Consider the following 71,615-nt stretch of genomic DNA (forward strand, 5'->3'; position numbering starts at 1 on the left):
CATTTCCCTAAAGAGGTGGCCTGTATAGTTAACATCAAAGTCCTCAAACCGGCTTGGTCGACGTGTATGGCGTTTAGGCCTTGCATCAGGACATGTCGCTCCATCTGGCTCCATTTTGATAGCTGCTATCCGGCTCAAAGGACCAATGTTGAGGAGTACTTGTGGTGAGGGCTAGTTCTTTTAGGTTCAGCAGCTAACAAGATGGTGTATCGGTCAGGATACAGGAAGGAGGACAACAGGCTTCCACTTTGCTGGATTGTCACCGCCAGCTGTTTTATTGCCACCTAGATGCTCAGTGTTGCCAGCAGTCTGTAGTAACAAACAAGTTGCCATGAGTATATAAATATATACAGCAACAGCTTCACTAAGATACATATAAAGGATTAAATGAAATAAACCAACACATCCATCTGAATATACACATAACAGGACATATATAATTTGAACTACGCCAATCTTACATCTCTTGCTCCAAACACAGAAAAGGACACAATTAAACACAGTGAGAATGTCATACATAGCCGAAGCATCCACTCTAACTGTAAACAAAGGTCTTTGGCGCCATCGTGTGGCCGAATAAAATTACTACATAATGGCGGCGGCCGGCGGCACATGCTTCGAGTCACGAGATGAAAAAATGCGGTGCTACAATGCGGTAGAATGTAACTAAAGCCGCGGCCAACATCAGAATCGGAAAATGAACATATTTAAGGAAACTTACTTCCAGTCATGAACTTAACACTCGGAGCATCACGTGAAGGATGGCAACCAGGAACACAGCTTACGAGGTAACAGAACTAACACTGAAAAAATCTCCCCTTCTCGAGTAGCATCGCGATACCCCCAACTTCTGCCTACGTCATTTCCTACGACTCCACCCCACACAATATTGCAGAACATAGACATAAAATCCCAGAGCCTTTTATACAAGAAGGTTATTTTGAACAGTACAAAAGAGGTAATAGGAGCCAGGATCTGTGTGTGTTTGGGTGGAGTACATGTAAGCACAGCCAACAGGTGTGGCTGGACACAATGCTGTTTCAGGAAGACAGAAGAGTCAGCAGCTTAGAAAAAGGGTTATAATTATTTGACTATGAGAGATTATGCTGAAACCATTGGTTTTCTGGGGCAGTGGGGACGTTTCCAGCAAATTGTCTTCTTCTCGCTCGTTGCCACCATTATGCCAAATGGATTTGGTGCTTTCACTCTCGTTTTTCTGACTGATACACCGAGTCATCACTGCCTGGTATCTGGTATCAACCTCACTGAAGACTGGCGTAAAAGTGTCATCCCAATCAAAGTAAGTGACTGCGAGAGCCCCAACTCTGTGATACAGCACATCAAAGAAAACATTTAAACTACTGATGCAGTTTTTCAGTGATAATTGAGTTTGCTTCAAATCTTATTCCAATAATGTAACTCAAAACATTTGTATTTATTCGAACACATTTATGCTTATTTCAAAACAAAAAAAACATGCTTGGGAGAAGTAGAAAACTACTTTTGGGAACTAAATGAGTTTTTATGTTGCTGGTAGTTGAAAGTTTAAAAAAAGCAGTGTAAACAATACATTTAAACCAAAAACCATTAAATCTTTATGAAATGCAATAAAATATTGCAAAACAGAAATAGGAAAAAGCACAAAGTTCAAGTTCCCTGGTCGTCAGAAGATCCACATTTCCAAGAAATAGAAACCGGTAATTGTGTATTTTGTGAAACAGAAGAGGAGGATTTGGACCATCTATTCTTTTTGTGCAATTTTATACAAATATTTTGGTTGGAAAAAGCACAAGGGAAGTGTTTCTGGGGAGACAATAACCCGATGTACCAGTTGCAGGAACCCAAAAAATAATAGGTGTGTTTTGTCATGATTCATATAATAGTGATGATGGATTTTTAGGCTAATAGTTAGGCTAACACACTTTCCTCTCATCTTTTCTTTCCTTACAAAACCATAGATCCTCCACTTCTTGGGCTATTTTGGTTCCTGCAACTGGTCCGTCAGGTTATTGTCTCCCCAGAAACACTTCCCTTGTGCTTTTGGAAATCTGTTTTTTCCTATTCCTGTTTTAGTTATTCCTATTTCTGTTTTCGTTTGTACTATTTCCGTTGTATTTTGTGTGTTTTCGCAGCATTTTTGTTATTGCTGGTGTTTTTTTAAGTTGCAGTCCATTTGGCCTCTCAGGGCCACCGTATAGGCCCATTGTTGCCTCAATATTACATATTTTTGTAAACACTATGACATCCTACTGAGTTTTTCTTAAATGTCTCAATACTAATAACCCTAAAACTGTTTGTATCCTTGTGACTATGAGGAGGTGGATGGGAAACAGGAGCTGAGCAGATGCAGCAGATACAGGTTGGATGTGGTCAGAAATCTCTCTGCTCAGGGATACATTCCTGGCAGGGATGTCAACCTTACAGACCTGGAGGAGGAGGGCTGTGTAGATGGGTGGAGCTATAGCAAAGACATCTATGAATCCACTATAGTTTCTGAGGTATGGTCAATCCTTCTTCTACATCTACTTATTTTTCATGTAGTATTTTTTAGCAGCATCAGCTGTTTTTTCTTGATGTTGCAGATATATCATTAAGTCCTTAGTCTATGTGGCTCCTTTCCTCCTACCCTATCCAAGACAGGGGATTTCAGCCCATCCATTTATTCAACAGTTAGGACAGAACACACCTGTGAACATACAGTAGGTGCAGTCAGTCAACATAGGAACGTGATATAAATTCCTCTAGAAAACTCTTTCTCTACTGTTATCAACATGGCTTATTTCTCATTATCTTGTTGTAATCTTGTTGACCTTTGAGTCTTCAGCTTGTCATTATTTTGTCAGTGCTTAAAGTTCAAGGTGCTCTTTGGGGATTAGTTTCTGCACACCAGGAAAGACGCACCCTTTTTCTTTCTACTTAGAGTGAAAAGACATTTGAATACAGCCAGCAACAGTCAGCACAAATCACACTGACTTTAACATTGTTATTTCCTGCATGCACATATTCAGTCATTCAACTGTTAATATCTCATTTTCCAGTTTGACTTGGTGTGCAGTAACCAATGGAAGCAGCCGTTCACATCTACTGTTTTCTTCGTGGGAGGACTCCTTGGATCGTTCTTGTCAGGCCAGCTGTCAGACAGGTACTGACATGAGATTCATGTGAAAGAGACCAAACACCACACCATTCTTTAAAGGTTCAGGAAAGGCTTCCGTGTTTCGATATTAAGATTGTCTTTATTGTAAAAAGAAATAAAAATGAAAATCATTTAAAAAGATCATGTTACAGTATACACTTATAATAGTCAGTAATATAAAAGACATGTATTATGCCGCTGAAAATGCTACATCCAGACGAACTTTTCTGTGATTTTAATTGATGATGGAGTTGTATTTTTACCAGTATAATAAGAAATAGAGTGGTAGAACACAGTTATTATTTTGAGATATGTACTTATTTATTTTCAATTTGTGCTCCTTCCATCCAGATTTTTAGATGCAATTCACACAACTGTATAGGAAGTACAACACTTTTTATGCATGTATATGTTTACTAATATATTTATCTTCTCTGTCTAGATATGGCAGAAAACCCGTTCTTTTTGCAGCTTTGGCACTACAGACAGTTTTCACCTTTGCTCAAGTCTTTTCTGGTTCATGGATTATGTTCCTCATCATCCTCTTCATCAACGGTTTGGGACAGATGTCCAACTTTGTGGCTGCTCTTGTGTTGGGTAGGATGGAACATTTATTTAGCTATGATGCAAAACTAAGGGCCAGATTTATAAGAGGGTGTCATGGTCCTGTGTCAGTGACCCAGTGTTTTTGAGTTTTGTGCTTTTAGTTTTTGATTTCTTGCTCACTTTAGCTCCTCAGCCCTTTAGTATTTCTTGAGTTCTCATTTCAGGTTTTGTTATGTGGCTTCCCTGTGTTCTGCGTTTCCTGTTTTACTTTTAAGGTCTGTGTCTCTTGTCTCGTCATGTTAATTAGGATCAGCTGTGCCTCCCTCCTGTTTGCTGTCCCTTTTTCCTTTTGTGTGTGTATTTATAGTGTGGGGTTGTCTTTGCTCACTGTCGGACCGTCTGTGTTACTCGGTGTATCTCTGTGGCTCTCTGCTCTACATTCTCTGTGTCATCCCTGCTCATCATCCCGTGTAGTTATGGTTTCAGGTTAGTTTTGGTAGCTCCCCATTCTGCATTTCCTGTTTTTTGCCACTACTGTAAATAAAGCTCACTCGCATCTCAGCCTGTACCTGCATCTTGGGTCCTTACTCTCACACACCACATGACTGCTGCCGCAGCCGTGACAGTGGGACAAATTGTAATGACACCACAATCCTAAAAAGTGCCAATGGGAGCGTTAGGTTCTACTGCTGATCTACTAACATCATGCCAATTAATAAATGATGCAGTTTGAAAGATGCATTTTGATGCAATCTAACACAAGGAGCATAAACTAGGGAGCCAAGAATAGAAAACACCAGAGGAATGTCTAAGTGCAGGTTTTACACGTGTGCTTTGTACAGCAAAAAGAGCAGCAGATGTTTTGATATAAGTGCAAAATTAGTCAGAAACTGAAGTCAGGTGACAGCTCAAATGGAGTGAAGGAGTCATTCAGAAGACAGCTGCTTTATTGCAGATCATTCTGCTGTAACTCTCACAGCTAACCTGTCAGGTGTCACATCACTCACATATTTCTGAGTAGTTTCTGCAGCCTCTATGCTTTTATTCAGTTTCTTAATGCACACTGTGTGCGTTTAGTCTGTGTGCCATATATACCCAATGGCAAGGTGCATTTAATCCTCACAAAAATCACTCTGAAACACATTTTGACAAGTCTTTACTGGCAAGCCCCCGCTGCCTCCAGCACTTTCAGTCTTTCCAGGGGTCTCAGCACACTTTTACATAAAATAACAGGCAGTGATTGGCAAATTTGCTGCAGATGCGTGAACCCTCTCAGTGGACAGTGCTTCTAGAAGCACTCTGTCTCACGTGTCCCTTTGCAGCTGAGCCACAAACCACACCTCACTGCCATAAACAAATTCAGATGTTAAAAAAATATACATGAAAGCTTATTTATTGTGGGGTGGCACTCTGCATGGTGATGATAACATACAAACAGAGTTTTTTGTGCAATCTTCAGTTTGTTTCCTTTTCTTGTTTTGTTTTTTGTAACACAAGTTTTTATTCATCATTACCCCCTCTTTTTTTGCAGGTTCTGAGGTCTTAACTGGCAAAGTGCGTGTCCTTTACTCATCTTTGGGCACATGTCTAGGCTTTGCTATTGGATACATGATACTTCCACTCTTAGCATACTTTTTAAGGGACTGGAAATCACTGTCATTGGCTTTATCTTTGCCTTGTGTGGCCTACGTCCCCTTTTGGTGGTAGGTGGCACTAGCTCTAGCATATCTATCTCTCTACATATCTTTATATAGCATTCCCTGTAGGAACTGAATCAAATGTATTGACTTGCTTGAAACTGTGGTGGACATTAGTCAGGGGGGAGTTTCCATAGACTGTGACATACACAGATGATATTGTTATCTAAAGAAAGAGTACGGTGTAGGTGCAAGAGAGCCAAGCCAGGTGGAAATATGGACTGCAGGAATGATAGCCAGTAGAAGAATATGTATGTGAACGAGAGGGATGCAGTTGGAATGGTGAAGATGCAAAGAGAGGGTAGTGAGGCCTGCTGTAATGTAAGGTTTTGACACAGTAGTGTTTACAGAAAGACATGAGGCCAAAATGAAGATGGCAGATTTTTCAGTTACTAGAAGCAGACAAGATTAGATATAAATATTTCCTAGGGACAGCTCAATATTTGGAGAGAAAAAGAGGCAAGGTTCAGGTTGATATGGTTTGAAGATGGACAGAGGAGAGATAGCTGATACACTGGGAAAAGGATGTTAAACATGGAGATGGCAGACAGGAGAAGAAGAAAATCACAGATAAGGTTTATGGATGTAGTGAACGAGGAAATGCATGGGTCAGTGTGATAGAAGAGGATCTTAAGGATAAGGTGTGACAGATGAAGATGATCCTCTGTCACAACCCCTAAAGGGAGCAGCTGAAACAAAAAGAACAAACTGTTCCCACTAACAAGTTTATTGACCTTATTTCACTGTCTTTTTTGCTTTGTCTCCAAAATCCCTCTGATTAAGTCTGCATCCTTCTGTTTGTGTTAAATATTAAGCCAGGCTTATGCCAGAGTCTCCCCGGTGGTTGCTTTCTCGAGGCAGAGTTGAGGAAGCCGAGGCCATTATAAGAACTGCTGCTAAGTGGAACAAAGTTCAAGCTCCGAGGATCATCTTTGAAGACTGTGGTGTAAGTGAACTTTCACTTAAACATTACTGGATTAACCCAAGATGCAGAACACAGTTGTTATCATTTGAAAACAAGTTCAAGTTTTACAAATAAATAAATATATTAATATATATATATTTTTTTAATATATTTGACATTTGACTGATATTATTAGTATAAAAATGCATGAAAAAAAAGAAATCTTAAACATTTTTGTGTTTTAATATTTTTTGAAAAAGCCCTGCTCACACAGTCAAACTAATTTTATGTGTCTTCCAGACAGAAAAGATGCAGACACACTCCAAGGAGCATTACAATGTCTTTGACCTGCTGAGGCAGAGCAGCATCAGAGCCACAACACTCATCCTCTGCTTTGTGTTGTGAGTAAACAGTGAAGACAGTGTGGTACATAGCGACTTAATGAGACATCCTCAGATTGAGAAAATAATGAAACAACGAGAAAATTAACAAACAAGGAATTTGCCGGATTCCTCATGGAAATCAAAAGGAGAATTAGCAGATAAACAGCTAAAATGACCTGTCTCTTAACTAAAAATGATTTTTTACTAAAAGAAAATTCATTTTTCTTTTGGTTTTTCATGTATTTCTGTTTCCATAATATAAGATCTGCGATAGACAAAATGATTACGATTTGCATTTGAAAAAAATGCATGCATGCAGAAAAATCTTTGGAAAGTTCACTTAGATGAAAAAAACGCTTTCATTTCCCTTTGATTTTCCCAGGTTCACTATGATTGTTGGCTACTATAGCCTGTCTTTCAATACAGCACAACTCCATGAAAACCCCTACATCAGTTGCTTCATCTCAGCAGTTGTAGAGATTCCAGCATACATTTCCAGCTGGATGGCTCTGCTATACCTTCCACGACGCCTGTCTGTGATCCTTACGTTGGTCTTCGGAGCCGTGCCACTCTACCTGATTCAACTTGTTCCAGATGGTAAAATTTCTTAAAAGCAAGCCGCAAGAATTCACATTAGAACAATTGATGAGTCATATATAAGTTACTTATTGCTTAAAGTGCCCATACTATAATTATTCCTTTTCCTTTGATGAGTGATACACACTACTGTGATTTTTTTTAAATTTATTTATTATGTGCTTTCAAGGACCCAGACTTTCTTGTTGGTTTTTTTGTATTTTGTCTTGGTCTTCTAAATTTCAGTCATTGTAATTGTCCATTTTAGGGAAAAAATGTTGTTAAGCCACTGTTAAGCATTGATTTATGAATCATTCAAGCATAACAGGGCACCTAGCTCAAAGCATGAAACACTGTCGTGTCTACCTACAACTCATAACAAAGAACCTAAAGTATTGCTTTAGGCATTCGTTACTAGCAGCCTGCCATTGAAACGTGTAATTTGTTCTCATTTCTTCAGTGGAATCTATAAAAATGTCAAAGATAACAGTTTGACAAGGATGAAATTATATTTTTACAACAACAAGATGCAAAGAGTGATGTTTGCTGAAAATGCAGCATAAACTGGGATGGTGTGCAATGTATGGCTGTCAAAAAAAAACATTCCTAAGGAGGGTAAACAAAAAGGCTGAGATATACCAAAATCCTCAAGAACTGGAACAAAAATCATTTTTAAAACTTTTGGTTTAAAAGTACCTATTATCTGAAGGACAACAGCTTCAACTTTTAGCATGCCAATATAGTAAAAACATACCTATATAGAAAAACACGCATTGGCTTCCTTACAGCCTGGACCCCAACATTATTGAAACGGTCTGGGATCGTCTTGACAGAGAACTGAACAAAAGGCAGGAAACAGACAAAGATGTGCTATCTGGAACCAAATATTGACTTTAACCTCCTTTGTACTATACAAAGAAACCTATATTCCCATATGGGTTTGCACATGTTCTAATAAATCACTGCACCTGCTTCCCATCTTCCAGGTAACATCTAAAGAAAAAGGGGACCAAAAGTCCCAAAAAATTATTTTTGGAAAGCACTGTAGCTATTTTGCACATAAAAGTTCTTCCAGTTACAAATTATAAAGCCTCTGGCAAAGATAGTTATTCTTTCATACATATAAAACACTGAACCTTTCTTTGCCTGACGTAACTGATCTATCATCAGTTATCTGCATGCAGTGACGTGTCTGCAGAGCAGCTGTTTGGCAACATTTTCTTCAAAGAACAAGAAATTGACTCAATCCAAATGCAACAGCTGCCTTAGAGCCTGCTAAAATTTTCGCATTAGAGCCCCTTCTGCTAACTCTAAAATGTCTCAAAGCATTACAAAAGTTTAGGATTACTTTTTTTTTTGTAATGTAATGTATCCTGGAAAAAGGTAGCTTCCTGTATCTTTAGTTCTAGCCTTGTCCATGGCTATTGTTGTTTACATTAGCATTAGTACTGACTGGGGGATGATTATTACAGTATCTATCGGCCCAGAGAATGCATGAATGCATTTCTTTCTGACTTTCTGCTGGAATCCACAGTCTCTTCTGGTTCATTGTGTATCAGGAAACTACAGGTGTATGTTAAGGGCAGATAGCTTTCAGGAGACTATGCCAAAGTTGCCTTTGATGAGCTGACAAATCACAAATCAGGCTTTTCTGGAGGTGGGGCCCTTAAAGGGACAGAGGTTGAAAAGAGGATGGAAAAAAACCCAAAGCATCAGTGTGCATTGTGCGAAATGTGATACGTTATTTAACATTGTAGGATGTGAACCAACAAAAATATGAACATGTAAATAATCATAATAGAAGAATAGAATTTGTTTTTGTGATCTTTTCGTGTTACTAGGCAGGAAGTGACTATATGATAGGTATATGCAGAATTACCATCTTATATAAAACAAGTTTCACAGACTTGATTAGAGTTTTGTCTCTTACTGTTTACTTATATCTACAAACTAAACAAATGTATTATTCTTTAGATCTATCAAATCTGGCTCTTGCACTGGAAATGCTGGGTAAGTATTCAATCACGACCGGTTCCTCCCTGATGTTCGCCTACACCGCAGAGCTTTACCCAACAGTGCTCAGAAACACAGCAACGGGGATAAGCAATACTGTTTCCAGAATTGGAAGTTGCATTGCCCCTTTATTGTTAAGTCTGGGTGAGTGCATTGATTAATATTCATTTAGCATTAGTACTAACTGTTTCTGACTGTCTGTTTTACCTCATTTGATTAAATTTCTATATTTTATAAATGCACACTCATAAAGGAGTTTTCTCTCATCCTAACTTCCCCCTCTGTGTCTTCAGGTATGTATTATAAGTATCTACCTTATATTATATTGGGGAGTCTGGCTGTTGTGGCTGCCTTTGCAGCTCTTTTCCTTCCAGAGAGTTTTAAGAAACCTCTTCCTGAAACTATTGAACAAATGCAAAGACGAGAAAGGTAAGCTACTTTCATTCACAGTTTATTTTACTTTCTATGAAGTAATAAAGGCAATTGTAATTTTACATTCTTATACAGCAAGTTCTTTAAACATGGTACACAGTATGCAGAAAAGTATGTTGTCAGGCGAGTATCTGTCATTTAGGGAGTTAGTGAAAGTGACTGAGTAGAAGTGAAGTAGAAGTTTCAGGGTGACTCTAAATGTATCATCATGTTCAATTTAACTTTAAATGTTGGGTATGTAAATTTAAAAAATCATTGACTATCACTGACTATCATTGACCTGAACACGACAGGAAGGTTAAGAAGTGAGATTGCTATTTATTTCCAAGTGAACTTTACTGCCACCAAGTGGCCAAATGTTTTGTTTTGGGGTTTTTTTTGCAGATTGAATGAAAGCCCTTAGCCAATAGTACAAAAAATAAGTGTTCACATCTTATAAGTAATAATGATAATGAAGTTTATCGCTGAAAATAAAACTCGTGTTTGTCTTTCCTCTTTAAAACAGGGTGAAGTGCCCATGTCTTACAAGAAATATGACGCCTGTACCTGTGGTACCAATGGACAGTTCACTTTGACTATTTGTTTGTCCTGGGGCCCGTTCTTCGTACGTCGCTCACTACATCCAAGATCAAATGACACATCCAAGACCAAACCATCGCGCTAACCGTGAGCTCGCTAATCCGGTTCCCCGAACATACCTGTTGTTGACGATTAGTACAGCTGGACGCAGTAATGTGACATCACTGGGTGTCGTAAAAGGGGCTACGCATCGATAGTAGAAACATTGATCGGCAACCCGCTGATTGGTCGGCGAAAATGTCGAAGGGGCGCGCTCGGTATTTTCCGGCAGCAGAGCAAGAACTCTTGATTGAGGGATTTCAGGAGTTTCAGAGTTTAATTAAAACGCAAGGGAACACTGCAAAGGCTGCAAAAGCAAGGAGAGAGGGCTGGCAGAAAGTTGCTGACAAATTAAACTCGTAAGTAATTCAATAATAACAATAATAATGGAGTGGGTTTATATAGCGCTTTTCAAGGCACCCAAAGCGCATGACAATACCACTATTCAGTCACTTTATTATTTATTCATAGATTTATTATATTACACTATATTATCCAATATTATATTACATTATATTATATTGTTATATTATATCCCCTTTCACATTAGAGCCACAACAGGACCCACTAGAACATGGGAACAAGTAAAAGTGGAATATAAGAATATTCTACAGAATGGTAATATTTATCACTTATATTGCTTTTCGTCTCTTGGAAAGAGACCCTGAAATAATCTATTTGTTTGTTCATAAAAGCAACCAAGAAAAGGGCAGAGCAAAAAAAAGACAGGTGGTGGTCCTGCACCCCCTCGTCAACAAGTTGGTTAAGTATATAATACCCTCACGGGAATATCGATATCTCTCAATGAGCACACTGTCACGCTGAGCTAAAGGATCCTATCTGTCCCGCAATATACGCTGGATTCTGAGGACTCTCCTTATCAATCTTGCACCTTCCGCAATGGGTGGCTCGCGTATACGGACAGGACATGGCTGCGACAGACTTCCCAAATCCACCTTCGCTTTTATAGCCGTGGTCTCTCATCTTGATTACACGAAGTGATTTGCAATTACTACTCTGAAATATGAATTACATCTGTAATAATCACATACATGTAATAGAATGTTAATAGTACATTTCCCTTTTTTAGGAAATGACCTGTATGTATCTGTGTGACATCAATAAAAGGATCAAGTGCTGCATTATCTTTAGTTACATTGATGTTATTTATTTATGGTGAAACAGTGGTGGAATATCGCTGTTGCTTTCGTATAAATGAAGCGGACATACCTGCGTGGCCGCGATCTAATCCTGTTTACATAAAGTGAACCTGCTCCCGAGCAGGTTTACGCTTACGGCTCTGTTGCTATGACAGCAAGTCCCGGATGAGCTTCGGGGAACCGAACGATCCAAGATCACGCGAAATCGTCAACAATCTAATCCAGCTAACTTACTTAGCGAGGTACGAAGAACAGGCCCCTGGTCTAGACAGATGTTGTTGTTGTTTACAGTCTTTTATATTTACATTTTGTTTGGCTTTGTTGTCTGTTAAATGACTGAAAGCTGTATTATATATAAATAGTCTCATAACAAAGATAAACCTATAATTTTCTTTTTTTTGTCTTATTTAGATTTTTTATTAAAACAATTTACAGTATTCTTTTACATTAACTTGCAAATGTTCATTTGATACTTAAAGTTACAAAAGCTTCAATAAACTACATGATCACATTCATCTTGTCTGCGCATTTATTTAAGGCATCAGCTAGATATGATAATCTTCATGTAAACAAACCAATAAATCTTCAATAGATGGTTAATAATAAATGCTGTCTTGCACAAGTTGGAAGTTTTCCCATATTTCTTGGAAACCTATTATGCAAGTGATGGTCAAAGATTATCTTTCAACATCTGAGCATTTTGTTATTGCCTTTGTAATCTATAACCCAGTGGTGACTATAAAAAGTCAAATTTGGAGTTGATACCTTTAAGAATGCACACTACATAAAAGCTCTGCAGAGTTTCTGGAGTCCTCACTTTCAGAGTAGCACTTGTTTATTTATGCAACTTTTTCTTTAAAGAGTATTTTTTACTTTCACAATAGATGAAGAAGTGATTTAAAAGACAGAATTCCAAGAGTATGCAGGATTATGATGAAGTCACAGCATTTCTTGGTCACTGGGGACATTTCCAGCAAAGTGTTTTCTTCCTACTTTGTGCCAGCGTGTTGCCAAATGGATTTGGTTCTTTTTCCCTCATCTTCCTGACTGACATTCCCAGACACCACTGCCTGGTTCCTGATATTAACTTGACAGAAGACTGGCATCAAGCTATCATTCCAATGGAGGTAAAGAAGTATATTAATTAAAAGAAACAAGAAGAGCTGCATGTAATCTTTACAACACCAATACAGATAAGTTGTGTCAGTGTTGCAATCAAATCATCTAAATCTAATATTTTCTTCAAAGGTATTTAATGTATTTAGTCTGAAATGTCAGTATGAAATTTGAGTCGTGAATTACATAACCACAAGACCAAGAAAAACTTCACATAAAGCAAAAATTTAGGTGAAAAAGAAATAGTATTTTCACTCTGCAGCTTTGATACACAAACTGGAACATCATTATAAAAGTCTGGCTTGTGCAAGATAACTTCTCGACAATGCGCTCTGTAACTAAGTCGTTATGACAGATGAGTCATGATAACAAAATTTGAATCATTTAAGGTGGGGCGAAATCTGCTTTGGATTTGTATGACAGTCAGTGGCAAAGGAAATGCTGCATGGCTGGAAGGAATGATAGTTCCCACTAAAAGTCTGTGAATGTCACTCAGTCATTCAGCCAGCACAGCATAAACGAAAGCTACATTTGAAATAGCTTCCTTCTTTAGAAACAGAGTTAGTCAAATGCAATACCAGCCCAATACCAACACTTTAAAAGGCATATACAGTAACACACAATTATATATTATTTATAATCACACTCAGACCCATTTAATGGGCAGGACAGTTAAAGCGAATTCACAATTACTTGTAATTACCTACTTTTTTTCTAAGACAACATGTTGTATGTTTGAATTAAATGTTAATGTTGGAGGATGTGCAAATGTTTAAATGTGTGTCTGATATTTACTTTAATGATCATATTTGCAGCTTTGTAGATGTATTTTCTTTGCATTCTGCAAAGCCAGCTTTAGCTTTAAGCTCAATAAAGTAGAATGGCCATATTTTATGATAGGGTATATATTTATATGTGTGAAGGGGTATTATGAGCACTAAGTGGTCAAAATACTGTCATGGTTTGGGGTTTTGTGGTTTTGGACTTTGCATTCTTGTTTATTTTTAACCATTCTTTATTTTAGCTTTAGTTTTGAGTTGTGTTTTTTAGAGTTCTTACAGGTTTTAAGATTATCTTTACAAGAGTAATGCCTCTGTGTCTAATCTTTAGTTGCTGAAACTTTGTGATCTTGTTTCTGTTGGTTTTTTGAATTGTATTGTGATCGCTTGTGTTTTACTTTGATCTGGCCTTTCCAGTGTACCCCTGTCTCTTTTAGGTAATTCCCCCCTAGGTTACTTCCTGTTTTATTTTGAAAGTATTTTGTTTCTTGTTTAGTTTAGTTTTTTTCCTCTTTTGTCAATAACCTAATTCTTCTGTTATCCAGTTCTACATTTCAGTATTTGTTTGTTTGTTTCTGTTTGCTTGCTTTTTTGTTTGTTTTGTTGTTGTTGCAGTTACTTTAGATTCGCTTTTCTTTATCTTTCTAGAGCATACTATTTCCTTTATAGTATGGTATTCAACACAATTTCACAGAAAAGTAAATAAATTAATGCATTTATTTACCTGCAAGATGGTGAATGGGAAGCTGGAGCTGAGCAGATGTCGGAGATACAGGCTGGATGTGGTCAAAAATCTTTCAGCTCAGGGATATATTCCAGGCCAGGATGTTAATCTTACTAACCTGGAGCAAGAGGGGTGTGTTGATGGGTGGAGCTATAGCAAAGACATCTATAAATCCACTATAGTCTCTGAGGTAAGTGTGTAATACAGACGATATTTGAACAATGATTGACAATTGAAAATTAAGATCTGACGAGGCATAAACAGCACCTGAAGTCTTTGTATTGTTTTATTCAATTTTTTATGCCTGGACGTTTCAGTTTGACCTGGTGTGCAGTGAAGAGTGGAAGCAGCCGTTTACTTCCACAGTTTACTTCATGGGAGTTTTAGTTGGATCCTTTTTTTCAGGACAGCTGTCAGACAGGTAAAGTTAAAAATAATACTTGTTTCCCCCTTTTAAGCAGCACAAACTGTATATTGATCTTTTAAATTCTTTCTAGCTATCATTACATATTAATACTTTATAATATGGCTTCCTGTAATTAGACTGAATTAAAATTTATCCATCCATCCATCCATCCATCCATTCGCTGCCGCTTATCCTTTTCAGGGTCGCGGGGGGCACTGGAGCCTATCCCAGCTGTCATAGGGCGAGAGGCAGGGTACACCCTGGACAGGTCGCCAGTCTGTAAAATTTATTTTATTTGAAATTAAAATTTACTTATATTTACCTACAAATACTTAGTTAGGTACACTAGAATAAGTACAATTCTTACAAACAGTAATAACTAATGTAATTTTACAAAATACAATTTAATTTTGTGGAAAAACAAACAATATTTATTTATTGTTTATTTCTTTTTCTTTTTTTTCCTGCAAAACCACAACTTGTTATCGCCTTATTCTAGTGTACATACATTTAAGACTGTAAGTCAATGTAAATCTTAAAAATATATATATTTTTTAAATATTTTAATTATTATAATTTCAAATAAAATGTGTTTAAATTCCATTTAATTACAGGCGAATTAGACTCTTATATAGTTAATAGTTTCAGGCCGTATTATAAAGTGTTTTTAATTTCTACAATTGCTCTGTTTAGCATGTAATAAAAGTCCTCAATACATTTTTACTTTATTGCAGAGTATTATATTGCTATTAGCAATAAACACACGAGTATACTTTTTAATAAATACTTCATAAATACTTTATTATACGCAGTATGTCTTATTTGTTTTTTTACACTTATTTCATCTTCTGACTTCTCGCTGTAGATTTGGAAGAAAGCCAGTTCTGTTTCTGACCATGGCACTTCAGACTCTTTTCACTTTTGTTCAAATCTTCTCATCATCTTGGACAGTGTTCTGCATCCTCCTGTTCATCAGTGGTTTGGGACAAATCTCTAACTATGTTTCTGCTTTTGTGCTCGGTAAAGGCATATTTTTGGTTCTTTGGTTACTGCAACAATGTGTCCAATAACCTCCATTACCTCAAAACTTCTGCTGGCTTTCTCTGTGTGTGCAGGCACTGAAATCTTCACTGGCAATGTGCGGGTCCTTTTCTCATCCATGGGTGTATGTCTTGCCTTTGCCTTTGGCTTTATGATGCTTCCTCTCTTCGCCTACTTTTTAAGGGACTGGACATATCTCCTGTTAGGTATATCTCTCCCTGGCCTTCTCTACCTTCCTCTTTGGTGGTAGGTTGTTCTTGAAAGAAATAAAGCTGCGTTTGTGTTAAGTTTATCTTCTCATGACTTCATTGATATTAAAGTCCTGTTTGTGGCACATTAGTATATGTGAGGGGGCAAACTCCTCAAGATGGGTGGTGGCCATTTAGAAGTCGGCCATCTTGAATACAACTTTTGTTTTTTCAATAGAAAGAGGGTCATGTGACACATCAGACTTATTGGTAATGTCACAAGAAAAACAATGGTGTGCTTAGTTTCAACGTAACTTTATTCTTTCATGAGTTATTTACAAGTTTCTCTTTGTTCACAGCCATTGACATGCTGTGGGTCCATTCTTCATCAATGGAAACCTCAAGGCCACTGGATATTTGAAATTGCTACATGATTATGTGTTTCCCTCTTTATGCACTGAAGCTGGCACGTTCCCTGAGTTTTTCCAGCAGGATGGTGCACCACCACATTATGGGTGCCAGGTCCGAGCATTCCTGGATGAACAGTTTCCTGGAAAGTGGATTGGTCGCCGTGGGCCAGTTGAATGGCACCCAAGGTCTCCTGATCTGACCTCCTTAGACTTTTGTCTTTGGGGTCATCTGAAGGCAATTGTCTATGGTGGGAAGATACGAGATGTGCAGCACCTGAAACTACAGATACTGGATGCCTGTGCTGGCATTTCTCCTGCGGTGTTGCTATCAGTGTGTGAAGAGTGGGAGAAGAGGGTTGCATTGACAATACAACACAATGGGCAGCACATTAAACACATTTTATAAGTGGTCAGAAACTTGTAAATAACTCATGAAAGAATAAAGTTACGTTGAAACCAAGCACACCATTGTTTTTCTTGTGACATTACCAATAAGTTTGATGTGTCACATGGCCCTCTTCATATTGAAAAAACAAAATTTGTATCCAAGATGGCCGACTTCTAAATGGCCACCGTGGTCACCACCCATCTTGAGGAGTTTGCCCCCTCACATATACTAATGTGCCACAAACAGGACTTTAATATCACCAACCATTCCCATGTTATTGTGGTGTATCCATATAAATGGCCCACCCTGTACAGTATATAACTTCTGGCCAAGCATCAAAGAGAGTAATAAGCAATACTATAACTTCTGTTCCACCGGATCCAGGCTAAATCTTTTTGTTTCTTTGTGTTGAATACTGATGCAGGTTAATCCCAGAGTCTCCTCGGTGGCTGCTTTCACAGGGAAGAGTGGAGGAAGCAGAGAACATAGTGAAATATGCTGCCAAGAAGAACAAAGTAGAGGCTCCACAGGTCATCTTTGATGATTACGATTCACCAGTAAGTTGGCTTTGAATTAAATCATTCAGGCACGTAAAGAGAATCTGAGGAAGACACATAAATATCTCTCGCACTACGCACGACAATACCCAAATGATCAGAAATATTACTGTTACCAAAAAAGGGATAGAACCCTGGAGCAACAGATATTGCCATATGTACAGATGCTGAGACTGGGATTTTGTGTCTTTTAGGCAGATAAGACTCAGGCTAATGAACGTCACAGTATCTTCAGCCTGCTAAGGACTGCAAACATCAGAAACACATCGATCATTCTCTGCCTTGTGTGGTGAGTAGTAATTCAAAGCACTTATATTTTGGGGATGAATAGAATATCCTATGTGTATCGCTGAATTCCCATAAATGATGAGAGAACAGAAAAAAAGACAGTTTTGTTTAGAAGAGCAGTTTTTTGCTCTAAGCCATATTTATTCACATTATATTTTTACAAGCACTTGCAGCACCATCACCCACTGCAGGCCCATAATCACCAGAGAGCTGGCTGCACTGGCCTTGCAGACACATAATTCCTGCTGGTTTGGCACTCATTGAACACAACTAGCAGTATTCACTGGTGACAAGCGTTTGAAGGTCTTTTTCAATGCAATCCCAATAGTCTCCCAGAAAAGCTCCTTACTGGTAAGTCACTGGGAAGAGTTGGAGTGTAATGCATTGTAACGTAACACATTACAGAGATGTGATTATTGATTTTGGTAGTGAGAAGTGCAGTAGTAATATGATTAATAACAAAAACCTCATCGTTCAATTGCATGAATAGATAATATAAACCCACTACTGCTAATTCCAAGCAGATTCCTTTTCAGATTGCTACCATGTTTTATTTGACATATGTTTACAGGTTCACTCTAAGTACTGGCTACTTTGGCTTATCCCTAAATACATCTCGACTCCATGCCGATCCATTTATCAGCTGTTTCATCTCAGCAGCCGTGGAGGTTCCAGCATACATTACCAGCTGGCTGGCTTTGCAATACCTTCCACGACGACTCGCTGTCGTAAGCATCTTGCTCCTTGGAGGAGTATCACTGTATTTCATTCAACTTGTGCCTCATGGTAAGCAGAAAAAATGCACCATATTGTGTCCATAGGAGTGTCAGAGGTTTTATTTATTTATTTATATGTCTGAGGTTTTTTTCAGGCAAATCTTATCTCAAATACCGACATTAGAAGTAGGTACTGAAGCAAATTAGTATATAGCCTTATACAAATCTTTAATTTTTTTTTCCCTTCAGGTCTATCATATCTGTCTATTACTCTAGAGATGGTGGGAAAATTTGGTATTACCACCGGTACTGCCCTGATGTTTGTATATACAGCAGAACTGTTCCCAACAGTACTCAGGAATACTGCAACAGGAATGTGTACTACTGTATCCAGAGTGGGAAGCTGTATTGCACCATTTTTGTTAAAGCTGAGTGAGTGAAGGAATGTTTCTCAAATCTTCATAAATAAGCATTTTATCAAGTATATCTAGTGGTCTGTGTAGACTACAAATTCCCACACTACATTACGTTGCATAAACACAAGGCCAAGGCCTTTCTCCAATCCTAATTGCTCCCTGTCTTTGTGCAGGTCAGTACTTTAAATATCTGCCTTATATTACACTGGGGACTCTTGCTGTTGTGTCTGCCTTCGCTACTGTGTTCCTACCAGAGAGTTTCGGACGGCCTTTGCCTCAAACTATTGAACAGATGCATAAAAGAGAAAGGTGAGATCAGTTGGAAGAACATATGTAATATTTATTGAATGTGAAACTTGTCATAAAAACTTGACCTCAGACGTAGATCTCAGACTTGTGATAACGTAGTAACTCTGCAACTACAAAAATTGACTCTTAGTGTGTCTTAAAAGCACCAAAATAGCAATAACTAATTTGGCAGTAAACACAAAGATGGTGACACTTTTACAGACGTCCTTTCTGCAAAAACTAAACTGTGTTTTCTTTGTCTTTTGTCCCGCACAGAATGAAATGTCCCTTCATTACTAGAAAAGGACAATCAAAACACGTGAAGATTTTTGAAAGTCGACTATGATTGTTTCCAACACCGATGACTCACGAATATATTGTTTTTACTTCCTGTGTCTCACTGCTATGTTTTTGCTGTTCTTTGCATTGGAGTCAGTAATAACATGGTAATAAAGTTGAAGAAAACGAAGTAATTACACAATTTGAATCCAGACGATGTTGTTTTAACAGTGTGTATGACTGAAGGTAAACTTAATGTAACCAATATTTTTGGAGCAGCAGCTTGAATGTCCTTGTTGGTTAGCAGAACAGGCTGTCAGCAATTTTGCTATGTAATTTGGTTAATCTTGAAACATAAAGCATTATTTTATTACATGTTTGCATTTGTTTAATATGCAATATTTTCAATAGGGCACGTTTGACAAACTCATAATTACTTTATTACTTTATGAACAATTTTCTGTAACTGAAGTCATAATCTGTGAAGAATTAGTGAATTTGTTGTTGTGTGTAAAGAGTGAGTACTGAAATAATGATTTAGTAATGACAAAAAATCTATCTCTTCTACCTACCCTTTCTTCATTTATTATGCTACAGCCACAGAAAGCACAACTGTGATTGGAAACTGCAGCATGAACAAAGTTACTGCAACCATGTGCAATAAACTTCATTTCACTTCATTTAAATGGTTGATTTAACCCTTTCATGCATGAATTATAACAACCTCAATCAGGTTTTTTTCTTAAATATTTATATTCATCATCATGAATGGATGAATAATGAAACACGTCATACATCTATAGTAACATTAAACGTCCAGTGGGTGCCAGGGTATGGAGTGACACATCAGTGTCCAATGTAGTGGTTTATGTGCAAGTATACCATCAACACTGACACAAATACAAGAAAACAGCCTTTTCATAGCTGCCCACTGTAGTGACTATGCATGAAAGGGTTAAAGACCAGGAACCATTCACATTCAATTGCCTTCAAAGCGACCTTGGTGCATCAGGATGGTGAAATAACAAAAATAAAACAGAGCCAGTCTATTACTTTGTTATTATTTGGTGAATGAATGGGGTTCCTAAATTAGACAGCAATTATTTTCAAACCTTCACCAGTTCGCCTCTGTCAGTGCGCCCCGGGGCAGCTGTGGCTACAGTGTAGCTTGCCATCGCCAGTGTGTGAATGTGTGTGTGAATGGGTGAATGACTGAATGTAGTGTGAAGCGCTTTGGGGTCCTTAGGGACTAGAAAAGCGCTATACAAATGCAGACCATTTAGTTCACCTGAGAAGGACTGCAGTCAGTCTGAGTCAGATGGTGATTGTTCATGACAGGTTGGCTTGTAGGCCAGCTGTGCATTCACCTTACTCTTGAAAGTGGCCCCCAAAGGCTAAAGGCTAGCTGACACAGTTACTTGTAGTCAGTTCCCAAATATAAAAAAAAAAGAAAAGAAATCAGTGCAATCACCAGAAAACCAAACATGTTTCCTAGTCACAATCAAATTGCTGCCCTATTTTTACTCTAGTGCACAGGTGTCAAACTCCAGGCCTCAAGGGCCGGTGTCCTGCAGGTTTTAGATGTGTCCTTGATCCAACACAGCTGATTTAAATGGCTAAATTAACTCCTCAACATGTCTTGCAATTCTCCAGAGGCCTGGTAATGAACTAATCTTTTGATTCAGGTTCGTTGACCCAGGGTGATATCTAAAACCCGCAGGACACCAGCCCTTGAGGCCTGAAGTTCGACACCCCAGCTCTAGTGTGACTGAGTAATTAGTTAGCCTATAGAACACAGATGTCGAACTCCAGGCCTCGAGGGCCGGTGTCCTGCAGGTTTTAGATGTGTCCTTGATCCAAGACAGCTGATTTAAATGGCTAAATTACCTCCTCAACATGTCTTGAAGTTCTCCAGAAGCCTGTTAATGAACTAATCATTTGATTCAGGTGTGTTGACCCTGGGTGAGATCTAAAACCTCCAGGACACCGGCCCTCGAGGCCTGGAGTTTGACACCCCTGCTATAGAACTTCTTCTGACCTGCAGCACCATGTAATTGGTTGCATCTGATTAATAGCTGAATCCAAAGAAAACATTATTTTTATTACATTAGATTATAATGGTTACTTGTTTGTGTGTTTGTTTTTACAAGTCCCCCTTAAGTTGTGGCCTTGAGCTGATCTACTATTTTCTACTATCAATCTACTACTAGCCGGTCTACTTCCTGGTGTCTTATCATCACAATCAGAATTACTTTGTGGTATCTGGGTATTTTATGGCATACTCATGTATGATGTCATTCAGAGTGGCAGATCATGGTCAGATCATGGTTCATGGTAAGCAATTAATGAATAAACCTTCCATTAAAAATGCATTAAATGCATTATGTATTCCCACTATATTCTAAGCAAATTACTGAATTTCTACAAACTTTCTGCAAGTTACTCTTTCAAGTTTCCTACTGTACATCCTAATGTTGTCAAATTGGTGGTGAGTATAAGCTTCCTTTTATAATATTTTTTTTGCTATAATGTAAAAAAATATTTTCCAGTTTTGTAAGGAAATTACCTCTCTGGTCCCCTTGAACTGATATAATTTTATACATCCAGTGACAACACAGCAATAATTTTACCTACGTCCTTAACCCTTTACAGCCGATCGGAGCGGGCACGCTCTGTTTTGCGTAACTATTTTTAAATCCCGGTAGCTCTGCAACCAAGTAAGCTAGCGCAATAATTTTTTTTGCATATGAAACTGGAGGAGTTGTACTTACATCTTATGCCATCAGCTTGTCCTAGGTCACAGTTTCCTTCCACATATAGCTTTGCAAAAACTGCATAAAAATCACTTGCAGCAACAAAAACATGATATTCCAGAAACACGCTTCGCCGATCCATCAGCTGTTTGTAACACTTCCTACGTCCATCAGCGCGAACTATCACATGACCGCATGACCTGCCCGAAACCGGAAGTGGCGTCATTTTGCGGAAATGTAGTTTTTTACGATCGGGGCCTTATGAGCTTGTGTTTTACTTGTTATGTGTTTTAAAAAGTTATGTTTGACTTTATGACTTTCTGTGTCGTTTCTGGGATGCTTAAGACTCATATTGCACTGCTGGAAATAGTTTATTTTGATGCATATGCTGTTATTTTGCAAATTTGCACAATATTTATTTTCGTTTTTCCTGCAGTATATAAAAATTGGTGTATTTCAAAAATAAAACTATGAAGACACTCAAAATAAATTTCCTGTGGTGGGAAACTAGTTTGTGTAACTTTTTTGTATTTACAGTTTTGAGGGATAAGCCTCTTAAATTTCTCTAACTAGAAATATATGTTAAAAAAACAAAAACGATTTTCAATTTTTTTGTAGTTTATTGCACTTTTTTGCAATTTATGTAATTACTATGCACCTAATGCAGACATATTATTAAAGTTTGGGCTATAATGGTTGTATTGATGTATAGCAACTTGAAATGCTCCCAAAAATGGCTCCACAGCATGTAAAAATATAATATAAGCTCTGGCGAACTTGGTTCTATGGTAGGTCTTAAAGGGTTAAAGAGGTCACTTAGTGGAAACGAGTACACAATCTCTGCTCATCCAGTGATTCGAATCAAGTCAGATTTTCACTTTTCTCCTTGTTTATGTAGTCTTTCATTCAGGAGCATTTTCCTCTTCTCTCATGTGTGTGAGAGTATAAGGCTTTCTCTGACAGCATCTACAGAGAAGGAAGAAAAAATAAAGTCATAATCAAGCATTTTCTGTTGATTTTCTGTCCTGGACTAAAGAGGAAGTGGAAACACTTGTCAAACAATTATCTGATTCCCACTAAATGTTTTAATATCTGTTATATGGGATTGGCTGACCAGACTGGGCGAATCTGGGTAAATTTGCGAGTTACTAAATGATAGTGACACCAATAAAATATTGTAAACTATGGTGCAATTGTTTTGGTTATCATTTCAGTATATTGCATACACTCACTGTCCACTTCAATAGGTTCAACTGCTCATGAACACATATATCTAAGCAACTCAATGCATTTAGACATATAGACATGGTCAAGATGACAGCAAAGCACAGTCAGTCTTTTATGCAGTGAGCTTTTTATCATAGTTTTTTTTTTACCTTTTCTGATTAAACACAATTGTAGCTATGACAAATATATTGAGAAATATATATTACATGACGATAATCCCTGATACTAACTGCATGTAGGCAAGATGCAGGGCAGATGAGGGTGTTTTCAATATATGCAAATAGACATTACTTATTAAACAAGCAAGAATCTAATCTTTGCGCATTCAGTTTAGCTGTTGTGAAAAATAATCAAAGGGCAAATGTATTTGAGCTTGTGAACTAAATAACACACCAAAAATTAACAGAGTTGGGTAAAAGAGTAATCTTTCAAATTTAAGCAAACACATTTTTTGAAAAAAAAAATATAATGGCATAAAATTGTGATACAAGAAAAAAGAAATTTAAACTTTATGTTTAAAACTATTAAAAATCGAAAGATTGGCCCCTCTTTATAACACCGGAAAGTAAAACTACCAAACTACAACAATTGTGAATTTAAACTACACTGAAAAAAATAGCAAAATAATATTTTTACCTAATCTCACTCTATAATGAAACTCTTTCTTTACCCGGGAAAGTGCTGCATGTGATCAATGGTCTCAGGCAAAGGCATTCCAAAGCTCTCAGGCAGCAGGAGACTCAGCAACCCTGCTAAGGCTGTAAGGCTTCCCATAAGGATGTAAGGCAGTGAAACGGAATAGCTTCCTGTGGCAACATATCAAAGGAAGTTAAGAAAGTCAAAAGCAACCTTGCCTACAATGGTTACAAAAAAAAAATCCCTTAAATGCTAAGAAACTTGTAAATTTTAACTGAAGGCTGTTGTTTCCTTTCTGATTGCTAATCAAGTCTTCTATTATACTTCAGCTGGTGGTATTTCTTGTTGTTTAGTTCTAGTTGGGACATTTCTAAGTTGCTATGTTCTCCTTGGACGTGTGTGGTCTGGTTTCCTTGAGGAGTTAGTTTAACTCCAAACTTCAAAATGCCAAGTTATCTGACTCTGAACGTCTAAATGATCAAGCCCTGTGACAGAGTATTTACTAAAATAGATGAAAAGAAATGCATAAACACATCTTCATTTAACGAGAAACTAAGAATAAGCTAGATGTAATGGCAGGATGCTTAGCATATGTTCTCCTCACTTTAAATGTGTTTCTTTTTCATCCTTATGACCAGTGATTAACACAACTTTAAAGAGAGGACAGAAGATCCTTACTTAAGTAAATGAAGAACGGAGCAGTAATGCTTCCTATTCTGGAGGCCATAGAACAGGCACCGAGAGCTGTATTTCTCAGCACAGTTGGGTAGATCTCAGCTGTGAAGGCGTAGACCAAAGAATACGCTGTCGTCACTGCAAACTTCCCTATCATCTCCAGTGCTATCGCCAAAGAGAACAGATCTACAGGGAAAAACACATTAAATTGTTCGAGGTTTGATGTAAGTTATTTGTTCAAACAGCGGTATAGTTTTGCAAAAGATTGAAAATGACTGTACTTAATCAATAAATATGAGAACAACACTCAAAATAGAACATGTGAACATAATATATAATGATATAAAAAAACTAGTTAAAGATTGCCAGAAATTACAGCTATAATAAATCAGTTTTGAACAAAACATTTAAGTGCCATACGTGTTGGAATAAGCTGAATGAGTAGCAGAAACAACCCTCCCATGGACAATGATGAGGACAAAGTCAGCCGTCTGGAACACCAGCGAAACATAGTCCATGACAAAATGTAGGCTGGTATCTCCACCAGAGCTGACAGGAAACAGTTGAAGTGCACATTCCCATGAAGGTTTGCCGTGTTCAGGGAAACAGCAAAGTAGGCAATGGTCAAGGTGTTCCTGTGAGGATATAAAGTGTCCTTTTTGTATCCTTATTCTGTACATCTCAATAGTATGGCACTACAAAGTAGTCAGAAACATAACGAAACATTGTATCAACAACAGACTTTAGTTTTTTGGTGGTTTGACACTGTAGATCAGGGCTGCCCAATCCCAGTCCTCGAGAGCTACTATCCTGCAGCTTTTAGATGCATCCCTACTCCAACACAGCTGAATCAAATGGTTTGATTACCTCTTCAGCATGCCATCGTGTTTGGCAAAGGCCTGATAACAAGCCATTCATTTGATTCGGGTGTGTGGGAACAAGGATGCATCTAAAAGCTGCAGGACGGTAGCTCTCGAGGACCGGGATTGGGCACCCCTGCTGTAGATGTTGTGATGGCAACATCTACAAAACCTCCACTAAAAGTGAGAAGTGGTATAGATGAAAGGCTAAATCTAGTATTTTAGGTGGTGTAACATAAGTTTGTCATAGCTTTTTAGAGCTTCATAATGTTTTAAGAACATCCATTTTAGAATTTTGTTTGACTTTTAAAAGTGCAGATAAACACAGTTAGTGAGTGTCCAAGTGGTTCCTTCAAGTGCTGAAAAACAAAGCCAAGATGAAATTTTCTAGGGTCAGTTGATAATGGCATCAAAAGCCCTGAAGTACTTTACTACTGAAGCATAGAGCTGCCAGCCAGGCAAAAAATAAAATAAAATAAATAGAGCTATATCACGTTATAACGTGAAAAGTTTATTTTTCTAACTATATACTTTTCATGTTTGTACAATATCCTATAAAGTATTACAATATACATAATTATCACGTTATAACAAAAACCTTTCACGTTCGTACAATATAAATATTATATTGTACAAACATGATAATTATGTATGTTGTAATAACGTGATATTATGTTGTTCAAACGTGAAAAGTATTTTGTACTAACGTGATAGTATATTGTACAAACATGAAAAGTATATTGTTAGAACAATAAACTTCTCACGTTATAACATGATATAGCTCTGTTTTTCTTTTGCCTGGGTGGCTGCTCCACGCTTCCGTACTTTACAGTTTTTATGCCTAGAAAGAAACAAAATAAACCTAGAGCTATTTTTTTCCTTTTATATTGATAGGGGACTTAGTTTTATTTTTGTCTTTTTTCAAAAGTTGCCTTAAGCCTCAAAGTTATGGCAGATAAGGAACATGGTTACACTGAGACAGTTTTAAGATGGCTGCAGCTACTGCAACTTCATCCATTGATTTCTGAAGAATGTAGGCTTCAGTCACTTTTGTATTGGCAACATTTTTTCAAGCTACATCTATGTTTTAAACTCGGTTCCCAGCTCTAGGTTCCCAGTTCTGTGCCACATTTCATTTAAGCTAATTAAAGTCACTGAACTGAAATTCTTTTTTTTTTAGTATGTTAACACTAACTAACAGGTATCTTTGTGTGTGCAATGCATCTATAATGTGTATGGATATGCCTTGCTAACCAAGCTAGCTAGCATTGCTAGCTTGTTTAGCACATCAACGTCCAAAAATTGACAATTTTGGCTAAAATAATAAGACTGCAACACATAAAACCACAACTTCAAAGCAGATAGAAACCATTGCAGTCTTTGTCCATTTTTTAGTTTATGGTAAATGGTAAATGGCCTGTATTTGTATAGCGCTTCACCAGTCCCTAAGGACCCCAAAGCGCTTTACACATTCAGTCATCCACCCATTCACACACACATTCACACACTGGTGATGGCAAGCTACACTGTAGCCACAGCCGCCCGTTTATATACAAGGTGACTAGCTAAATATTATAACAGCAAGCCAAACAAGAACCACAACTCAACCTTATCTTGGGTTTCCCCTACAGGAACCCTAAAGCACTCAAAACAAGTTTTTAATAGAAAGAGAAATGAAAAATTTGAGTTTTATAAGTCAGTTATTTGTAATATGCAATGTGTGAATACATATTTATTCCAATTGATATTTTCAGGATATGCATCCTAAAAATATTTTCATATTAATATTTTTAACTTCAGAGGTTAAGAAAAATATAATCTTATCCACTAGCAAAGACTTAACTGTGTAAAGCTAGATTGAATTGTTTCCTGATCAAACAGAAATGCAGCTGCATCTGTTTTCGGACTCAGCAAGGAAGCGTGCACAGGGCGAATACAGGCATACTGTGCAGTTACGCAAAACCTGATTTTGATCTTAGTTGCAGGCTTCACAGCACCCGACAGGTCATTATTTGTTGTTAGTGAAACAGGCTGACATGTGGTTAAAGTGATGCATGAACAGGTTAAAACTTTGTATGTGAATGTGAGCAGTTGTGTGTGTTTATGCCTACATGTGAGTGCTTGAATGTGTGTAGCTGTGTGTGTAGGGTCACGGTACCAAATGTGAGGGTCAGGTGGGACAGCAGGGACTCACCAGATCAGCCACAGCGTGACAGAGATCCAGCGGATGTTTCGAGAACGAAGCAGGTCACAGATGTTGTGGGCCCTTCTCTTCTCAGGCTTAAGTTGTTCCTGCAGGGCATCGATGCATGTGGAATAACAAACACTTAACAAGCAGAGCCATCAGTCTGGAAGTAATGTAACGAGAGAGAAGCTTGTGGGTTCAGGGTCAGATTTTCCATATATATGTATATATATATATGTGTGTGTGTGTGTGTGTGTGTGTGTGTGTACAGTATATTCAAATGTGAGGATTTTAATTTAAATGAGCCAATATTTATGTGTATAATAATAAAGTTGGGGGAGGGAATGCATTTATATCCCCTAAACCGCATATTATACTGCCATTTGCAGTAATACCACATTTGTAAGCTAATCATATCCCCATGGATTGCTTGAGACAGATGTTTATAATTTGAAACAGACAGCAGTCAAGTATTCAGCTTTTTATTCCCCCCAAAAAAACAATCCCTCAAAAACCACCATAATCCACTCCCAGTTTCCAGAAATGACACCAAATAAATGCTAACTCTACACATTTTTTAGCAGATCTGTTCACAAAAATTAAAAAAAATGTGCATCCATAAAGACATTGGACGTCTATATTGTTCTAGACCTAGTTACAATAAACAGATAGAGAAAAAAAAGCAACATTTTGTAACCCATGCAAAGGGTACATTATCTCTAAGGGGGAGAGATTGCTGCGCAGGATAAAGTTCATGAATGTGGCAATTTGGTTTCTTGAATAGAGTTCAAGAAACCAAAGTTGAAAAAAATAACACAGAGGTCATCTGAATGGAGGAATGCATTGTGGAAAAAAACAGACCCACTTTTTAAAGTTCTTTTGTAGAGTTCAACTGGTAATTTTCCATTATTAAGCATGTGATCTTTTTTTTTTTTTAACAATGAACACTATTACTGCAATTAACAGTTTGATTTATTTCATGTTTCAATCTCGGAAATCTACCATTTTTTTGGATTTAAGGGTTCTTTTCAGTTTCTTGGTAATGGTGTCTTTCATTTTTAATAGACAGTTGTCTATGAAGTGAATTCAGGTAGACAAAAACCAAGGTAATATTAAGAAACATGTTGTCTTCACAGCTTCTTTCATAAACTTACCTTTATTTGCAGTTACAGGTTTAATCAGTTCTTACACAATAGACACTTTTGTTCAACTGCTGTTAAAGTTTAGGCCTTACAGGTTTAACCATATACTCAACCATTTACCAGCTAACCTATCTAACCTATGCACATTTAGGCTCATAACACATGTATAGCTGTACTCAAGCACAATATAACAGTGCTTGGTGTTCTTTTCAGCAAGTTGAAAACTCCTTGTCGATTAAAGTCGACTTCCTTCAATAGTTAAAAGGCACATTATCCAGTGCAAGAGTGCAAGAAGGAAAGGTGTTAATTGAACCTTGACAACATGTCTGTCTGTTAGCCGCCAGATTAACGTTCATTCATGCAGAAAACAGGAAAACAGTAAATGATTACCTCTCAATGCACACTGAGCAGTGAACCTGAAAAGGTTCATGCTTCTTGCCCTTTCACCTAGAAATACTGAAAATTCAGTTGGAACATTAAAAAACATAGTGACATGGTTTAATTGTAGGTGTATGCATTGTAATTTTCCTGGAAAAGAAGAAATATTTACCGTCTTACTATCTTGTTCAGTCATTAATATTATAGTGTCTAAGTGATTTCTGAAAACAAATGAAAAACAGCAATCCTGTCTCCAGTAAAACAGCCTTCTTTCTAAATTATTTGTGTAGTGACAGTAACAGATTTTCAGTTACAGAGAAAACACTGACAGATAAGGCATTTTTGTCTTCCCTAAATATTTTAAAAGAACTGCCGCTTCTCTAGCACTGCACCCAAAAAAAGGTCTCACCTGCAAGAGACTAAAGATGACTGATGGAGGCTCCACCTTGTTCTTCTTAGCAGCGTCTCTGATTATGGCCTCAGCTTCTTCTATCCTTCCCTGAGAGAGTAGCCACCGAGGAGACTCTGGGATAAACCTTTTTCATTAAACAAAAGAGGGGGCAGAAACAGAGGCTCAGTCTTTTCAAACCAAAGAAAGCGCAGTCAGGACATCATGTAAATGTTTTGTCAATATTTTGTACTGGCTTCATTAAAAAGGATCCAAGGGAAAATAATACCCTAAAAAAAAATCCTAACACTCCCCAGATGTACAGCTGTGCATTATCAGTTACCGTAACATGTACAGTCACACACACACCTACCTACCACCAGAGAGGCACAAAGAAGAAGCCAGGCAGTGAAATGCCTAAGAGGAGCATCCTCCAGTCCCTGATGAAGAAACCAAAGAACGGCAAAAGCATGTAGCCCCCAGCAAAGAACAGATTCACACCCGCCGTGGTATAAACAGTCCGCACATATGAGCTTAATATCTCCGCTCCTTGGAAAATTATAAATAAATAAAAAACATTCAAATTACAAGTTACATTACATAAAAGTTTTGTATTATAAAAAACATATCTGAAAACTTTTGAATAGAGTACCTAACACAAACGCAGCCACATAGTTGGAAATGTGGCCCACACCAACGACAAAGAACAGGGCGCAGAACGCCGTCCAAGATGGAGAGAAGACCTGGATCAATGTGAATACCGTCTGAATTGCCTGAGTAGCAAACAGAACTATTTTTCTCCCATACCTGAAATTGAAATACAGCAAGACTGAACAAATCAGCATGTTTTATAAAGTGGGAGAGTCAGTCAAATTCACAACAACAATAAGGTCTCATATATTCTTTTTTTCTACGTGTACTTCAATGAGATGACATGTGCACTTAATGACTACCAATACCATATAGACTGACCAATCCCCTGACACTGCATCTCTTTGCTTCTTTTTAATTACAATTTTGTTTTACAGCAACTTTACTGGATAGTTCATCCTCGCCCCAGCCATTAGCTTCCGTCCAGTACAAATGAAATAGTCTGAAATTGTGTGGTTTTCTGAGACATAAGCAAACAATTAATTATTTAAGTTTGCCCCCCCCCCCCCCAAAAAAAATCTTACTCTAATGAGTAACAATGGATTTCCCCTTTAACCCAACTTGGCTTCTGAGTTGTGCTGGAAATGTGTTTAGACTTTGTGAGGGATTATGCAAGAGCTGCTTTCAATAAAAACAAAATGCAATGAGTTATGAATCATCTAAATTTGTTCTAAGGCCTGTTTTTCTTTTTTCTTTTTTTTTGCAATACTTGCAATAGTTTGAAAAGAGAGATATCTTGCCTTGCATAGGGTCCTTTCTTGTTTTATTTTTTTTGTTTCATAGTACAGCAGAGCTATAGATAGCTGGTCTCGACTGGAAGCTGACCAGTTTAGTATCAGGACACGTGGTAAAACATTTGTAGCATGTGGTTTGACACTGTTTTGCTAATAAATATAAATTTATGTGTTTTTAAAAAACTAATCTGGATGATTAACATGCGGCTCAAAATTTTATCATTTTGTGATTCACTGATGCTGTGACACGGAGTTGTGGAATGAAAAGTGTATAATTAACTTGAGCATCCTGATTAGCCTACTGTATGCAGTGACTTTTGTTCAACAGCTTAGTTCTGTAGCAATAGATATGAGCTTAAGGGCATTTATTTCTATATCATATCTAACACATATTGTGGTAGGATTAGCTATATTAATATACAGCTGGGCATAAAAGTTTTTTTAAAAAACTATTCCTCAGTAAATACTAGATTAGATGTGCTAGGTCACATTACTCCACATGTGTTCATTCAGTAGATCAATAGTACTCTAGCTCAACTTTGAAGCATAGGACTAGAATTTAAAAATTGATAATAATAAGTAGAATTTAACTGAATTAAGCTATCTTGTCCATAACCTGTCAGAGAGCTGTCCTGAAATGAAAGAACCGGTGAGAACTCCACAGAAGAAGAAAGAAGAAGTCAGTGGTTTCTTCCAGCTTTCATCACAAACCAGGTCCCACTGAAAAAACACATAGAAGATATATACAGTGCAGATCACACGCTATATACAGTGCAGACAACAACAACACACTGTTGTTGTTGTTGTTGTTGTTGTTGTTTTCTCTTCAAGAAAAAACAAACAGCCCAGTGTGTTTCAGATGTTAAACAACAATCTAAAAGCATAAAACAGCATTGTTCCTGTAAACCACACAACCTAGGGCCAGTTTTCCACGAATTAGAGATTTTGTGTTATTTGAGAAAATGTTGCCACATCTTGTTTGACTTTGTGATGAATTCCCATAATAACACGAGTTTAGCTAACACACTTCCTGTATATCACAACATTTAACCTATACGGCTATACACAGTCGCCTAGCTCTACCTCAGCATAAAAGCAGAAGCAGCCTTTTCCGCATTTAGAAAAAAGGTGTGTATATATACCTCCGATATGATTGTAGAAATGTAGATGCTCTGGTCATACTCCCATCCGTCCAAGCAACTTTCTTTCGGCACAGTAGACAGATTCACATCAACGTCGGGCAGCAAGCCTTTTTCAGAGAAACTGAGGATATCAACAAGTTTGTATCTGGAACACCTGCTGCGCACCAACGCGCCACCTTGGCTGCTCTCTTGCTCCAGCGGGATGCTGCTGTTCCTCCACGCGGGGGTGAGGTTGAGTTGCGCGGGTATGAGGCAGTGGTGGGACGGCGTGTCGGCTAGGAACACCGTGGAAAGGCCAGTCAAACCGTTAGGGATGACGGTCAAAGAAAGGAGGAAAAACACCTGCTGCTGGAAACATCCCCACTCTCCGAGGAAAGCCGTTGAAGTTTCATAGTCCGTCATCTTACTGGTTTCTGTCGGCTCAGGGTTCACACAGTGGGCCAGAGTTAAGAAAAATGAAATGGTGACTGGAGTGGGCATTTCTTAAGCAGAGCTTTTGTTTCAACTACTAAACCATCCCTCCCACCTCGCGCCGTTTTAATTGTTGTCCAAGTTCCCCAAATTAACTTGTCTTTAAAGGGGCAATCCGTGATTTAAACTGCATGACGCAATAATACATTGTTAAGCCCCCAAAGGTCTGCTTTTATCTGTACTGAACTAAAAGAGGCATACGTTGTTATTCCTAATATATGTATAGAAACTGTAGCCATATCGATTTTTATTGCATTTTAGTCCACGTGCATTATGACAGCTACAGCATCTCTCATTTCTATTTCCTAATACTCAAAAGCACAAATAAAACATTACTGATTTTAAAATAATTTCAAAGTAATAATGACAGCAAAATACTTGATTCGATTTACACAAGTGTCCTTTTGTATATGCTTTAATTAGCTGCCATGATCTATGCTGATTTACATCAGCCAAAGCTTTTTTCCTGAGGTACAACAATAAAATGTGCATTGGATTTATCTGCTAAGACAGCTGTTTCAAAGAGCAAGCAAATCACTGTGACGGAAAAGTCCATCATTAGGGACAGTCCAGAAAGGACAACGTCTTACCCCTGCACTGGAAGTTGTGTTTCCAAATTCCTTACTTTAGTCTTGCCATACAGAATGCACTCTGGACTCTTTAATTATCGTAATGACACGTATGAGAAATTATCTTTAGTCCAAGGCCAGATAACGATGCGCGGTATTCTCTTTGGTTATAGTTCCCTAAAGTCTTCCCTCCCCAAAGATCAGACACCTTTTTTGTTGTACTGTGTCTTTCTCCTGAATCGAACTGCCACAAAAAGACCATGAAGTCGAACACTCATAATTTCCTAAACATGATTGATTACGTAAGCATTATGACCCTTGTTCAACATTTTAGGTAACAGACTTATAGAAGGTGGATACCACTAGATCAGCAAATACGGTTCCAGCCACCACTCACTTACATTCCAGCTTAAATTGTACACATTGTTCTACATTAGTACCAAAAACCAATGAAGAATGAACACCGTGTATCAGAATGTCTGTCAATTATTAAAATTAAATGAAAAAAAATTACAGCTAGATAGAGGGTAAATGGGGGGGGGGGGGAGCATTGGATAGGATAGTCTTACCGCCATATCTAACTGTCACATGCATGTAATCCCAGCCTCTGCATTTACTGATTGTGTAAAACATGATCTCCTCAATGAAAACCTGCTTGCCGGTAAAGCTTGGGTTAATGATTGTGTACACTGCTTTACGCATTTGTTGTAAAAAAAAAAAAAAAAAAAAAAAAGACAAGGAATATGCTGTTTTTCACCCAAGCATTAACAAGGAAATCATGCAGGCTGACACTGGAGACACATGCTCTTCATTAACATCGGTGACATTAATTGTTTATGAATTAGATTAGAAAAAGCCAGCAGTATATTTACTATTATACATGATACATGTTTTAAAAGCCTTATTTGATGTTGCATAAGTGTTTGTGTTTTCCAGGCTTTATTAAGTAGAAACATAACTGTTCATTGCAATGTTTCAAATGCATGTTGCTGTTTAATCTATGTGGTCTTTTCAACATGTGTGACCTGAGGAGCTGTAAGTCCCTTTGTTAGAGCTGTTAAGCAAGACTCTTTATTCCACCTGCTGCTGGACTCTCACGTGATTGTTACAACTTGATATGTTTTTAAATGTTGTTATGCACTTAGAAGGAAACTTGTCTGTAGACAGTAAATAATTTCAGCTTTAAATTTTCATCTATAGATGAGTATTTTCACTTTGGGAAACGATTTATCTGTATACTTTTGATCTTTTTTTATGTATACAGGGGAACCCCGACTTACGAATACCCCATGTCACGAAAAATTCAAGTTACGAAGGCGCTGAACGGCAATATTTCTGCCCGTGTAATAAAATCTGCTGGCTCTGATTGGCTAAGCCTACAATCCCCACAATGCCTTCCGAATCATGTGACAACCCCTTGCCTTTCGTAATTGCGCTTCGCTGTTCCACTTGAACGACGTATTGTTGTTCTAGTTAGCAATTAGCCTATAGCCTATCGTTCAGCATCGCCTTACTCAAAAGGCGCGATGGGTGCTTCGACTTACGAAAATTTTCGACTTACGAAAGACCCTCGGGAACGAATTAATTTTTTAAGTCGGGGTTTGTTAGATTTGTGTTCTCATGAGTAAATATATTAATTTATTTTATGTTGTGAAAGAAGTTTTCTGATTGTCATTTTATTTTGAAAAGGATTTTATTTTGGTGATTATAGATTACTTCACTTCCTGTTCCTGTTGTTCCGAAGCGCGAACTGCTGAAGTAATGTATGGTTTTCCCCTCCTGTGTTGTTAACAATAAAAGAAACGGGAAAAGTAATCAACCACCAAGTGTGTGCATTATTAAGAGAACATGGCCGAAGAAGAAGAAAACTCTTCGAGCTCAACAGGTTATGGGCCCAGGCGTGACACAACAGGAGGAAGATGGCAGAGGTTAGTGTTCAACGGAGACGAAAACAGTTACGAACTTTGGGAGGCAAAGTTTCTCGGCCACATGCGGATCATTGGTCTAAAGGACACTATATTATCAGCCACTAACCCAGATGCAGAGAAGAACGCTGAATGCTACGCTGAACTGATACAGTTTCTTGATGATAAAAGCCTTTCACTGGTAATGAGAGATGCGACTGACGACGGAAGAAAAGCTTTAAAAATACTACGTGACCACTACGATAGTAAAGGCAAGTCCAGAATCATCGCACTGTACACAGAGCTGACGTCTTTACAGAAGAAACCAGATGAGACAGTGACAGATTATATTATCCGGGCTGAAAAAGCAGTGACCTCCCTAAGAAATGCAAAAGAAGTCATCAGTGATGGACTTATTATCGCTATGATTCTAAAGGGGCTTCCTGAAGCTTACAAGCCATTTGCTATTCACACAACTCAAAGCAGTGAAGATTTAACATTCACACAGTTCAAAAGCAACCTACGAAGTTATGAGGAAACCGAGAAATTCGACAACAAAGTAAAAGCGGATAATGTGATGAAGGTTGATTTAACATCAATCACCTGCCATGGATGCGGAAACCGAGGACATTTTGTAAAAGATTGTCGCCAAAAGGGAACACCTAAGTGGTGTAGCTACCATAGAAGCTCGACACACAGTGATGAGACATGTAGAAGAAAAACCAAATACAGAGATGATGCGAAACTAACTGTAGTAAAACAAGAGGACAAGAAAGAAGAGCAGACTTTTGTATTTAAAGTTAGTCAAAGACTTCTGCCTACTGACATAATAAGAGAAGGACTAATGGTGGACTGTGGTGCTACTTCACACATCATTACAGAGAAGAACAAGTTCATAAAGTTTGATGAGACTTTTGATCCTGAGAAACACTACATGGAGCTCGCTGATGGATCCAGGACAAACAACGTCGCACTCAAGAGGGGAGATGCCAACGTCTCTCTACGGGACATACAAGGACACTGTACCACCATCACACTGAGAGACGCCCTGTTCATCCCATCCTACCCTCAGAGCATATTTTCAGTGAAGGCAGCTACAAACTATGGAGCACAGGTGATCTTCAAGAAGGGACAGAATGAACTGGTGAACAAAGATGGGACAGTCTTCTCCATCGAAGAATACAACAGACTCTACTATTTGAAAACGGTAAACAATGAAACATCATACAATGACATGATGTCCTGTGACACTGTTAATCTGGCTTGTGATGTGAAAACATGGCACGAAATTTTAGGACATTGTAATGTTAGTGATGTGTTAAAGCTACCCGATGTTGTAGATGGCATGAAAATCACAGGCAGTGGCATGTTAGATTGTAATGTGTGTACAGAAGGGAAATTCACTAACAACAGAAACAGACAAAGCGACCCAAAAGCGAGTGACCCATTACAGTTGGTGCACACTGATCTAGCGGGCCCCATTGAACCTAGTGGCCAAAGTGGTCATAAATACGCTATATTATTTACAGATGATTTTTCAGGGGCAGTGTCAGTTTACTTTCTAAAACAGAAAAGTGACACCACAGAGGCCACAGCAAAGTTTCTAGCTGACTGTGCACCATACGGCAGTGTTAAGTGCATTAGATCGGATAATGGCACCGAGTTCACAAGCAGTTCCTTCCAGTCTCTTTTAAGGGAAAAGGGTATAAAGCATGAGACATCTGCGCCATATTCTCCCCATCAGAATGGCACAGCTGAGAGGCAATGGAGAACTCTCTTTGAAATGGGGAGGTGTCTTTTACTAGAAAAAGAGCTGCCAAAAGAATTATGGCCTTACGCCATCCAAAATGCAGCACACACCCGCAACAGATGCTACAGTAACAGGACTAAAAGTACACCGTATCAGATGTTAACAGGGAAAAGACCAGATCTCTCAAAACTGTGGATATTTGGGTCAGACTGTTATGCATACATACATGATCACAAGAAACTTGATCCCAGATGTGAAAAAGGGATATTTGTGGGTTATAGTAAAAATAGCCCAGCATACCTGGTCTATAACCCTCACACAGGAAAAGTGTCAAAACACAGACTCGTGAGATTTATCAAGAAGAACACTGTTGAACAACAAACACAGACTGATGAATATGACACAGAAATTCAGACTTATGAACATGTAGTGCCTTTAAAAGAAAGTACAGAACAACAAAATGAAAATGCAGCAGAGAACATACCTCCTAGAGAAGAGGAAACCAACACAAATGAACCAAACCCTGACATAGAAAGAAATGAGGGTGATGAGCAAAACCAAACTGAGCGCTATCCTAACAGAGAAAGGAAACCTCCTAAATATTTAGAGGATTACACATCTAACTGCAAAGATTTAGCAAATGAAACCCCTGTAAGTGTTGATTATTGTTACAGAGCAACCTGTGGAATCCCCCAAACCTATAAAGAGGCGCTGATGTCACCAGAGGCACCAAGGTGGAAACAGGCAATGACAGAAGAAATCAACTCTCTGAAGGAGAATGACACATTCGAACTGACTACTTTACCTACTGGTAGAAATACCATTGGAGGAAAATGGGTCTACGCCCTCAAAGAAAATGAACAAGGACAAATATTCAAAGCCAGGTTTGTAGCAAAAGGTTACAACCAGACACAAGGAATAGATTACCAAGAGACATTTGCACCAACAGCAAACATGACATCTGTGCGAACCCTAATGCAAATAGCAGTCCAGAATGATCTTATTATCCACCAAATGGATGTTAAAACTGCATATTTGCATGCTCCCATTGAGGAAGAAATATACATGGAACAACCAGAAGGTTTTGAGCAAACAGAGTCAGGAGAAAACTTGGTGTACAAATTAAAGAAATCCCTTTACGGGTTAAAACAATCAGGTAGAAACTGGTACAAACTCTTGAATGACTACCTTGAACAAAATGACTTTGAAAGAAACCTTTCTGATCACTGTGTATACAGAAAGGACATTGGACATGAAACTCTACTCGTTATCATCTGGGTAGATGACTTGATCATTGCGGCTAGCAATACTAACTTGTTAAACACATTCAAAGAAACAATGAGGTCAAAGTTTAACATGAAAGACCTGGGGAAAATATCCAGTTTTCTTGGGATACAGTTTATACAAAAAGAGAATGAAATCAGGATGAATCAGAAGAGGTACATTCAAAGAATGTTGGAACGCTTTGGGATGTCTGAATGCAAACCCAGATCCACACCGTGTGAACTAAAAACGGACACTACTACATGTGGAGGAAGTGATGCAAATGAGACTGTTAACTCAAGAGAGTACAGAGAAATAGTGGGCAGTTTGATATATGCCATGACGTGTACGAGACCAGATATAAGCTGGGTTGTTAGCAGACTATCTCAAACACTAGCTCAACCCACGAGAGAGAACTTAGTAATGGCAAAACAAGTCCTCAGATACCTAAAAGGCACAAATGACTTTGAACTGATCTTTAAGAAAAGCAGTGAGAATCTAGATCTAATTGCTTACAGTGACTCTGACTGGGCATCCTCTGTAAAAGACAGACGCAGTACAACAGGCTACTGTTTTGCACTTACTAAAGAGGGACCAGTAATATCTTGGAAAACAAAGAAACAGCCTACAGTGGCACTCTCAACATGTGAAGCTGAATACATTGGTCTTGCAACCACTACTCAGGAAAGCATGTACTTAACCCAACTGTTAAACGGCATGGACAGAAAAAGGTACACATGTACTAAACTGTTTGGGGACAACCAAGGGGCCATTGCGTTGAGTAAAAACCCAGTGAACAGACAGAGGTCAAAGCATATTGATGTGAAATATCACTTCATTCGTGAAGCGGTAAATGAAAGGAAAATCTGCATTGAACACTGTCCATCAGAAGAAATGGCTGCAGACATACTAACAAAACCAGTTACAAGAGTGAGACTCAGAAAGTTTCAAAAATGGTTCTTTGGAAATGCATAAGATGCTATGGGCTAGCAGCATGAGAACAAGGGGGGGTGTTAGATTTGTGTTCTCATGAGTAAATATATTAATTTATTTTATGTTGTGAAAGAAGTTTTCTGATTGTCATTTTATTTTGAAAAGGATTTTATTTTGGTGATTATAGATTACTTCACTTCCTGTTCCTGTTGTTCCGAAGCGCGAACTGCTGAAGTAATGTATGGTTTTCCCCTCCTGTGTTGTTAACAATAAAAGAAACGGGAAAAGTAATCAACCACCAAGTGTGTGCATTATTAAGAGAACATGGCCGAAGAAGAAGAAAACTCTTCGAGCTCAACAGGGTTCCACTGTATAATGAATAAAGACCAAACAACCTTTCTTATGTGGCCTGAATTGAGTAAGTGGTTAAGAAATTGAAGACTGGCCCAGCTGGAATATTCATTATTATTTTCTTGTACTTTATTTACTGTCTTCACAATATATTGTTTCACATCTTAGTTTGGTTTCTATGCATGTCAAATATACAGCATTTGGTTCAGAGACAGCCAATCAAAAGATCCAGTTCAACCCACTGGGGGACTAAACAAAGTGTTTTTCAAAGAACTTCACTGTCAGTAATGATTTGTCCAATAGGATCGTGCAGTCCTATTAAGACTGGCAAGCTGTCTGATGGATGCACATATTATATTGGCTATATTTTCATCCAAACTCAAAGTCTATATCATTGTTAATATTCAGACTCGCTGCTGAAAAATAATAAGGATGTTGGTTCTGTGCCACGGCAAGGATATTGCCGTTCAGCGCCTTCGTAACTTGAATTTTTCGTGACATAGGGTATTCGCAAGTTTGAGACGAGGTGCCGACTTGTATTCATACAGCAGTTTTAACAGTCTGACCCGTTAAGGATCAAACTGGGTTGTGTGTGGCCTATGAACAAAGATAGGTTTACTGACCTAATTTCTGAATGCATTGACTCAACAACATGCTGAAAACATTTCTCAGAGTTTTTGTTGCATATTAAAATGCTGTCATGCCTTGGCTGCAGAATCGTTGGCTGCACAACCATAATACACGTCCTATTCAACAACATCTCAAAGGTGCTCTATTGGATTGTGATCTGGTGACACTGGAGGCCACTTGAGTACGGTGAAGCCAGTTTGAAATGATTTGAGCTTTGAGCGTGTTATCCTGCTGGAAGCAGCCACCAGATGATGGATACATTATCGTCATAAAGACAGCAATTCTCTGTAAACCCTGGAGATGTTTGCATGGGAAAATCCCAATAGATCAACGGTTTCTGAAATACTCAGATCAGCCTCTTTGGCACCACCAACCATGCCATGTTCACAGTAAAAGAAAACAGAGTTTGATCATCAGCGGTTTGTCAGTAGTGAGTGTACATTAGATGGATATCAGCAGCTTTAGCTCTAAAATTAATTACGATAATGCAGGTGGTGCAATTCTTAGATGAGCTAAAAACATACAAAATTAATCACTAAAAATTGTTTAAAAAGAAAAAGCACTCTCTGCACGATCTGGGTTTTTGTTCTTAGAGTATAAAGATTTTGCCTGTAGGTTTTGTAATTTTTTTACTTTAATCATTCCTCTTTATTTATTTATAAAGAGGAATTTATTTATTTATTTATTTATATATTTTATGTCTTATTAAAAATGCAATTGAACTTAAGCTGCAATACAGGACCCCAATCAGTCTCCAAACCATGTACATGATGTAAAAGTGGCTAAATATAAAAATCTGTAGTAAATTTACAAAAGCATGATCAATAGGTGCACACAAAAAATCTTTAATCTACATGAAGTCATGTCTGCCTTAACAGAGTTTCTTAAAATAGTCCAGTGAGAGACCTAATTCTTCTTAGCAACATTTAGAGTACAGGCACGTGGACTTCTTGGGAGTATTTAATAGAGTGGAATGTTGTTTAGAGGAAATTTCCACAGTAGTGAGGGGGCTGGGTGAGGGGGCTGGGTAACTATGAAGCTTCTGGTTATTCTTACTTACAGTAAATCAAATCCAATCAAATTACCGCATGAGCTGTCTGTCATTCTTTAATATTCGATTCATTTTCTGCCTTGACTGCTTATAAGAATAGAGGATCAACAAGAAGTTTCACATTGCGATGAAAATTTATCCTTTAGAAAGGAGGTTTAAAACTCAGCACTTAAATTTAAAGTTTAACTCCGTCCCACCAAGAGACCGGCTCACTCTGCCTGACAAAGAGCTCAGCTCTAACACTCTGACACTAAGCTGAAGAGTTTAAGAAGAAAGCCAGCTCTGAAGAATTTTACAAGACTTTGCCTTTTTCCCTTCAGAGCAGGGAGGTATTTTTTGTAATATACTTATATATAAAGAATGGGAGATTATGATGACGATACAGCATTTCTTGGACAGAGCGGTCCTTACTTCTGGACCACATTCTTTCTCCTAAATGTTGTTTTTGTGTCAACCGGATTCAACGGGCTTTACATTGTCTTTGTTGGAGCAGCTCCGAAACACCACTGTTTGATTCCAGACGTCAACCTGACCGAGGAGTGGAGAGATGCCATCATTCCCTTTACGATAGTGGATGGTGAGGAAGTTCAGAGCCAGTGCAGCAGATATAAGATAGACGTGGTTAGAAATCTTTCTGCACAAGGATATATTCCTGGAAGAGAAGTTAACCTGACAACCCTGGAGCAGGAGGGATGTTTAGATGGATGGAATTACAGCAAAGAAATCTACCAATCCACTATAGTCACTGAGGTCAGTATTATATTATTATGATTACTAACATGAAATTCCAGTTTTGAAAGCTTTAAGCTGTCTTTTTATTATGTAATTCGCATCTTTTACAGTGGGACCTTGTTTGTGACAACCAATGGAAAGTTCCATTTGCATCCTCGAGTCTATTTGTGGGATATCTCATTGGGTCCCTAGTCTCAGGACAGCTTTCAGACAGGTACTTTACTCCTAATTATCCTTTTTCTACTTACCCTGAATCCACCCTGTATAATTATACCTACATTGACTTAATTATAAGACATTTTCTGTCATTTACTATATACTACAAGTCTGTTAGTTTCTCTAAATCAAGTCTGTTCATACAGTGCTGATTACAGTAGTGTCTGAAAAATAAATAGCTGGCAAATGACACTGATTTCGGAATAGTTAAAAAAAAAACCTATAGCCACACTATATAGTGGAATTAATGACAGCAGCCCCATCTGCTGTTATAAGAGGGATGGTGCTAACACACGGGCTAATATAGTTTTGTATTTAACATAAATTTTTATTTCCTTATTCAGTTTCTAATGTTTCCAATTTCGGTTCATTTCCAAAGAGGGTTTGTTCATTTAGCTGTGATGTTTGTTTGTTTTTTTAAACCTTAACTGTAGCTATTTGATTGCATTTCCTCACCAAAAGAAAACAAACCACATGCATTTATAAATGCTCTGTATCTGTGAATAAATATCTGCGATATATACGATTCCTTTCTAATCAGGTTTGGAAGGAAGAAGGTTGTTTTTATGTCTCTTGGGGTCCAGTGTCTCTCCGTCCTGCTTCAGTCCTTTTCTCATTCGTGGAGGATGTTCTGCATCATGTACCTCTGGGTTGGAGCCTCTCAGATATCCCTCTACATTTCTGCATTTGTTCTAGGTTTGAAATATAATTTAAACATGTGTTTGGTATGATTCCTCTGTCTGCCTTCAGTAACAAGCTTGTCACTAACGATTTATGATTTCATCTTGGATAGGAACTGAGGTTTTGAGTAAAACTATGCGTGTGCTGTTCACAACTCTCGGAGCCTTCCTTTTCTACTGCATTGGGTACATGACACTTCCTTGGATTGCATACGGCATCAGAGAATGGAGGACTCTGGTTGCAGTTCTGTCAACAACCTCTCTGATAAACTTTCCTCTGTGGTGGTATGTTTTTTATGATATCCAGTGATTTTTATTCCAATATTCATGCATAAATGCAAAGTCAATTACACTGTCAATAACTGTGAAGAAAATAGACTCTAAAACTATGTTGGTTGGGCAGGTTTATCCCAGAGTCTCCTCGATGGCTGATGACTCAGGGGAGAGTCAAAGAGGCCGAGGCCATTGTCAGAGAAGCTGCAAGTAAAAATAAAGTTCAGGCACCACCTGTAATCTTTAAAGAATCTGAGGTGAGGTTCATTCATTGTTATTAATATTAGTATTAATATATGCATTTGTCTAACATTCAGGTCCATATCTAGTATTTTCTAAAAATGGAAAAACAAATTTAGGGTTACATTTCTGGAAATTTGACACACAGAATGAGCCACAACATTAAAACCACTGACAGATGAAACAAATAGCATTTGTCTTCTCATTCCAATGCATTATTTTGCCGGAAAAACCTTGGGTCTTGGCATTCTTGTGCATGTTACTTTAACATGTATCACCCACCTAAATGCTGTTGCAGACCCACTCCCCACATCGTAGCAACACTCTCTGACGGCACCGGCCTCCCTCTGCAGGACAGTGCACCATGCCACACTGCCAAACCTGCTTAGGGGGGTACCACAAAGAGCCCAAAGTGTTGACCCAGATCTGAGTCCGATCAGATATGTGGGATGCAGCGGAACAAGCCAGATCTACAGATGTCCAACCCTGGAACCCAAAGGATCCACCGCTAATGTCCCAGTGCCAGACATCACATTCAGGCCTTCAAGGGTCAGAGCTGTTTTATTGGCATGAGGGGCACCTGCACAATGCTACATAGGTGGTTTCAATGTTGTGGCTGACAGGTGTACGCTGGTAGTTTTAATATTCACAGACTAAATGTAAAAATGTGACTCTAGAGGCCACATTGAATATTTTAGTCATTTACATTTTTTTGCCCCATAATGTTTTATTATAAGTTGCTTTCTTGAATAGAAATCTAGTGCTAGTGTTTGGAATTAAGAATCATTCCTCAGATTACTATAAGATTAAAATACAGTACAATCTCACCCATTCATATCCACATAATGCTTTTTCCTTGGACAAAGCCCACATATAATCTGCTTATGATATACTGACAATAGTCTATGTACAAAAGTAGAAGTTCAAATCACATAAATTATATTCTGTCTCCATTTAACACCCAGGAATTGCCTCTTTTCAAGACATATACCATGCTTGATATTCTGAAATCCAAGAATCTGAGATGTATCACACTGATGTGTCTCCTTTTATGGTACGTTTTATGGTTGCTTTCACCTTTTTCTGACATTTTAGGTTTTTGTAATTCAGCAAAAATAGTCAGTGTGAACAGATGGCTGACTTGACCTTTATATAATAACACAAATATTGGTAAATAATGACACTGTACTTTTCTTTTTGTATTTTCAGGATGGCAATAAACATTGGGTATTTTGGTTTATCGCTGAACACCTCCAACCTCAGTGGCAACCCATTTGTGAACTGTTTTTTGTCTGCTACAACCGAAGTCCCCGCTTACATAGTCTCTACGTGGCTGCTAAAAACATGTCCCAGAAGAGTGCTCCTTTCATTGTTCCTTATCATTGGAGGAGGAGTTCTTCTGCTCATCCAGTTCATCCCTGACAGTAAGGTTTCCCTTCTTACAAAGTAAAGCTCTAATATCATGAAACCAAAAAACAATTAAGTCTCTCTCTATTTCTTCTCTCCTCAGCCCTTCACAATGTTGCTCTGGCATTAGAAATGACTGGAAAGTTTGGCTTCACTATGGCCTTCAGCATCGTGTACATCTACACTGCTGAGATTTACCCCACAGTACTCAGGAATATTGGCATGGGGATGTGCTCCTCAGCTGCACGTGTTGGCAGTATCACAGCACCTTATGTCATTTTTTTAGGTACACAGATGTTAGATATCTCACACAGACACTGCATTGGCTTAGTCATACAATGATATAGCGTAGGTACCTAAAAAACCAGCACAGAAAAACAGCAGTGGTATGTAAAAATATTAAATAGTCAGGTAAAAGTATGTCTTGCAGCATCTCATGTAAACTTGAAGTAAACATAGATTTGTAGATGCTTAACATTTCATGAGGTTATACATTTAGGTATCTAAAAGTATGCCATTTTCTAAAGTTGACTTTTGTTCCTTTATTATTTCTAGGTACGTATAATAAAGTTCTGCCTTATATTTTAATGGGAAGTCTCACAATTGCTTCCTCTGTGGTTAACCTCTTCCTTCCGGAGACCCTTCATAAAGATCTTCCGGAAACCGTGGAGCAGATGCAAAAATGTCAGGGGTGAGGGCAGTTCACGCATCACATGTAGATATGATCAAAGTGCTAAATGTCTCACATGTGGGCTGTAGAACACATCAGAACTTGATTTTAGTATTTGTCAATGCATAATTTCTGAGAACACTTAGATTGATTGACTTCCTGATAAGGTGATGTGCATGTTGTAAAAGGGCAATATATTTTTTTATGCTACATACCTTCAAATGTGAAGAAATAGAAAATAACATTTTTCTCTTTTTTTCTCTTTTTTTGTAATTTCAGGCTTTGCAGTGGACCAAAAGAAGAAGAAATGCATAACAAATGCAGCAATAGTTAACCCACCCATACCATGTGAGGCCCATTCTGATGGGCAAGCTCTTTCTCTTTAGTTTATTTGATGTTAAGCGTCTTTTGCGTGAAAGTGACCATCTGAAATCCCAAAATAAAATCCCACAAGCATGCTAAGATTGTGAATTCAAGAATTCCTATAAGTATTTAGACATATTGAAAATAAAAACATTATTCATTTTTTACGGAATTGAATGGTCACAAAATTCAAGTAAAAAATTAACATTTGAACCCTATTAGCGCACAGTTCTGGTTTTGTGTTTTAACAGCTAATACCACATTTAACATCATTGTCTATTTTATTGTTTTTACTGCCAGTGAAAAGTTTGATTTACTGTAATAAAAAGCATCATGCTACCATACTAATAAAGAAAAGGGTACAGTCAGCAGGTCTTAAGCTTAGTTAACATAAAATCTGGAAATGGCTAGCAGTTTGCTTGATTATGTCCAAAGGTAGCAAACTTCACCTGCCAGCATATCTGAAGCTTACTAATTAACTTGTAATATCTTGTTTGTTTAAGAGAAGACAGAGCAAGGAGTTCTGGGATACCCCAACCCCCAATATTGAAATGGGGAGACTTGAAACCATTTAAGTGTTACAAATCTTTGACTGAATCAATGCACAAGATGTTAATAGATTACATGTTTGTTTTACTGTTTTTTCAAATAAATTGTCATTGAATATTTGTTGTTAAATGTTGTTTGTTTATTTTTATGTCTTTTTTAAATATATGCTCTCTATTAATTTGTTGGGCCACTTCAAGCTGTTTTGAAATGAGAAATATAAACCACATATTGATACATACCACTTGTTCTACAATACTGTGATTATGAATTGCTATAAAATGCAGCGAAGAAATCAGAGGTTAACGGGAGATGGAACCAAGCAGTGCTGTTAACAATGGTGTCTCTCTAAGCTGTCATATGCTCCAAGCCTATTTAGTGAATTCTGTCATAACTGTATCAAGATAAATTCCTCTTGAGTTGCTGTCCCACATTAAGCTTTTGAAGCTCTAGCTTTAGCTTTAGCTTTAGCTTTGGAAATGTCTCAGCTGTCATTATGTAAAATGTATTAAAAACCTGTATGAAACACAAATAGAAGAGACCTAAAAAATGACACTTTACATAACTATCTGACCTCCTAGATTAAATGAGCTATATATAAATTCTGAGCTCTAAGTACTAAGAAAACGTTTTGCTTTAAATGTTAAGAAATTTAGTCACAAAATGGACAGCATAAAAATCACGACACCTTCGCAACTGGCCATCAGTATCCTCCTGAACAGATTTTTTTGGCACCTTTTATTTTATGTAATTGAATGATTGCACAAAGTACATTACTGATCTAATAACTAGAAATTCTAACTTAACCCTTTAAGACCTACCATAGAACCAAGTCCGCCAGAGCTTATAGTATATTTTTACATGCTGTGGAGCCATTTTTTGGAGCACTTCAAGTTGCTATACATCAATACAACCATTATAGCCCACATTTTAATAATATGTCTGCATTAAGTGCATAGTAATTACGTAAATTGCAAAAAAAGTTTTGCAAAAAAAAGTTTTAAATCGTTTTTGATTTTTTAACATATATTTCTAGTTAGAGAAATGTAAGAGGCTTATCCCTCAAAACTGTAAATACAAAAAAGTTGCACAAACTAGTTTCCCACCAAAGGAAATTTATTTTAAGTGTCTTCATAGTTTTATTTTTGAGATACACCAATTTTCATATACTGCAGGAAAAACAAAAAAATATATTATAGTGCAAATTTGCAAAATAACAGCATATGCATCAAAATAAAATATTTCCAGCAGTGCAATATGAGTCCTAAGCATCCCAGAAACGACACAGAAAGTCATAAAGTCAAACATAACTTTTAAAAACACAAGTATAGGCTCATAAGGCCACGATGGTAAAAAACTACATTTCCGCAAAATAACGTCACTTCCGGTTTCGGGCAGGTCATGCCGGACATGTGATAGGAAAACCTCCTGTGTTGTACCAGTGCCAAAGACTTCACGCGTCAAGGACCTCAACAGCTATGGGCCGGTGGCTCTGACATCCCACCTGATGAAGACCGTGGAGCGGCTGGTCCTGGCTCAGCTTCAGCACCTGGTGAGCTCATCACTGGACCCACTTCAGTTTGCCTACCAGCCTGGCATTGGAGCGGATGATGCCGTCATTCACCTCCTACAGAGGGCCCGGTGGCTCCAGTGTCCGGCAGCCTCGCCTCTGTCAATGCGCCCCAGGGTGGCTGTGGCTACAGTGTAGCTTGCCATCACCAGTGTGTGAATGTGTGTGTGAATGGGTGGATGACTGGATGTGTAAAGCGCTTTGGGGTCCTTAGGGACTAGTAAAGCGCTGTACAAATACAGGCCATTTACCATTTTACATCGTTCCCTCGCTCACCTGGAGACCGCTGGAAGCACTGTGAGAATCAGGTTCTTTGATTTCTCCAGTGCCTTCAATACTATTCTTCCCTCGGTCCTGAAGGACAAGCTGGAGAACTCAGGAGTGGACCATCACCTCACTACCTGAATTCTGGACTACCTCACCGACAGACCACAGTATGGGAGAACTCAGGGCTGTGTGTCGGACAGGGTCGTCTGCAGTACGGGGGCCCCACAGGGAACGGTTCTGGCTCTGTTCCGCTTCACCATCTACACTGCAGACTTCTCCCACAACTCCACCCAGTGCTTCCTGCAGAAGTTCTCTGATGACTCTGCAATAGTCGGCCTCATCACTGATGGGGACGACAAGGAGTACAGAGGACTGACCCAAGACTTTGTGGACTGGTGCCAGCAGAACTACCTCCAGATCAACGCCAGTAAAACCAAGAAGCTGGTGGTAGACCTCCGCAGGCACAAACATCCTCCACTGCAACCACTGAACATCCAAGGTATGGACATTGAGGCTGTGGACAGCTACAGGTACCTTGGTGTTCATCCGAACAACAAACTGGACTGGACTCATAACTCAGACGCCCAGGAAAGGGCAGAGCAGGCTGTACCTGCTGCGGAGACTCAGGTCGTTTGGAGTAGAGGGCCCACTCCTTTACTCAGTTGTATACAGCATTTGTATTCTATTTTATCCTATTGTATATTTTATTCTATTTATTCTACTGTATATAGTATTTTATTCTATTCTGTACAGTTGTGTACAGTATTTTATTCTTATTGTATTCTAATTTTGCTATATAACTTTTGCACTGTCCACTTCCTGCTGTGACAAAACAAATTTCCCACGTGTGGGACTAATGAAGGTTATCTTATCTTATCTTATCTTATCTTATCTTATCTTATCTTATCTTATCTTTAGAGAAACTATAATTGTCAAGGCAGCATCAAGATATTTTCCAGGGAAACTGGTTGTGACTTGATGCTTAAGAAGGTTAGATGATGCAACAAATCAGTTACACTGAAGTCAATCAGCAACAAGATGGTTGAATAATATTTAAAAAATCAACGTGTATGGTCGTGGCTGTAACTCAGGAGGTTGAACTGGTCATCCGGTAACTGGAAGGCTGGTAGTTTGAGCACAAAGTTTTGATGTCAAAGCATCTTTGGGAAAGTTAATGAACCCCAAGTTGGCATCTGAAATGTTAATGTTCAATAGAAAGCATTTGGTTGTAAAAAATAAAAAGTGCTTGTTTGAATGGGTGTCAACACATGAATGAGACATGTTGTATAAAACACGTTGATGCTCCAGTAGAACAGAAATACTGTATAAGATCCAGTCCCTTTTCCATTTACTAAATAAAGGTAACACCATCATATGAAATTAATAAGCGATGGTGATGGCTTAATTTGTGACTGTTTTAAAGTGATTTTAAAGTAAACTTTAACATCCAATTTAAGTTTTTCTTTGATGTGTCCAGGTCATCGTTTGGTTACATTGATATTGTCAGATATTGTAGTTATATTGTTAGTATTGTTGTCTTCCCATTGGCTGCTCTCTCAGGGAAGCGTAAAGGCCATTCTGGAAGAAGCTGTTAAGAAGAATAAAGTAAGAGGCCCCTCAGAGGCTATTTCGACCCAAGCTGAAATAAGAGTCTTGGAAATATGTTGTTTGTTTGAATATGTGATCTTCACAATCTGCAAAGGTGCTAAAAAGGTCAAAGGTTCTAAAAACTAGATGAAAGATAATTTAATTATGATGTAGTTTCATTGGCTTGGCCTTTTTATCATCTGGAAGTAATATAGCAGAAGAGGCTAGAAAAGGCTGTAGGAGGGCTTTGTGACTTTTTTTTTTTTTTTTTTTTTTTTTTTTTTTTTTTTGGTTAAACAAATATTTCTATAAACAAATATTAAATATAAATATTTTTGTTCCCGGTGAATATGAAAAGTATTTGGTTAAGACTTGCTTACACCAAGAGACTCGAGTTCCTGTTGTCTGTTGGCTCAGGTTTGCATTTCAGGTTAGCCTGTTTGTGTTAGGTCACTCATTATATCACTTTGTACCATGTGTGCAGAAGTCGTGTTTCATTTACAGATCTAGGATCCAAAGTTTAACTACAGTTTCATCTTGTTGTTTTCCTCCCCACACCTTGAAGATTTGTTGTCTATGAAGAAAAAAACATTACATTTCTGTGGTATGTGTACAGTTTCCACATATAATGTGAAAAGTATTAAAACCAAGAGATGAAAATGTAAACTTTAGTCATATGCATAAGCTAGATACAGTACAAACGTTTGGTTATTTAAGTCTCGAAACTGCACCTAATTCGTTTGATATTTGGTTGTGTATTTTGCATTTCCAGTCTTACAATTTTACTCTGAAGTCTCTACACTGTAAAATCTAATTATTTCCAAGAACTTCAAAAAATAATGTAAAACTCATTGCCTCAAAAAAAAAAACTAAGCTTTGTAATTGAAATAACTAAATTAGGGTAACTCATTCGTTATGAGTATCTGTCTTAGCAGGATCGCTGTCATCATCATTAACTACTACACTTCAACCCCTAACACATCAAACCAGCATGTCAACCATTACTTAAGCTGCTTCTCATCTGCTGAGGGAGGTTCCAGCTTACAGAAGTGTCTTGGTACTGCTTCAGTAATGCTCCAGAACCTTCTCCGAGTCTTCAGCTCTCCTCCTCCATCCTGATCCTCTGTGTCCACACCATCCCAAGAGGTAATGCTTCAGAAAAATGCATTGCTAGATCATCGTGTTCCAAAGACCCTATTTTCTTAACTTAATAAACAGCATACTCACTCTTGGCTTGCATTGTGATTTTACTTACTGTTCCCGACCCATGTATCTACGCCTTCCTTCGTTCGCATGCAAGTGATGCCTTGGGTGCACATTATCAGATTTGCTTGGTGCCCCGGTTAAAGTGGCACCATCTCTTAGCTAACCTTTGGTAGCCCACTCTACAGAGAGAGTATGTGCAACCTGTTCAATTTGCTTCAAAAGCAAGCCTCGTTCCTGCCTTCAGCTCTTTTGCAACCACTCCTGTCAGCCACCTCTGTATTCCAACTGCATTCCCTCACACATTTTCTCAGACAGACAGACATTCCCAATTTATATATTGTTTTTGCGTGAAGTACTAGGCACAAAAGTTAGCTTGTTCTCAGGATTCTAGTTCAACAATCAAAAAGAAAGGGCTAATCGGGAGCTTAAAGCTGCCCTGTGCTGTATCACTACCTCAATCCCTCCTTCTGAAGGCCCCATGGTCCTTAGGTTAAGTATGCTCACTAACCGCCTCACCATTTGAAGCTTCATTGGGATGTCAACCGTCTTTGCTTCCAGTCCAGGAGGGGGAGACTGTGGTGCTCTCTTTACAACATCCCCAGCATCATTAACACATCAGCTGTCTATCTCAAGCTTCCAACATCTTTTAAGATCCAGCCTACTTTTTATGTTTCCCAAATGAAACCTTTTCTTCCAGCCCTTTTTGCATGCTGGCCCATCAGCATGTACCCGCCCAGGTAGTGGACAATAAACCTGGTTACATGGTTCACAGGTTTTTGGGCATTCAAAGATAAGGTCCCACCTCAATCCTTTGCAATATTCTCTTTGTAATGAAAATAAATAATTCTGAAATATTCTGAAATAATCCAATTTATTAAGTCATGGTATCTGTTCTATTTCAAAAGTTCTATTTTACTTGTTTTTGTTTTGAAATTTTATTCTGTGCACAGTATTTGGTATGTCTAATTTACCTAACCTACTGTGAAGAAAACAAAGTCATTGAAAATATTAAAATCTAAATAAAATACTTTTCAAAATCTTGTGTAACTGTGGTCATAATGCGCTAGTCTCCTCAGCTACAGGATATTCACTTGTTTAGCACAACAAAACATGTGCTAAAGCTCAAATAGTGTTGTAAAAAAAACTTTATGTAACTGTGTAACCTCCCATATCAGGTGAGGCATATAAAACCTGAGCTCAGCTTTACAGTTCACAACCTCTGAAATCTCTTAGACCAATAGTGCTCATCCAATCTTCTGGCTATTCAGCACTGACTCTTTTAAGTATGAAGGATTTTGGTGAAGTAACGAATACGGTAAAAATCAGAGACTATGACACCATCACAGCTTTTCTTGGATCTTGGGGACCCTTTCAGCTCAGGATTTTTTTAGCACTGGCCATAAGCATTCTCCCAAATGGATTTATTGGTGGCTATATAGTATTCATAGGTGCTATTCCATCTCACGAATGCTATATTCCTGAAAACTATAACATCAGCGAGATGTGGAAAAACGTGACAATCCCATTGGAAACTGTTAGTGGCAATGCAAAGCGGAGTTCCTGTTCAAGGCTTAACTTGGATGTGGTCAGGAACTACTCTCAGAACAATATTATCCCAAATGTCGATGTGAACGTTAGTGAAATACCTTGGGAGAGTTGTATAGATGGGTGGTTACACAGCAAAAGCATCTACCAGTCAACTATTGTTACCGAGGTGAGAAATTTGTCATGATTTTATTTAGCATCATAGATTTATCTAGAACATGCATGCACAAGGTATAGCATTGATCTGCCAATCTGGTAACTAGAAAGTCTTATCAGTGTTACCAGATGTGCTTTTAAGTGAAGTGCCTGGCATGGAGCTGGATGTGAAGAATTTCAGACAAGATAGTTTTACATAGACTTTTCCATGACATGATTAAGCTATTATGCAAAGTAAAACTAATTCATGTAAACTGCTAAACTATGGCAGCCCACCAGGTACAACAACAACAGGTCAAAATGCCAAACTTTAATTTTCTACTCTTATACACAGGGTTCATGGTGTGTGATATTATTATTAATGGGAAATTAAGCAGCAACTAGAAGTCGAGCAAGTAATTATTTGTACATTAGTGCCGTAAAAAAACAAACACAAATGCTTGTTAAGATATAATCTTGCTTAAAGATGACTGTTTCAAGAATTATGCAGACTGAAAGAAGTCACACAAACACTTGAATTTACTCAGCAACCAGCAGCATCCTGCATCATGTTTTTAATGTTACTGTCAATTAAAGTTGCATTACAGTTACAATGGATTTAAGATTAATGCTCTTTAGTTTATTAGTCCTTTTCATCTTATTCAAACATCTCTCTCATGCCACAGGTGAGGATTTTGACTTACATTTTTTATAAAGTTTGACAGTTCCTTGTTTTCCCCAGTGATTGCAAAGCATTCAAGCATCAAAACAACATCAAACCACAATGTTTCCTCTACATCATGCAAATAAAAAGACTAAAACAATAACTATCCTAACATAAACTGATTTTTTCTCACTTTCTATCAGTATATGTGTATATGAGTTAAAAGTAGGTGTTTTACAAATTGTACGTGTGATTAAATTCTCCCCGTACTGGGGAGACTAACTGATAGTTATTATGAAAAATTAATGAAGTTACTGGTGTTGTTGCACAAACAATTACCTGGAACTATTAAAAAATAAAAGTTGTTCTACCTGTGGGAGAGTTACTCTTACTTTACATATTCAGAAGTCATAGATACTGTGAGTTCTTATTCTATTCTTGTCTTCAACTAGTTACTGAGAATTCCAGTCAGTAAAATATCAGCATATCATGAAAACATCCTCCAAGATGTAGCCCATGCAGGACCCCGTTGCCTACAGTGGGATTTCAGAACTTATCACCATATTACCTTAGATTTATAACCTACCACTAATTTAAATTGTGATCTGAGTCACCTGTCATTTCTTTATTGGTTGACAGATTTGCAGATGTATACCACAAATTGTAAGTGAGTGAAAACGATGTACTGATTTTGCAGTGGGACTTGGTTTGTGAGAATGCATACAAACTTCCACTCACCAGCTCCATTTATTATGTTGGTGTGCTACTGGGAGGGTTGATCTCAGGTCTGGTGTCCGACAGGTCTGTACTCCACACAACAATGTTTGAACAGTATTTGTGTTGATCTAGTCTACTAGACTGTGTTTCCTTACAGATACGGAAGGAGACCAATACTCTTTATCATGATGCTGCTTCAAACTGTATCAATCACAGCACAGATATTCTCCCCGAGCTGGGAGATTTTCACCTTCATTTTCTTTTTGGTGGGTGCTGGGGGATTCTCCAACTACATCATTGCATTTGTGCTAGGTATGTTTTCCTAATAAGGAATGAGATTTTTTATGCTGCACAGACATTAAGTAATTTTGTCTGTGCATGAAGTACAAGTCAATTGCTTGGATGTACAATAAAATTTAGGAAGCCCTAAATGAAAGAATAAAGAAATCAAGAAATAAGCAAACATAATTCCTAACTGTTATATAGACATACTATGTATCACTTATGCACAACTCTTGTTACAACCTCAAAAACTACATATGAATTGTGCTTCATGCCAGACCGTAATGGTTTATCTGATTTGATAAGTAAGACAGTAAGACAGACTGCACTAATGCTCAGTTTCAGAACTTTCCTTGTAACAATATTACAAATTTTCCAAAATGTTGTTTTTGACATTTACAGGTTCAGAAATTCTAAGCCCAAAAACCAGAGTGGCGTTTTGTTCTCTTGGAGTTTTTATGGGCTCAGCACTGGGGTACATGGCAATGCCTGGAGCAGCCTACTTCCTCCGGGAATGGCAGTTGCTGCTGATTCCAATGGCTGCCTGTGGATTGATCTACGTCCCTCTGTGGTGGTGAGACTTTTTCATTTGTTGCATTATGGCTTGTGTCCTGAAAGTTGTTTTCAACTCAAGAAAAAGATATAATTTCTTATTGAAGGGTAATACATTAATTTATAGTTCAAGATAGCAAAACACCAGCTTTTACTTCATAGTTTGTTTGTTTAAGGTTAAATACAGTAGGGGGTAACACTGTCATTTTCACTGTTATAAACCATATGTTTGGAACAGTGTATATTTTCATTGCCAGTATTAAAACTGTCTAATTTATAGAAAAAATGTTGCATACTCTTTGTTTCATTTTTCCACTTAACTTGTCAAAAACATTAATCCCCTAAGAGAAAAGGTTCATTTTACCAGATTTAGCTAATAGCTAATTTTCATCTTGAAAGGCCAATAAGTAAAATATCAACTCAACTGAAAACATCCTCCAAGCTGTAGCCCAGGCCAGCCGGATGTTTCTCCGGTTAGTTTGTTAAACTCTGACTCCAAAATATGTCAGCATATTAGAAATTTACAGCCTTATATGGTAAACAGACCCAAAATTTGCAACGTGATCTGAATTCCTTGTCAGTCATGTTGATCACTTGTTTTGTTTTTTATGAATGGTGTGCTGCCTTGAACTGTGGGACATGATCATCTCCTTTCTTTTTGTGAAGGATAGTCCAGCATATTCTACACTAGATGCGCAAATAGTGAAATCACTGAAGCACTTTTCCTGAACATTTATACAGATCAATCAGCTCTTGTCATGGCTGCCATTCAGATACTGGGTCATTTCACTACTTTAGGATCGTTCCTAAACAAAAACGACTATTCAACCTCAACCAACAAACAGCTAACTCAACAAGATGTTTTGGCAGGGATGTCGTCAATGTCTTGCTTTACTATCAGATTAATGATCAAGTTTGTGTTTCTCTGAAAATATTATGTTGCCACTGTGTTTGTCTGCTCAGGATAGTCCCAGAGTCTCCTCGCTGGCTGATCTCTCAAGGAAGCGTAAACGAGGCTGAAGCAATCCTGAAGCACGCTGCAAAGCTGAACAAAGTAGAGCCGCCACAGGCAATTTTTACACAAGCTGAGGTAAGTGCATCAGCAAGTTGGTGATTTTAAATCAGAGTGTGTTTTGAGAAATGTGCATTAGGTTAGAATAAAACTAAAACCTTTGACATTTGCACCATGATTATGCTTGTCTCTTGGCTTAGGTTTGCATTTCAAGTTAGCCTATTTTTCTTTATAAAAATTCATTATATGGCTTTATAGCACATATGCAGAAGTCTGCAGGTCCAGGATCCAAAGTTTAACCACTTTGTCTGTTTTTTGCCACAGATTGAAGATGCGCTCACAATGAAGGAGGAGAAGCAAAACATTTTGGTCATTGTGAAAAGCTGCAATATATTCTCTATTACACTGATATGTTCACTTCTGTGGTACATCTAGAATTTGCTCATATGATTTAGGAGATTAAAAGATTTAAACCAAAATAATTGCTTGTTATGTCAAATTAAGTTTTGCTTTGAATTTCTGTGCAGGATCATCATCACCATCAGCTACTATGCTTTAGTCCTCAACACTTCCAACCTGAACGGTGACCCTTACATAAACAGCTTCTTGTCTGCTGTCGTAGAAGTTCCAGCTTACATAATTGCCTTGGTACTGCTTAAGTACTGCTCCAGGCGCTTCTGCCAGTCTTCCACGCTCTTTCTCGGGGGTGTCATGATCCTCTGTGTCCACCTCATTCCAATAGGTAATGATTAAAGTGTTACAAGCAAGTCACTTGTTAATGAGTTCACACTGTGGATGAACAAATGTTTGCACTTCGTCCTCAGAAAATGTAACAGGAACAAAACCCCATTTACTTACCTTGATAAAATAAAAATGTATTCAGAATGCATGTGACGTGTTATTTGACCAAGTTGAATACTTTTAGCTTCCGCTGTGACCAAATCGGACATGGGTCTAAAGGGCATTACAGACTGAGCGCGTGCAAAAAGAAACACAAAGTTCTAAATTTTCCAAATGCATTTTCACCAGAAAATGCACTGAGACAAAATAGGGCAGTTGAGCAGTTTTAGCACTTGTTGACAGAGTTGGAACCACATCTGAGGAGGCAGAGAAATAATTTCAGAGGGCCATTGACCCGGAGCAGTGTCTACTGTAGCTGTTCGTCTGATGTAAAATGGTATTTTTTAGTATTTGTATACTCGGTAACAGTGTCCGTTTTAAGTTACAATTGCACCTGTTGCCAGATGCAGTGGCCTGACTGGTCAGAGCTATTTATTTGGAACTGACAAAAAGTTTTTTGTTCATTAAACTAAATCCTGGCAAATCGTCAAGTGAAGTTCTGCAATCGGTGAGAATTAGAACAGATATTTTAACGTGCAAAATATTTGGACCGATCTAATGCATTGTGTGTAAAGGCCTTAAGTGCAGTCTCTTTAGCATGGCTGCATTGTTTAAAAGTGCATATTAATCGACTGCTCATGAATATTTAGCACTAGCACAGCTCGAATGATTAAGTAAGGTATATTTAGCTACATGAGGAAGTTAGAAACAACACTTAGTTATGTGCATCTCTTTTGACTTTTTAGGTTGTGCTGTAATGTTAAATGTTTTTTACTTCCATAGGTTTACCAGGTGTGGCTGTTTTTCTTGAGATGTTGGGAAAGTTTGGCATCACATCAGCATTCTGTGTGGTGTATGCTGTCACATCAGAGCTGTTCCCCACAGTTATCAGAAACACAGCAATGGGGATTTGCTCCATGGCTGCACGGATTGGGACCATCATCTCCCCATTTATTATTTACTTAGGTAGGATTTTTTGTTTGTTTTACTTCTTCAGGCATTTGGCTTTTACCAGGATTATTTTTAACAAAGTATTTAAAGTTAGCTGGCTTATTATTATTATGGCTTAGTACCTTTTATTACATAGTAATGCTACTGTCAATACTATTCTGTCTTTCCAATTCCATTCAATTCATTTCACAACAACAGTTGTCTCAATTGTAAGGCAAAGACTCCACAATAATACAGAGAAAAAGTCTTAACAACTTATAGTACAAAATCCCAAAGTTTTGCCCTTATTCTCTCCAATTTGTCTGCTTAACAATGCTACCAGTTCAGCTGGAACTCTGGAAAATTAAGCACATTTTTCAGTTCATAATTTTGTTTACATTCTATTTATTTATGTATTTATTGATGTTTTTGTTTTTCAGACTTGAAGTTGTATTAAAAGGTCAAGGTTTATGTTCTTTAACAAGAAAAAAATTAACTTTTGCTTATTTCTTCTTCTTTTTATTTTACTAGCAACAGATAGTCTGTTTTTGTTTTGATGTCCTTATCATTTTATTTTGCATTTTCTATTTGCAGGACAAGAATTCAAGGCACTCCCCTACATACTAATGGGAGTTCTAGCAATATGTGGTGCTGTCTTATGTTTGTTGTTGCCTGAAACAAATGGAAAAATCTTGCCAGAGACTATATCACAAATGCCACAGATATGCAGGTACGTTTAGGCATTAATATATCTACAATCTTTATGTTTAATACCTATTTTGTCACAGTTAAAAATTTTATGTCCCACTGTTGCTAAATGACACCTTGTTGTTCTAGCAGGAGAAAAGGAGAAAAGGAAAAGGAGGCTGAAAATGAAGCGACTCCATCTGTTTGCCAGCTCAAAGAATCTAAATTATAGTTTGGCTTCTCTATGTTTTTATTTTTTGGTTTGTTTGTTGTTTTTTGTTTTTCAGATATTCAATTGCTGCAGAACATCATGAAGCAGCATGACGTTCTGCAGTTAAACAGCATGTTATACATTTTAAACCTTCTTTTCAGTATTTTTGTGTTTTATGTCTTTTATTTTGAACTATTTTGTAACGGTACTGTATTTGTTTGTTTAGCTTACTTGTGTTATTGTGATGTTTCTTGTCATCAGCAGATGTAGCCACCTCTAGAAATTTAGGAAATTTGCTGGTGTGGAGCATTCAGATATGTCTCCATCCTGAGTCCCAATGGACTTCAAATACATCTCTCACCACCTGCAACAGGCAGCGTGCAGAATATGCAGCACAATGCACACTTCTCCAAAATCCTCTGTCTATGTGGCAAATAATGGTAACGTGTTATTACAAAATAAATAGTTTAGAATTAAAATACATTTCCTGGCGGTGTGGTTTCTACAGTTACACACATTTTTGACATAAAAGAACTCCCCACCTTCTTCAGATATCAGTGGGGTTGCGTGTTAGGAGTGTCAGTATGGGGACAGCCAAGCCTGAGCCAAAGGTTCAATCTCTTTATTTGTCCTGGAAACAAGTCAACTGATACAGAAAAAATGATTTAGTATACATATATAAAGCCCTTAGAATCATCACTGCATTACTCCCTCATGTGGAGGCCCAGGAGAAAGCTTCTTCTATTTAGTAACACATCAAAAGAATGAAGGTGTTGCAATTACCGGGTCAATGTCCAGACCTCGACCTGATTAAAATGGTGTTTCTGGATCTCAGGGACAGCTCTGCATAAATGAATGTGCACAAACCTTATTTAAAGCAATGCTTAAATGCAATGTAGTATTGCTGACAGGTAACACTATTCACCTACTGAAATTCTTCCAGCTGCTTCTATCCTTTGAGTTGCCTGATTTTAATCACTCTAAAATGTCTTTTGCCATGGCTTAAATCCTCCTACTGTACAACTGACTGCTCTGGTGGGTAAAACATTACTTAAGGTGCTGTTGTGGTGCCAAAAGCTGTATTTAGACATCTGAACCTGAGCTAGGCAGAGAGGAGAGGTGACTTGGAGGACTTCTGCTGGGTAGACCTGGTAATGCAGGAGGAGATGAAATGAACACAAAGCATCACTGGTGTATCCTTTTTTTTTTTTTTAAAAATAATAATAATAATTATTATTATTATTATTATTATTATTATTATTATTATTCACTGCGTTTTACATCTGCACAAAAAAGCTGAGCTTTCTGTGATGTAATAAATAGTTTCCCCAACTTCTGTATGACCTTTCTTTCAATTCCGTTTTTGTGATGACAGAAAAATAGTGCTAATATTCTGTCTCTCTGGACCCTGTACGAACTATTTAATTGTGGTAAATGGGTGGGATAACTGATTGATTTTTTTTTATTTATTTTATTTTGCTACTTAAAGACAAAGCCACCTAGACTAAGATGAGTCTATTTTACTATTTTTAATAATTTAGGTTCCACGGGTAAGAGCAGTGTGAACAGGGACATGGATATTTAATAAAGTATCATTTTAATTCACCCTCACTATAATCAGATAATACATAGGTATCTCTGAATAAGACATAAAAAATGTGCGTGCTTTCACCAGCGCTTGGAGGCAACGAACAAAAACAAAAGATCCAGGAAACCTTGGTGTCGCAGCAGTAGGCTATTATTACTGCGACAATGAGACGCCTAGGCTACGTGGGGCTGTGTGAGGACACAGTGTGTGATGTAAGATGCTTGTACATATTTTTGTTGACACATTTCATCGTTGACATTAGTTAACTGCTAATTAATTATTTTGTGCGCGTCTTTTAAAAGGCCGCGGTGTTGGCTAGAGTTTTATGCGTTTTTTAAATAAGCGTTTTGTTTTTTTTTTAAAAAAATGAAGCGTCATCAGTTTCCGGGGAAAGTCCGCCAGCATTTCGCTTTCAATTCAGATGCGACGGCACGATTTAAATGTAAACCAGTGTAATTGTTTTACATTTTATTACCAAACGTAAAAATAATTAATATCGACTGGACTGTTTGTATATAAGAAGCTGGATTCGGGAAGCTGCAAGAACAAAACTGACCACAGCGATGAACGCAAATCGGAGTTACTGGTAAGTCTTGCGTAGGAATTGTGCCTGAAGGGCCGAGCAAAGTAAAAGTGAAACCGAACACACAAGCTAACTGCTTCATTCTTTGCTCAAATCCACTCGAGCTTTAATTCATATATGGATGGATTTTTTTTCATCTTTTATGCGGAATATATTGATGGAGGCACATGTTGAGGTGAGTTTTTTCTTTTAATCTGCATACTCGCATCATTTCGCCCCAGATGGCGGCAGTTCTGTTTTTTCATTACAGCCTTGATGTAACTGGAATAGCTGGAGCTTACATCACTTAACAGATATGAAATCGGAAATCAATGCAACTTTCTCTGTCAATTCTTGGCGTGCTATTCATTAGAAAATTATAAAGAAACGCGATATGCACGATATGCACAGAAAACAAAACATGAATAAAGGAACACCAAAAGGTAGGGATCGTCATGCTTCACAGACAGAAGGTGAACTATTTTTTCCAGCCCCATCTTTTCCCCTCGGTGATGAATCTTAAAGAGTATTTATTCGTTACTATTGACTGTGCTCAGTATTTAATTCCACTTTAATATTTTAATCCACAAAGGCCTAAATGAAAACATTTGTGCCTTTTATGTACATCTTGACTGACACATACATCTGTTTTCAGTATGACTCTTTAGATTCTCGGAAAGACGGAAAATTGCTTCCTAGGCCCTTAAGTAGCAAAACCGCTGAATCAAACTATTCCTTCATTACACTGCTAATCTTAAAGGGTTTTTTTAGCAATATATTAAGAATATCTCATAGGTTTCTTTCAGTTTCCAAGGAAAAAGCCTCTGGGTTTGTATTGTAAATCTTCTATAGCTGGGACTGTTTAAATGGCTGCTCTCAGGCAATCCCCTATTTAGATAATACTTTTTGTACAGCTGTACTATATATATTTAACCGCTAGTTGTCGCCATAGTCAACTATTTCATTTTTTTATTCGTTTTGTAATATGTCAAAAATATTCAATGTGTTTAACTTACGCTTATTAATTTAAGCATAGTGTTTAGATTTATGCGAATTTCTACTGTTTTGTAATAAAAAAAAAGTTACAAATAATTAAGAACAATATATACAATAACAATATAACAATAATTTATACCAAGGGCGTAGATTTGGCATGGACGGAAGGGACATGTCCCCACCAGTATCCAGCGATTATTGAATTGTCCCCACCAATAATTTAATCGCTTCAAGTAAAGAAAAACAAAACCGGCAGAAAGAAAAAAAAACGATCTGTCAACGTCTCAGTCACCTAGCGGTGCAGAAAGAGTTAAATTACGTTCTCTCCTGGAGTCCTACCTCATGTGACAAATATGGCCAATGTGATTGGCTGTGCCTTTCAGGGAGCTCTGTTTAGTTTTAGCAGCGGCAAGCCTGCGCTGCAAGGACCTGCAAGGAGGAGAGGATGATGGCAGGAAAAGGAACAACATAGATATAAGAAAGTATTTTTGCACAAATTGACAGAAACACTGAAGCAGCTACACATTTTATTCTTATTGTCATGTATGTCCTATTTGTCAGGTGACAGAAGAACCAACACAAAGCTCAGAGAGCAATGGTGACACAAGATCACAGGTGAAATTGGATGATGACTTGGTGGGTCATTACTGTATTTGAAGCTAATTTTATTTTTGTATGATACCTGATTTATATGGAATATGGCTGAAGTAAACTAAAGTCTAAAATACTTAGTCGTTTGTTTAATAGTAATTTTACATTATATAATTCATATTCATATTTTTGTTTAATTTAAGACTAAAATTAAATTAAATTAATGAGAGGGGTCGGGACAAATAAGTGTATACTTCTGTCTACTCCTTTTCAAACAAAAAAATGGAATGATATTTTGTAATGATTGTGAATGTACATGTTTAAAATAAAAATGAACTGAACTAATTCACATATAAAACTATGAATTGAAATTTTAAATGGTTTAAAAGCATGTAAAATAGCATATGTAGGCAAGTATATTTCTCCTTTTTTTATCAAGACGCAAAGACGATAAGGAAAAAGAAGAAAAGAAACGGGGCAGTGTTCGGTGGTTGAATCATCCATCCCCACCAATGCCAAAACCAAATCTACACCCTTGATATACACAACTGTGTATTTCATCTTATATTAGATAAAATATTTTGCGTAGACGAAGTGGTCGAGGATTTAAGGCTATGAAACAAAGCTTTTGCATATATTGTTTACTAAAGTACACCGTTTTTGGCACCATGTGAAAAACTCACATATACATATACAGAAAATCAACAAAATAGGATGCTGTAAAACATAAAAACAGATTGTAATGATTTGCAAATCTCATTAACCTATATTTTATCCACAATAGAACACAGAAAATATATCATATGTCTAAAGCTAGACAATGTCCCACGTTTAATACAAAATGTAACATTGAATGCATAACTGATGGTATGTGGATACATGAAATTGGCAGCTTGTATGCCTTGTAAGGCCCCAGCTGTGCTGAAAGGTATATTTTAGAGCTTTTAGAGCAACATATACTCCCTTCCAGATGAAGTATTTTTTTATCACAATAGTATGACTTTGTGGAAAAATCTGTTTACTGAACTGACCTGCCTGCAGCCCTGGCCTTTCACCAACTGAAAACATTTGGACCATTATGAAATGAAAAGTATTACAAAGACCCTGGACAGTTGAGCAACTAGAGTCCCAAAACAGGCAAGAATTCCTCTCGCAGAAGTCCAGCAGCTGGTCTCTACAGTTCCCAGACACTTACAGACTGCTGTCAAAACAAACTAAGATGCTGCACTGAATTATAACACAGTTATAACTGAGTCTTTTTGTAACTTGTACATAACAGAGTGAGTTTAATATGTTGGCTGCTCGCTCCACTACAGGGCTATGTAGCTTGGCCAGGAAATGTGGAAAATAGAGATATAATCTTTTGTTTGTTTTTTGGTTTAAAATTCATAGATTGCTAGCTGAAGAGCTCTTGCAGTCTAAAAGTGGAAAATAGATTGTTATTGGCTGATTTTTTTTTCCTGGATTGTTTAGCCCTGCGACAGACTGCCAACCTGTTCACAGTGTACCCTGTCTCTCGTGCTGAGACAGCTGGGATAGGCTTCAGCCCCAGAGTTGATGGATGATTTTTTTTTTTTAGTTAGGTGGCATACCATTTGAGTGCTTTTCCCTTCTGGACTTACACAGGAACTTTCATGACATTGTATTTACTTACTTAGATTAATTCTATCACTTACAAAAGTTTTGAAAGCTTCAAAATAGTACTACCGTCTTACTTCCAGGTATAGAAGTATTTTACTCTGAAGTATTTTCACTTGAGTATTTGACACTTTTGGCACTTTCTACACCGTCCATCCATTTTTTCCCACTTATCCAGTTCAGCGTCCGGGTGCAGCTGAAGTTTATGCCAGCAGTAAAAAGGGAAGAAATGGGGTATAGCCTTGACAGGTTGGCTGTATAACTCGCTAACACAGAGAGAGACAGAGCACCATTAACACCAGCACCCAGTTTAGAATCACCAGTCAACTTAACATGCTTGGGTTGACCAAGGCCAGTAGATTTGAACACCTTGCTGTGGCATAAAAGTGCAAATAACTGCCGCACTGTACCACTCTACTTTTTAATCCATTACATCGATTTTATAACTTGGACCTTTAATGACTGTGATGCAGACAAATGAAAAGAATTAAAACAGAAAACATTTTTTTATATTTTTAATAATTTCTTGGAAGAAAAGCTACAAGCCAAAAAAAGTGTATCTCTCCCCCCCTATGAGGTTTGCCACAAAGTAACTGCTGACACATAAATGCACAAAACATCGGAATTCCAATTATTTTCCTTTAATTATTTTGATAGGTTATGTTTTCTATAAACATAACATTCCATTTATATTTGTATTCCAACACTTATTAGCACTAAAGCATACCAAAACATGCTGATACATTTATTTTAAATTCTTAGTACATTTAGAATAAATTTTATCAATTTGACTAAAAAGTCTCAAAATGTTTGTTTGTTTGTGCCACTCATCAACCTCACAGGCCAAACATGCAGTTTAATAAATGAACACCAGATGTCACCATTGGTCAAGACTTAAAGAACCACAACATCACTAATAACCAGTAGGTGGCACTGGAGACCTAGTTAAAATGGCTTTGGTGACTGTGTTCTGCTTATGGCATGAGAAAAGGAAGTTTTGTGGTTTGAGTGTTAATGATGAGCTGAGTACTTGCCCTTGTTTGCTAATCATCTGACGTTTATATTTTGCATGTCTGCTAACATATGTACAAGGCAACAATTCGCCACATAAAAGCAGTCTTAGAGCATACAGTTTTCTTTGTTTTATTACAATCAGTCTGCAGAGCAGCATGATGAGTGTCCTACATTAAAAACAGGAAATGAATCGACTGAACTACAGCAGCGATAGATGTGCTACTTTGAACCCAGCCTGCCAGCAGCGACCTTTACATAACAGAGTTACAGGAACTCTTGTAGCAAAAACATAAGATGAAAAAAACTTCTCCATGCTATCACCAGGCAAACCCTCTGCTCTGAAAGCCTTCCAAAAGCATTCAAAGTAGGCAAAATATATTTAACGCGGCAAAATACAACACTTTAACTTAAGCAGACTATGTGTATCAGCGTCACGGCATAAGAATACTTAAGCTTTAGGTATGCTTTTGTCTGGTTTCCATATAATCTGATTTGAAGTGGAATGCTTCCTTCAACACTTGTCATCAGATAATTCATGTAGATAACATGCAGCCATCGGGGGGGGGGGGGGTTCCATTTTAAGTTTGTGACACCTAGGAGGACTGAATAAGTCATTGTGGTAACAATCCAAAAGTTTAGCCATTATTTAACTGTGAACGTGCAGCATGCTTAACCCAAGAAAATGCCAGTATTGAGTGACTTTTTGAACCCTAGAAGTTTTAAGTTCTCTTTGATGTTCATGTGCACTGCTAAGTGGTATGACACCTTAACTCAGAGACACACCACAAATGAGTGAGTGTGTTGCATGCCATGATTTTAAATCCCAGTATGGTCACAAATTCAAGGGTTTACACTGATCATTACTCGTTTAGTAAAACCATGACTGCACGACTTACAAACAGCTGGCAGTGAGTGGGTGGCATTCACCTAGAAGTACTAAACCACAAACAACATGTTATCTAATCATTTATGATCTTGCTAACTGGCATTGCGTGTGCAAAGAGTCATAAATACTATGATTCTTACAGTAAAAAATACATGTGTACCAACTCTCAGGTCTCAACATTTGGTGATACATCTCCTCCTATGAGATAAGGACCGCAATCTCAAATAGGCCAGTAACTCACTCGGGTAGAGTTTGTTTTGCACTGTTTCTTATGTGGGTTTTTTAATTGCTTTTTTTAGTTTGCTGTAATGGAATGATAGAAAAATCATACTCTCCTTCTGTTTTGTGTCATTTTTCTGTGATATCTTATAGACCACTAAGCTAGTGTGTAGTGATGCAAGGATGTCGGGCACTCAAATGCAGAGGGTCGTTTGCAAGTATAATGTTACCCATATCTGATGAGCAGAGAGTAAACTTGAGTCCGTGAGCTCCTCTCATCATCACTAAAGATGATAATTCATAAAAGAAGTGGTTTATTTAAAAGAAGAAGAAGAAAGAAAGAAAGAAAGAGGAAAAATAGCATTCAGTTCCCCCCAAAAAGCAACTCTCCTGCAAAAAATGCTTTGAGATGAGTTTTTGTTTTGATGCTGTGGTTTCTGTGGCTTCTTCTTACAAAGCTGAAACTTTAAAGCCTGGTGCAAAAAAAGCAAACAAAAAACAAAAAACATTCCACTGCGGCTAAACCACAGTTCAAATGAAAGCATGAAAGGTGAAGCCTGACTTCCCAACTCCAGGCGGATTTATTAGAAATGCCTCGCCTTCTCTCTGAGCAGCACCATCTATTGGCCAGAGGACAAAAATGCAAAGCATCTGCTTCTCTCAAGTCACGTGATTTAAGAGAAATCGAGCCTCCAGTTTAGAGCAGGTCACATTGAGGCTGACACAGACCATGAAAAGGGCTTGACTCAGCAGGTGCTTTTTTTTTTTATTGCATTGGGTGTTCGTCCACTTTTATTTCGCTTATCTGACCATTTATATGAATTATCCAGTGCATATTTTCAACTTTTAGCTCTGGAATTACTTGACATCTGTCACAGATGGCAGTTTTGGGTTCAGTTATTGGGGTTTGTTTAATCACATATGTGTAACTGCATGTGTAGAGGTTCTCTTGCAGCACACCCAGAAATAAAAAGTTGTACTTGCCATTAATTTGCTATGCTTTCAGAGTATGATAAAGTGTATTTCTTTAATGTCACGCTACTGTTGGTTGACATTAAGGAAATACATATTTTAAAAAATATATTTGGAGGGATTAACTCACAGTTGTTAATGTTAGCCTCAGGCATCCAGCCTGAGGCTAACATTAACAGCATCCAGGACAAAGAATAACACATATGTCTGCTATGTCCAAACAAACAAAACTATGAGGTTTGTTTTTTAAACCTTCATGTTTATCTTTAACCCTGTTTGCTGTCTTTGTTGTTGCTGTTTTGGCTTCATAGCAACAACTTTGTTCACCTGTGGCCACACCCACAGCAGATGGCACGGCAGCACAAAGACATTTAGAATGATGGGTGATTTCGGGTAAATGGGATATTTATTGTACACACAGGCTCGAACACAAATAAAGAGTGTATATTGCTTACACCAAGACCTCAAAGTTGGCACATCACATCAAAGTATTCTTGATCTCATTCTCATGCTGACACATTTTTAAAAAAATTTTTTTTACTACTATTATGTTTTATCAGCAGTAGATTTGATATCACGAAAAGGTTCTGGAGACATTGGAAAGTGGATTGCAAAAATAGGGAAAAAGTTCATTCAGTCACTGGGGCGGTGGTAAATGTGTCTAATGGATCCTGAAGTGTGCGGAAGATATTATGTTCTCGAGGAATATAGAGGAACTTCTTAAGCAACACATTCCTTGGGAGCTGTCGTGTCCTGATGCTCAGGAATGCCAAAATTGTCCAAGACGGTTTACACCCTGTTACATCCGCATAGATTGTTTTTCAGCTTTACCGTGCCAATCACTATAATGCACATACGTGTTTGTTAAAGCAGCTCGGCAGGCTGGATAATAACAGCATTCCCTGGCTCATAAAACAAAAGATTTTTTTTCTCTGTTTGCATGCCACCTTAATGGAGAGTTGTTGGCATTACACACACAAAATCTGTGATGATGCAGGTTGGGCTGGTATCATTAATTTAAACAGACAAATTACAGGAAGAAGGTATTGCTCCTCTGGAGATCACCAGCTGTCACTGCTCCTAGGCCTTTAACATTTTAAGTTAACTAACAAAATAAACCACATTTTGCTCTTGTTTTGTTTAGCACAGCACTGTTTCTGTTTATCTGTGTGACTTTATCAGAAACGATTGCAGAAAAACATGCATTTTCTTGTAGAAGGCATATATATAACTTTATTGAGAAGACCCACATGGCATAGTAAGCCTTTAGATGATGGTAGTCTCAAAGAGATAAGTCATTCATGATAGATGACTTGTTTGAGTTGTGATTTAACATGACTATTTTTAGTGCACTGTTGATTGTGAGTTGCACTCCTAAGAAAAGAAGTCATCAGGATGTTTTTCACTTATGGTAACCACATGTGACTATTGATTAACATCCACCTGTTGACTGGGCAGAGCAGCATTTATTTTGCAACATAATGTGGTAAAATATGGGCGCTATATCATCCTGCCACTAAATGACATCCACTTCCTTTGTGTGTCTGTGTGAGAGAGCAAGAGACAGAGAAAAGCAACAGAAAGGATTTTGGTCTTTCCAGTAAATGAGCTAACTCTAGTAAATTGCCTTCTCCTTTGTCTCATTTCTTTCACTCATTTAGCTACCCTCCCAACCAAAAAACAACATGCATGTGCATACACACACATACACACATACACACACAGAAGCTTATAAAGCATCGAACCAATATGTGGCCAGAAGACAGCCAAAAACAGCCTTGGCTTATCACACTGTCTTACCCTTCCTCACTCCATCTCTGTCACCCATGCCTACAATGCACCCACTCCTTTACACCCACATGCACACTTGATTGCTTTTGCACATCGTCAACTTTTTTGGCATACAGGTAACTCCTGTTTACAAAGGTATGACAGTCAAACAGGATGTGATTCTACTGAATATGAATGCTTGCGTGACTTCTCTCTCTGTGTTATGTATAATTAAATTGAATTTTATTTTATTTTATTTAAGGCACTTTGTAAGTAAGACCTAGCTGCGTGGAGAAAGACTCAAATAATCCAAAAATCCATTTTGTGCAAGTCCCCGGCAACAGTAAGGGAAAGAAACGTTTATTCAAACCAGACTCGTGAAGACAGTCCTTCTACCCTGACTGTTTGGGATTAGATAAAAGTGAAGAAAGAAAAGAAAAAAACTAAGAAACAATATGAATTATTAGAAATTAGAAATATTGGCATATAAAAAGTACTCCAGTGCAAACTTTGCATCTTTGAAAATGTAACCTGTGAGAATTTGGAGAGTATTAGTACCTTTAATACTGAAATTAACCATGCTAAAATTATTGAAATGCAACTAACTCACCTTTATTATCGTGTTATGTATCATATTGTTGGGTTATTATAAGTGCAATTATGTGTAATTAATTGTGTTAAATAACTATAGCTATGACTAGTAAGCATAAGGAGTGTAAATCTGCAAAAAACAAAAAAGTTAAAGTTGGTCATCAAGAATTAAAAACAGGAATATTTCATATTAACGCATGAACGTGTTTGAATTTTAATGCAAAGATGGAAATAGAGATGAAGAAAGACTTTCCTTTTTTACCGCTTTGTTCGAAAGACTGCGGCACTGAGAAATATTATTAAATATGTAAACAAGCATTGACATGAATGAAGACCATGATGGAAGCTTTTTTATTTAATTTTGAATGCCATCCAATTGAACCTTCATTCAACCTTAGAAATGGCATCAGCTTCAATGTGATGTGGCATGGAGGCTAGGTTAAGATGTTTTTGAAGTCCGGGTTGTTTTCATACCAGCCTTTAGCTTTTGCATATTTTTGAGCTGGGTGTTTCCGGCTTACTCTTGACAACACTTCACAGATTCTCTGTGGGTTAGTCAGGTGAGTTGGCTAGCCAGTCAAGTGCAGTAATAACTTGAACAGCTACCCTTGGTCATGGTTTTGACTCTGTAGGGAGGTGCTAAGTACTGCTGGATAGGGAATCAGATGGAAGAATAAAGTGCTCTAGAGTCTCCTGGTAGATGGATGCTTTGACTTGTGGATTGATAAAACAGTGGACGAACCACCACCAACACCAGCAGATGATATAGCACCCCAAATTATCACAGAGTGGGGAAGCTTCACACCTGACTTGCGACATGCTTCTCCGCCCTTTCTCCTCACTCTAGGAACTTGATTTTCAAATTACATACAAAACATACTCTCACCTGAAAAGAGGACTTAGAACCGCTGACCAACAGTCCAGTTCCTCTTCTGTTTAGGTTAGATGCTTTTGGCATTGTCTCTGGCTCAGGATTTCCTTTTTATTAGAAATGATGGTGGCTCTTCATGCGCTGACATCAACCTTAGTCACTATTTAATCACACCACACATTGCCATGATGAAATTGATTAAATTGAATTCAACCAACAGATTTTCATGTTAAATGAACACATTTCTATTTTGCAAATCAACGATGCACCTTAGCAGACTTTTTTCAGCAACGACCCTTTTGTTGCTGCTTTTGTTACGCAAATGATATTCAGTTGTATGTGTCATTCAAAACCCAGAATAGTGCCAAACTACCTGCCCCCTAGGAGTACGTTAATGTTATAAAGAACTGGATGGGAGATAAGTGTCTTGTCTTTACATGCCTGAAAGAAATGAAGTTCTTATCTGTGCCTCTGACAACTTGGTGTTTTCTTTACACTGGCTCCCCTTTAAATTAGGGTAAGTTTAGCATTTCAGTGATTACTTTCAGCGCTCTTCATGGTCAGATGCCTCCCCACATCTACTACATCCATTCTTAAGTGCTAGGACAGCTGATCAGCGCTTGTTGCCGGTAACTCGGCCCAGGTAGGGGCTGTGTTTTTGAGGATGTGGCTCCCAAATTGTGGAACTCGCCTCCATTGGAATTAAGATATGTGGACACTGTTGATAGCTTTAAAAAAGAGGACCTACCTGTGCAGGATTGTTTTTTACATTGTTTTATCCAATTATATGGTTTTAATTGTTATAGTTTATACTGTGTAACACTTGTTTTTTATAAGTGCTATAAATAGACTTACTTCTGGAACTTATAATCTTTATGGATGGTGTAGATGATCATCTTCTGGAGAACTGTCAAGTCAGCAGTTTTCCCCGTGATTGTGGTTGCCTCAACTGGACTAGACTGAGTGATACACAGTATTTATACTGTTTGAACAGTAATTTACTTGTACACACAATATTCTAATATTCATGGGTACCATATTTGTGACTTTTATGACTTTGTGACTTTTATTAGTTATACAACTTAATCATTAAAATTAAAACAGAAGCCAAAAAAAACCCTACCTGAAATCTTTCACTTTAGATATAATACTTACTAAATACAAGGAAGGTTCCCTTTCTTGATCAAACATTTTTCATGATATTCTAATTTTTCTGAGATGCACCAGTAGTCTTTATGTATGCAATCGTATCTGTGTGTGGATCATTTGGTTCAACGTCCAGGTAAATGCAAATTTCTTTTAAACACCTGCACCTTTTTTTATCCGTGCATGGTGTTGAGGCCAAGGATGCACAGAAGACAGTGTCACGGCGACGGATGGCCGGTACTGAATAGGACCCAGGTGCAGGAACCCAGAGCGGAGACGGTAGATGATTTAATAGTTTATTACGGTTAAGTGCAAGGGGAACAAAAAAAAGGGAAACGTGGCAAAGACAGAAAATGACGAGACGTGGAGCCTTGGTGTGGCGTGCCCAGGGGAACGTGGCTAGGGCGAGGGAACGAGGCCTGAGAAGTGGAACGGAGCTGAGTGGGGAACAGTCACACTGAGGGGAGAGGATATAGAAGTTAGGCAGGTAGTGAAGGCAGCTCAGAAGTGGCCAGTAAAAGAGCAGCAATTCTTACTTTGCAGTTAGGGACCTGGAGTGTTTGAGAGGGGGATGATGAAGATCCAGGGGAGGCTGAGTGGCGTGGAAAGGCTGACCTGAGATCCGGGGCTCCAGATGGAGTGTGATGGCAGGAGGGCAGGCAGGTGAGGCACAGAGGGATTTCCA

At 37.9% G+C, this 71,615-nt stretch overlaps 6 protein-coding genes across 6 annotated transcripts; 5 read left to right on the plus strand and 1 right to left on the minus strand.

Annotated features, from left to right (window-relative positions):
• The first annotated feature begins 1,093 nt into the window (after positions 1-1,093).
• LOC146624525 (organic cation/carnitine transporter 2-like) lies at positions 1,094-10,262 on the plus strand. Its single transcript, XM_085363994.1, has 11 exons — positions 1,094-1,300; positions 2,316-2,498; positions 3,039-3,142; positions 3,579-3,733; positions 5,214-5,385; positions 6,199-6,325; positions 6,584-6,684; positions 7,049-7,263; positions 9,217-9,399; positions 9,549-9,684; positions 10,193-10,262. The coding sequence occupies exons 1-11, from the start codon at positions 1,094-1,096 to the stop codon at positions 10,260-10,262; spliced, it is 1,653 nt and encodes a 550-aa protein (XP_085220120.1).
• A 2,123-nt stretch (positions 10,263-12,385) lies between these two features.
• Positions 12,386-19,128, plus strand: LOC146624526 (organic cation/carnitine transporter 2-like). Its single transcript, XM_085363995.1, has 11 exons — positions 12,386-12,592; positions 14,092-14,274; positions 14,402-14,505; positions 15,356-15,510; positions 15,606-15,777; positions 16,942-17,074; positions 17,269-17,363; positions 17,934-18,148; positions 18,328-18,510; positions 18,668-18,803; positions 19,059-19,128. The coding sequence occupies exons 1-11, from the start codon at positions 12,386-12,388 to the stop codon at positions 19,126-19,128; spliced, it is 1,653 nt and encodes a 550-aa protein (XP_085220121.1).
• Positions 19,129-22,716: 3,588 nt separating this feature from the next.
• Positions 22,717-32,312, minus strand: LOC146624527 (organic cation/carnitine transporter 2-like). Its single transcript, XM_085364644.1, has 10 exons — positions 31,833-32,312; positions 31,307-31,410; positions 29,958-30,112; positions 29,683-29,854; positions 29,327-29,453; positions 27,407-27,504; positions 24,773-24,987; positions 24,356-24,538; positions 23,712-23,847; positions 22,717-22,780 (listed from the first exon to the last, which is right to left on the minus strand). The coding sequence occupies exons 1-10, from the start codon at positions 32,310-32,312 to the stop codon at positions 22,717-22,719; spliced, it is 1,734 nt and encodes a 577-aa protein (XP_085220770.1).
• A 2,408-nt stretch (positions 32,313-34,720) lies between these two features.
• On the plus strand, positions 34,721-37,263 carry LOC146624528 (uncharacterized). Its single transcript, XM_085363458.1, has 2 exons — positions 34,721-35,983; positions 37,201-37,263. Exons 1-2 carry the CDS (start codon positions 34,721-34,723, stop codon positions 37,228-37,230), a joined length of 1,293 nt encoding a protein of 430 aa, XP_085219584.1. The 3' UTR covers positions 37,231-37,263.
• Positions 37,264-41,114: 3,851 nt separating this feature from the next.
• Positions 41,115-45,358, plus strand: slc22a5 (solute carrier family 22 member 5). Its single transcript, XM_085363996.1, is given in 11 exon segments — positions 41,115-41,504; positions 41,597-41,700; positions 42,244-42,398; positions 42,496-42,667; positions 42,786-42,912; positions 43,861-43,949; positions 44,105-44,319; positions 44,406-44,588; positions 44,858-44,993; positions 45,252-45,267; positions 45,269-45,358. Coding segments are annotated over 11 exon segments (1,677 nt in total).
• A 6,438-nt stretch (positions 45,359-51,796) lies between these two features.
• On the plus strand, positions 51,797-58,107 carry slc22a4 (solute carrier family 22 member 4). Its single transcript, XM_085363998.1, has 10 exons — positions 51,797-52,225; positions 53,553-53,656; positions 53,730-53,884; positions 54,257-54,428; positions 55,370-55,496; positions 55,743-55,843; positions 55,946-56,160; positions 57,042-57,224; positions 57,783-57,918; positions 58,026-58,107. The coding sequence occupies exons 1-10, from the start codon at positions 51,797-51,799 to the stop codon at positions 58,105-58,107; spliced, it is 1,704 nt and encodes a 567-aa protein (XP_085220124.1).
• Positions 58,108-71,615: the final 13,508 nt, after the last annotated feature.

The sequence above is a fragment of the Diplotaxodon limnothrissa genome, linkage group LG10 (genome assembly GCF_057381915.1).
Source record: "Diplotaxodon limnothrissa isolate DT_005_m linkage group LG10, D_limnothrissa_male_GT1.1, whole genome shotgun sequence".
NCBI lineage: Eukaryota > Metazoa > Chordata > Actinopteri > Cichliformes > Cichlidae > Diplotaxodon > Diplotaxodon limnothrissa.

Bases quoted from the DNA above. Each gene is read 5' to 3' on its own strand.
- LOC146624525 (XM_085363994.1), top strand. From the start codon at position 1,094: ATGAGAGATTATGCTGAAACCATTGGTTTTCTGGGGCAGTGGGGACGT. The intron at 1,301-2,315 runs GTAAGTGACTGC...TGTGACTATGAG, and splicing joins AAAGTGTCATCCCAATCAAA to GAGGTGGATGGGAAACAGGA. The intron at 2,499-3,038 runs GTATGGTCAATC...CTCATTTTCCAG, and splicing joins AATCCACTATAGTTTCTGAG to TTTGACTTGGTGTGCAGTAA.
- LOC146624526 (XM_085363995.1), top strand. From the start codon at position 12,386: ATGCAGGATTATGATGAAGTCACAGCATTTCTTGGTCACTGGGGACAT. The intron at 15,511-15,605 runs GTAAAGGCATAT...CTGTGTGTGCAG, and splicing joins TGTTTCTGCTTTTGTGCTCG to GCACTGAAATCTTCACTGGC. The intron at 18,511-18,667 runs GTGAGTGAAGGA...GTCTTTGTGCAG, and splicing joins ACCATTTTTGTTAAAGCTGA to GTCAGTACTTTAAATATCTG.
- LOC146624528 (XM_085363458.1), top strand. From the start codon at position 34,721: ATGGCCGAAGAAGAAGAAAACTCTTCGAGCTCAACAGGTTATGGGCCC. The intron at 35,984-37,200 runs GTAAACAATGAA...TTATTGTTACAG, and splicing joins GACTCTACTATTTGAAAACG to AGCAACCTGTGGAATCCCCC.
- slc22a4 (XM_085363998.1), top strand. From the start codon at position 51,797: ATGAAGGATTTTGGTGAAGTAACGAATACGGTAAAAATCAGAGACTAT. The intron at 52,226-53,552 runs GTGAGAAATTTG...CTGATTTTGCAG, and splicing joins AGTCAACTATTGTTACCGAG to TGGGACTTGGTTTGTGAGAA. The intron at 55,844-55,945 runs GTACATCTAGAA...ATTTCTGTGCAG, and splicing joins CTGATATGTTCACTTCTGTG to GATCATCATCACCATCAGCT.
- LOC146624527 (XM_085364644.1), bottom strand. From the start codon at position 32,312: ATGCCCACTCCAGTCACCATTTCATTTTTCTTAACTCTGGCCCACTGT. The intron at 30,113-31,306 runs GTTATGGACAAG...TTTCAATTTCAG, and splicing joins TCAGGACAGCTCTCTGACAG to GTATGGGAGAAAAATAGTTC. The intron at 24,539-24,772 runs GTATGGCACTTA...TTTTCCCTGTAG, and splicing joins CATTCAGCTTATTCCAACAC to ATCTGTTCTCTTTGGCGATA.